The 61,603-nt window shown below is 32.4% G+C and overlaps 5 protein-coding genes and 1 pseudogene across 5 annotated transcripts; 3 read left to right on the top strand and 3 right to left on the bottom strand.

Annotated features, from left to right (window-relative positions):
* The first annotated feature begins 6,391 nt into the window (after positions 1 to 6,391).
* On the top strand, positions 6,392 to 7,414 carry LOC120133856 (annotated as a pseudogene).
* Positions 7,415 to 8,168: 754 nt separating this feature from the next.
* LOC120134570 (vacuolar-sorting receptor 3) lies at positions 8,169 to 11,941 on the bottom strand. Its single transcript, XM_039151010.1, has 12 exons — positions 11,483 to 11,941; positions 10,422 to 11,114; positions 10,204 to 10,292; positions 10,009 to 10,078; positions 9,856 to 9,939; positions 9,543 to 9,619; positions 9,380 to 9,461; positions 8,991 to 9,073; positions 8,844 to 8,910; positions 8,568 to 8,696; positions 8,370 to 8,479; positions 8,169 to 8,270 (listed from the first exon to the last, which is right to left on the bottom strand). The coding sequence occupies exons 1-12, from the start codon at positions 11,787 to 11,789 to the stop codon at positions 8,172 to 8,174; spliced, it is 1,890 nt and encodes a 629-aa protein (XP_039006941.1). The 5' UTR covers positions 11,790 to 11,941; the 3' UTR covers positions 8,169 to 8,171.
* Positions 11,942 to 15,258: 3,317 nt separating this feature from the next.
* Positions 15,259 to 18,936, bottom strand: LOC120134580. The gene is made up of 15 exons (XM_039151019.1): positions 18,511 to 18,936; positions 18,107 to 18,239; positions 17,876 to 17,956; positions 17,656 to 17,738; positions 17,455 to 17,561; positions 17,212 to 17,322; positions 16,923 to 17,029; positions 16,686 to 16,747; positions 16,453 to 16,607; positions 16,297 to 16,374; positions 16,144 to 16,197; positions 15,976 to 16,065; positions 15,781 to 15,873; positions 15,582 to 15,662; positions 15,259 to 15,354 (listed from the first exon to the last, which is right to left on the bottom strand). The coding sequence occupies exons 1-15, from the start codon at positions 18,527 to 18,529 to the stop codon at positions 15,310 to 15,312; spliced, it is 1,299 nt and encodes a 432-aa protein (XP_039006950.1). The 5' UTR covers positions 18,530 to 18,936; the 3' UTR covers positions 15,259 to 15,309.
* Positions 18,937 to 20,389: 1,453 nt separating this feature from the next.
* On the bottom strand, positions 20,390 to 22,060 carry LOC120134579 (pentatricopeptide repeat-containing protein At3g61360). The gene has a single exon (XM_039151018.1). The coding sequence runs from the start codon at positions 22,033 to 22,035 to the stop codon at positions 20,503 to 20,505; it is 1,533 nt and encodes a 510-aa protein (XP_039006949.1). The 5' UTR covers positions 22,036 to 22,060; the 3' UTR covers positions 20,390 to 20,502.
* Positions 22,061 to 48,577: 26,517 nt separating this feature from the next.
* On the top strand, positions 48,578 to 50,413 carry LOC120134068 (mitochondrial outer membrane protein porin 5-like). Its single transcript, XM_039150546.1, has 6 exons — positions 48,578 to 48,759; positions 48,913 to 48,980; positions 49,213 to 49,323; positions 49,569 to 49,658; positions 49,767 to 49,981; positions 50,054 to 50,413. Exons 1-6 carry the CDS (start codon positions 48,594 to 48,596, stop codon positions 50,361 to 50,363), a joined length of 960 nt encoding a protein of 319 aa, XP_039006477.1. The 5' UTR covers positions 48,578 to 48,593; the 3' UTR covers positions 50,364 to 50,413.
* Positions 50,414 to 57,716: 7,303 nt separating this feature from the next.
* Positions 57,717 to 58,413, top strand: LOC120134050 (ADP-ribosylation factor-like protein 8b). The gene is made up of 2 exons (XM_039150530.1): positions 57,717 to 58,043; positions 58,249 to 58,413. Exons 1-2 carry the CDS (start codon positions 57,772 to 57,774, stop codon positions 58,364 to 58,366), a joined length of 390 nt encoding a protein of 129 aa, XP_039006461.1. The 5' UTR covers positions 57,717 to 57,771; the 3' UTR covers positions 58,367 to 58,413.
* The last annotated feature ends 3,190 nt before the right edge of the window (positions 58,414 to 61,603 follow it).

Genomic DNA, 61,603 nt, shown 5'->3' with positions numbered 1-61,603 from the left:
ATAGAATCCAAAGAGTAGAAGATGTACCAAAAGAAGTCTTGACTGAGAATGAAATCCTTGTCATCGGCGGCGTCGAGGTCGGGACCGGAAATGGAAGGATCATCCTGAGATCCGAAATCTAGAAGGTTCTGGGGGAAGAGAGAGGATGAGGTGGCAGAAGATGATTGGTGACTATGAAACTGAACCTTAAAGTGCTTCTCCAATGTCCCTTGCATCCTGTTATGGCTTGGCCGATTCGCTCATATTCTCTTCATCAACCAAACATACCCCGATCTCTCTCTAATTTTTCTCCTCAACTCGCTCATGCTGAATAATATATAAAAATGGGATTTCCCATTTTCCAAAGTATTTTTTACTGTACTTTTTTGGTGGGTGGAGGGAGAAAAAAGATTTGAAATTGCGGGGGCAATTGCAACACGAGTCTATAGCGGCGTTTGTAAACACAAACGCCACTAAAGTATGAGTCTTTAGCGGCGTTTGTATAAAAACGCCACTAAAGTACGAGTCTATAGCGGGGTTTGTATAAAAACGCCACTAAATCATGATTATTTAGCGGTGTTTGTAAAAAAAGGCCACTAAATCACGAGTCTTTAGCGGCATTTGTATAAAAACGCCACAAAATCATGAGTCTATAGCAGCGTTTGTATAAAAATTCCACTAAATCACGAGTCTTTAGCGGTGTTTGTTCTAAAAACGTCTCTACAAATGCCACTATTAACCCATTATGCTGTAGTGACTTCATCTTAAATTTCTCATAGCATTGTTTCCATTATGATCAAGTGCATTACCAAATCTGTTGGTGATTGCGCCTCTACGTAAAGATGCATGGGTTACGGATGATGCCCCAAAAGGTCGATTGAAGCATCAAAGATCGAAACAGAAGGATCCAAGAAAAGTCCTTGTCATAACAATTTGACTAAAAATGAAGAGTTAGATAAATTTTAGCTTAAAAAATAAGGATTGAATTGAAAAATAAAGAAACGTTGAGGGTAATTTGAGCAATACACTTTTTTCTCTTTTGTATGCGTTTTGTAACACCCCAACCCGTATCTGACTCGAATACGAGTCTGAGATGTCACATCAACCTTTCAAATCATTTCTTGTATAAAAATAGAGGAAAAATCTAGATTTAAATTTAAACATGCTAAATAATTTACATATATCAACTCAAAAAGCTTATAAAAATTGTTCAGAGTTTCTCCAATTTAATTCTTTAAATACATGCCAACACTATAATACAACAGGGAAACCTACTGTTAATTCTTCTGATCTGATCTTTGCAGAAGTTACGCCGTCTCCTCTGCCTATCTTGTAACATCCCAAACAACGGGTTAGTGACGAAATTATGAACAATTTAGTGACTAAATTAGATAAATGGAAAAGTTCAAGGACTGAAATGAAATATTTTTTGTAGGATGAATTAGCAAATGAAGGAGGAGTCAAGGGGCAAATGGGTCTTTGAACAAATGGAAATAATTAATTTTTATGGTTATTTTAATACCCGCGTGGGGCATGTGTAGGAAACAAATGTTTCCAGATAACTCTACTTTCATCTTCTTCTTCTCCAAGCGTGAAGCACCATAAACTAAGGTAAGTCGGATTTCGTTTAGGTTAATCTATCAGATTCAAGTGTGGTTTTGGTTAATGAAGCCTTAGGAAAAATGATAGAGATAAAAGGGGCATAGAAACTCAAAGAGTTGTGAGTTATGGATGATTTTAGATATGAAGTGTTTAAGTGAAAATTTGAATAAGAAGGTTTAAATGAATTTAAAAGTTGAATTTGACTTGTTATAGGTGTGAACAAGAAATAATGAGTGTTAGAACTAAGTTTGGATTACATGGAAAACTTAGTAAATTTATTAGTTTCAAGAATTGGAATGAGATAGTTAAGTTATAAGGTGTTAAGAAGATAAATGATAGTTGCAATGGTTGTAGTTGAGTTTGGTGGTATAAAAAGGGCTTTAAATATGAAAATTTGGTGAATAATTGCTGATTTTTTGGTGAAATGAGCCTATTCTGGGCAGGGGTACAGGTATCCTATGAACAGGTACCGATACCCTAAGACTATTTTAGATGAACATCTTCATGAGGTATCGATACCTAAAGGGGTAGTATCGATACCTGGGTATCGATACCCATAAGTAGGTATCAATACCTGTAAACATCGAATTTAATTTGGGTACTGATACCCAGTAGTGTATCGATACCCTTCTAAAGGGAGGTATCGGTATTATACTTAGGGGTACCGATACCACCTAAAGGGAAAATATGAATTGTGTTAATTAATTAGCTAAAGTGATTAGAATTGAATTATAATGTTTAGGCTTCCGATAATCGTATTGGAAATTATATTTATGTAGTACTGAGCCAAAACAAGTTTCGAAACAATTGGCAAATAAGATTAATCGAGGAAAAGACAAAGAGGTATAGGTGAGTGTATATGCATATTATGATTATAATAGTATATCAAACTTTAGACTTGTGATAAGTCTAGTTCAGATACTCCTAATACATGTTTACATTACATGATATGATACATGACATGAATTCATGTTATATGCATTATGTGACAATGATTTGAAAGAATATATATGAAAAGTTTACATGAGCTATGAAATAAAGATAAGAATTTATTTGTCTATGAGATATGAACTACGTGAAATGCAAAAGCCCATGTTATGTAGATGAAAGTTATAGGTATAATTGGCATGACAAGAGTCGAGGGTCTACGCGGTCCTTTGAGACATATATATATTATTTGGAACATTTATGAGGTCCTTTGAGACACATACTTGGTCCTTGGCATATGTATACGATTATTAAGGAATTTTTATGTGGTCCTAATGGAAATTATATATGGCACTTCGGTGCATTTCTACGCGGCACTTCGGTGCATTTATACGAGCTGTAGTGATAACATAGTGCACAACCTCATTGTACTTGTATACCTTAGGTTCTCAGTATTGTATAATGGGCTAGTGAACTTATTAATATGAATTCATGATAGTTAATTTGATAGGTTTATGGGTAAGAAACATGGTTATGTAAATTGCATTGATTAAATAGGTTATTTCATTACATTCCATCTCATTATGGCATTATCATTATATTTTATTGTTATGCCTCACTAAGTCAATGACTTAGCTTGTGGGTGTTTCACACGTAGGATCCGAGAAGGTAGACAAGCAAGGTTAGACAGTTGAGACAACTTTTTTCCTGCAACTATCAGATCAAAAGCAGCTTAAATAGTATGTCATTTTATTATATAAATCAATGTTGACATGTAATCAAATGTTTAAGTTGTGTATGCTCTGAGTATTTTGTGAACTTTGTATAAACATATGTATAATTTCGTATTTTCGTAATATAAGTCTAAATGTTCTATTATTTTGTTAAGAATATTGTTTTAAAAAGTCAATGTGACATCTCAGACTCGTATCCGGGTCGGGTACGGGTTGGGGGTGTTACATATCTTCTATTTGGAACTTCTCGGATCCTACGTGTGAAACACTCACACGCTAAGTCACAGACTTAGTGAGACATATAAATGAATAATGTAAACTTTCACCACCTAACAATGCATGTACATTAAATACGATAATATCATACCAACTTATATGCCAATTCTTTCATACTCATGTACAATCATTTTCATTATTACCAATCTTATCACTAGTACTTATGGTTGTAAACTATTATACATAACATTAGTAATCATCATATTATACATTAATCAAGCAATATAAACGAATCCTGTAATCAATTTTACATAACATGTCACACATATACATATCACATACAGTGTGTTTGTTTTATGTCTTTATTAGCCCGTGTATACTTTTGAGAACTTAAGGTATGTGAGTACATAGAAGTTGTGCACATATGCTGTCACCACAGCTCATATAATTCCCACTAGGGGCACATAGAATTTGTCCCGAAAGATCGCGTAGAAATATCCCTAACAACCACATAGATGTCCCAAAGGACCACAAATAACACATATATCCCGAATAACCACTCCTTAAGGACCACATACATATTCCAATGGATCGAATAGGTGTACCGAAGTACCACATATATATTCCAAAGGATTACATATATGTTCCGAATGACCACATAGAACCCTCGACTCTTGGCATATCAACTATACCCCTAGCTCTCATAACAAATAATATGGGCATTATCTTTTATGTTTATCACATATACATATTCATATCACATATATCATGTAACATTCTCGTAAAGTCTCATATCCTATTATCACATATATGTCTTGTCATATTTACTTGTATTCATATAGACATGTAATCACATATATCACTTTCACATTCCTTTTATCATATATCTTATTTCTTATGATAATATAACTTATTATCACACATAGTTCATGATCACATGATTTATCACTCATGCATGCATTCACATAGTTCACATATAAAGATGTACTCAATGTCTAGACATATGCATTTACTCATATACATCTAGCATTATATCACTACATGTTTATGTTCTGATACTCATATAACCTATATTGGAATTAAACTCATCGCAAGTCTTAATTCCCTAACATAACTTATGTTGAATATCATGTACTCACCTTGGTCTCACTTGACAATACCAATCTCTTGTTCTCTCTCGAATCTTACCCTATTCGAACTTTGCTTTCGATCGATATCTACATGAATATACAATCCAATGAATATCAAAATTCATAATACTATAAAAGATTCATACCAATGCAACTAAATAAAACACTAATTTTAATTTCCCAACTCAAGTAGTATCGGTACTACAAGCACAATACTGATACTTCTGTGCTTGTAGTATCGATACCCTTCCACGGTATCGATACCCAATTTCTATTCTGTAATTTCTTTGAAAAAATGGTACCGATACCTCCCAATTGGTATCAATACCCATGGTATCGATACTCTTACTTCAGTATCGATACCTCATGAAGATTTATCACTCTTCTTCCTTATGGTATCGATATTGTTCATGCATTATCGTTACCCTATGCATAATTTTTGACTTCTTTGGGATCAGTGCGATAAACGACTTATTGAAAGATTTCTCCTTCACCTTCCCCTGAAAAAAATTGTTGAAACCACTTGATAGATTCGTTGTCTATTGTAATACCCAATCTAAATTAATAGGTCAATAAACTAAATATTGATAAATATATTAAATTATTTCTTATTCTTTAATGATGTTTTTAGACCAAAGCAATAGTAAAATAGACATGTAGATCATGCAGGATGGCTGACCGTGAATCAAATAAAAAATAATAAAGGATTAATGAGTTCCCCAAAAGATTTTATTCCTATTGTTCTTTTATATATAATTATGAAATTAAGCTTATATATATATAATTAATTAATTCTATACTAATCCAACATAATATCCTGCCTCTTTTTTTAATTAAAAGTTGAATATTGTTTTTATTAACCGTAATTTAAATTAGAAACTGTGTGGCATACCAGTACTCAAACAACATTCACAACGTATTCCACAGAAATTTGGTCAATGACGTTGACCGGGATGAAGTAGGAGGCACCGTATTTAAAGGCGAATACAAGATTTTATGTTACACGGTGTAAATTTAAAAAGTTATATTAACAATTTAAGAGTGTGAAATTACAGAATTTCAAGAAATACAAAATTAAATTATCAGTAGAAATACAAAGAAAACTATTAAATTATATAAAATTTTAAAATTTCCAAGGATACGATTATACCCTTTAGTATACTTTGATCTATCCTTTATCACACCTTTTAAAATTTCAAATTAGTAAATAGTTTAGATATTTTTTATATTTTATATTAATGATCTAATTTTGTATTCTTAAAATTTTATAATTTTATATATTTAAATTTTCAACATAATCTTAAATAAACATAAAATCATGTCCGTCCTTGTACGTTACAGAAGATACAAACGTTATGCTTCTGATGACTAGAAATTACAGATAGAGATTCCTGAACAGTTTTTATGATTCTAAGACAAAAGTATCCGAAAGACAGATATCAGTGTCTGGTTCTATTCCAGGTATAGTATTTACGAATGCCATACAACACTCATCTTCACGACATGGCCGCCCATGAACTCTTCCCCTGCACGTCTCTCCTCACACAATCTTCTCTCTCCCACTTCAAATCTTAGTTTCACATCTCATTTGGGTTCAGTTAGTTGAATAAAAAATGAATTTCTGGGTGTTTAAGGTAGCTGAAAAACGTTGCATTATTTTAGTGCATCTTAGTTGTACATACATACATACGAATACAAATACGTATATATATATACACACACACGCGCACACGTATTTGTATATGATAGCAAGCACTTAGAACCGAAAACCCATTTCTCCAAAAGGATTTTCCAAGGGAAAAAATGGAGACAATGGGAGCCATTGAAGAAGGGGAGTGGAGTTCTCTTAGTGGAATGTGCACCATTGAGGAGGTTGATTTCATGGATCAATTGCTCAGTAGCTTCCCCATTCATGATGAGTTTTCGACACTAAATACGACAGGCTCCTCGTATTGTCCTCGGACATTGCTAACGACACTAGTCCATACAGTTTTTGGCATAGTCCAACCTTTGTTGTGCCCAGTAATAGCCCCACGTCGATGGACTTTTTTTATTGAAGATGCAACGATCACGAGCTCGTATCTCGTCGAAGCTTCTCTTCCCAGTAAGAATTCGGACCTCAAAAGGGAAACCGAGATGCCTCGACCCAAATCGGAGAATTCAAAGAAAAGACCTCGAAGTTCAGGAGATGTGAGTAGACAGAACTGCATTGTTCTTTTGGTAACAATTATCTATATGCAGCATGTTCTGATCATAATTCGATGCTGCAGGTACAAAAGAACCGGAGAAATTTGAGGCCGAAGAAGAACCAAAGCAATTTCCTGACGACGGATGATGATGAAGACAGTAACGATGGTCTCAAAGGGCAAAGCGGGAGTAATTGCTCAAAGGGAACAGCCATTGATCCCCAAAGCCTTTATGCAAGGGTAACTAACACATATTATTGACTCTTAAGCATGGATTAATGAATAAATTATTAAGCAGTGTCTGTTGTCTAAATTGCAGAAAAGAAGGGAAAGGATTAATAAGAGACATAGGATTCTGCAGAATCTTGTCCCAAATGGAACAAAGGTTGATATTAGCACAATGCTTGAAGAAGCTGTCCAATATATGAAGTTTTTGCAGCTCCAAATCAAGGTAAGAATAAAAAGAAAAGATGTTCATTATAATCTCGACTGGACTGCTTTTTTTCTGATGAATGAGAAATGATTTTTCTGTGGAACCTTGCAGATGTTGAGTTCGGATGATTTATGGATGTATGCACCCATTGCTTACAATGGAATGTGCATTGGACTTGATGATCTGCAGCTCACTAAACGAAGATGATGATACAACAACTGTAGGATCCTTGCTGGTTTGTTTAGGAGAATGCCTGAAATATGAGACTTCCATATTTTAATCCAAAACTTCCCATCATTCTATCTTTTGGTACTTACAATGGCTTTCTAATTCAAAACCTATGGCGAATGAAGAGCAGCATTCTATCTTTATTTTTTATTTAGCCAGTAATATTCAATCTATTGATCGATTATTCCGAATCGAGTTTTGTAGAAACATATTATGGGGACGACCTTCTCAACCCAATTTATTTCATTTACAAATGTAAGAATTCAAATCCCAATTTATTCCATTCGCAAACATCGGGATTGAGATTTGAATTTTTAACCTTAAGGAATCCACTGTCTCATCCCACTATAGTAACTCAAGTCTCATCAGTCGAACAAAACAGCCTTTCAAGTTTCAACTCTCCTAAAGTTAAAAAAACAAAATACAATAAGAAGAATCTCAGTTAAAACTTAAATGGCGTATATGCATTACATAATTGCCACAGATACCGAGGCAAAGATCCTGGGGATTTAGAATTTGTAAATCAAATTTCTTAGACAATTGCCCCAAATAACCCAAGTCATCCCCTATCTCAACATGTTATGGTCTTAAATCACTAAGGAACAAAGACCAACTTCTAATCCCAATCTGTTTATTGTCCCAGATACTTTTACATATCAATAACATCCATGCTTGAAATCCAAATGAATCAAGGGTATCACAACCGCATCGACCACCCACGTATTCAAGTTACTGTTCATGCACGATCTTCACTTACGTGGTTTGGAACTTCGCTTTGACTATCCAGAGGCATGTACTGCGCCATTATAGCTCGGATTTCGGAATCCATGTATGACTGAAAAAAGTAACAAAACGGGTAAACATTACAAGAAGAACACAATATATGCTAGAGGATTCAGTGCACTCCAACGGTCGATATTATTCACCAACTTACCCTTAATCTATATTTGTAAACAAGATACGAACCACCGCCAGCCATCCCCAAGCCGATTAAAATGACCCAAACAGCAGCCCATGCTGATCTTACTTCAGTACCAGTCTTACCTGTGAGAGAGAGGAGTCAAAATCATAACATTAACCGTAAATTATATACTCGAAAGAAAATAGGTTCCGAGCAAATCCTAGAACTCACTTATGCAGGTATCGTGGTCCCTCATATACAAAAGATCTCCGCTGCAAGTGCACTCGTAGCTTCCCCAGGTATTTTTGCAGCTGCATTCAGGGCACTGACAGGCTTTCTTCTCTTTGCATTCATCGATATCTGCAAGATGACGAATGGCAGAAACATTAAATAACTTAATCCCCTCCAGATACACAAAGCTTCTATCTATTTTCCTGAATTTGAATGTATTGGTTTTGAGTTCCTGATAACATCTCGAACCATATATTTAATCATTTGGGAATTCACCTTCGCAACTTTTGACACCATCACCTTTAAATCCAGGAGGACAACGACATTTAACATCTCCATTATCCTGTTCAAAGCATCATTTAAAATTTAAATTGTTTTCAAAAGGATGGTAAAGAAAATAATATTAGGAGCATAGAAACTAACCAAACAAGCGGAGTACGAATGGCCGTCCTGTGATTTATGCCAACAACCTCCATTGTTAATATTGCACCTTCCAGGTCCACTAGCTGAATGGCAAAAAGAAAATAGCATTGTGAGACAGCATTATGCAGATATATGATTTGATTGAAGAAAAAAACATGTAACAAGTCCCTGTTCAATGAAGTTGTCTTCTCTCTATCAAACATGTGACAAACATAAATAAAAGTCTAGTGACGGGTTTCAAACCGAGACATAAATAGAAACAACAAATCCAGGTTGACCCAGAGGCAGGCATCATAGAAAATATCATAATCTTATATTTCAAAAGTAACTTTGAAGTAAAAGCTAAATCAGGGAAAATGAAATTATCAACAATGAATCTCAATCCTCACCTTCACAGTGAGTATAACCATCTCCTTTGAATTGCACAGCATCAACCAAGGGACATTCACAGACTCTACCTCTAAAAGTATCCTGAGCATATCAATATAGAGAAAGAGTTAATCCTGTTGTAAGTACATAGAGAACCTCTATGGAAAAAGTTTTAATTTGTACCTTGCAAGCTGTGAGATTGGCCGCTTTATCTTGCCAACAACCACCATTGTTGTCCAAGCATTCATTCGTCTCCACATCTGAAACAGAGGAACCCAACCGTCATTCTTGTTTCAAATAACCAGATGTAAGTTGAACTGCTAGATCTGTCACATCTGCCCAGAGCAGGCTCTGGAATTCTAAGAGACTACCCTTGCCCTCGGTAATTTTGGTTACTCAATGTTCTCTTGGAAGCCGGAGAATACGTTCTAAGCTAGCTCCTTAGCAGCATCAGACTAAAATATTTCACTTGCAAGAAGATACAAGAAAAACATACCACCGCTCAAACAAACAGCTGGTTCGGTGGTCTCTTCAAAACCAGAACAGATGGCCTTTAGAACAGCACCTTTGGCCAGCTTCCCTGTACACAGATATGTCAGAAAGGAAACCACCGAAATTGCATCTTTGAAATATAGGCATGAAAACAAACCTCTATATTGTCGATTGTTGACAACAAGAGTAGGCAATATGGTAACATCACCCCTGGATCCTTTTCCCACCTATAGAAAATGTTTCTCTTTAGTAAACAGTTCCACAATTAAGAGCTCCAGAAAGGTGAAGGATGACAAGAAATACATAAAACCGAAAGTAGGCAAACATAAATATCAAAGAATAAGAGAATTACTTGGGCATCTTGTTCTTCTTTCAGGACAGGATTATCAGCATCAGCATTAGGGTCTCCCATACAGTTTTCGATCTTTTTACTGTCAAGCCCTGAGCGGATAGTATGAGAATATCATGAATCAATCATAACTGATTTACAGTAATATTTTAATTCTTGAGGGTACTATCAGCAGAACATAGAAGTGAGATATAGGATTTTTTTTTCAATTAACTATTTACCAAGAGATTTTATAACCTCGTCGGCACATTCCTTGTTATATTTTTTCTCCTTCATTGGGCATCTTATTTGAAAATCTGTCGCATAGTCCCACCACAACCAAGCCTTATTGGACTCATTTGCCACTCTGAAAACACATAGCTGCCTTAAGTTTTCAATCACGACGTCTTTCCCCTCATAGCCCGAGCTAAAATCTTGTTCAGGATCAGGTGCACAATATCTCCCATGGTTGATGCATTGAGATTTGCACTGTTTGCTTATGGTGAAAGCCTGAGGGCAGTACCAAGTTATATAATGGGGTGTGAATTGAGTATAGCCGCCTTTCTCGAGTATCTGAGCAGCACCCTTAAAATCCTTCAAAAACTCCATCAGCATATCACATTTAACTCCACACTCATCATTACTATTGGACCATAACTCATACTCCACACGATCATCAGGGTGCGGAACAGACTCGCGCCAGTCGAGATTAACATTGACCATATCCCCACCACTGATTGCTTTCTTTAGAGCTTCACCAAAAGTTTTCTGAATAAGAGCAGACGGAACCGTTATATTTTCGATGTATCTAGCGGATGAACTATCCTCTTCAGGGGTGTCCATGGTTATTAAAGGTTCTTCCATATCATCCGCAACAAGCACAGCGGAAGCACCGGCCTTCTGCAAATTCCAGACCTTTAAAGCAAAGAAGCAATCTGGGAAAATAACAAGAACACAGAGACATTAATCGCGGACTGGCATCAAAATATCGAGATATCATCTCCGAGAACTGTCCACATGAAAGTGAATTTATATCCACACATCTACCAGAGAATGTATTAGTTCAATATACTCCAAGATCTATTCAAGCAGCCTATTACAAAGGAGCAAATATAGGCATGTCATCCCAAATCAAACAAAGGGTAATCCATTATTAATCATAAGATCAATCAAACTTAAACTATACCCTAATTAAGGGGAAGAAAATAAGAGCTAAAAAGTCAACCCCAAATTTCAGAAAACAAGTAGGATAAAAAGGGAAAGGACAGCCTTCCAAGCAACTTGAGACAGCTTTTTGGTGTACCTCCACGATCGACCAAAACAAACGTAGGAAGAGCACCGGGCTTGGATTGAAAAGAAATCCCGAACTCGTCAAAAGCCTTACAAGCTTTTTGGTTGTCTTTAGGGTAAACGACGGTAGCAGCCATGCTTCCCCCATATTGAGGTATCCCAAAGTTCCCAATTGCGCTGTCGTAGGTTCCCTTTATCTTCTCCGGCGAAGTCACCGACAAGCTGTTCTTTTCAACCACAAATCTGGCATCGCAGCCACCGGAAGCAGACAACAACACGAAACTTAGAATAACGACATGCAATAGTCTTCTTAACTCCATATCTTTCCTTTTCTTTTGGGGAGGTTTAGGGGTTTTGGGTATCTCAATTTAAGGGATACAGCCAAGGAGAACTAGAAGATCGGGTAAGAAAAACATGTAAAATAGGAGACTTGGGGCAGCTCTGTTTTCTTCTCTTTTTTTCCCGTGTGGAAAAGGGGTGGAAAAGGGTAAAGAAATGGAAACTGTTGGGGTGTTTCTTGACCAAAAGCTTAGGAAAATCACCATCTTTGATATCAATCAACTCCCGGAAATGACTCCGCTAAAAAGTATTAAACACCAATATATTAAATTAAATTGATATTAATCTCATTATAATGCATAAATTATAGTTTTATTTTTAATTTTTTAATATAATCATTCTAAGATCTTATAAATTTATTTAATTGTTCTTTTATTGTTTGAATCAATATCAAAATTTTAAAAAATTTAAATGTATAATTTTTTTATTAATTTGTTGTAATTATAAGATATTATCAATTCGAAATTCTCTTAATCAATAGTTAATGAATGTGTACACATGCCCTATTGACATAGTTACTCAATCCCCAAAATCTCTAGAGAGAATAACACTTCATTTAACTACTAAGATCGTTTAATGGATTATAAATCGAAATAAATCAATAATTTATAAAATATTATAAGATTTAATGACAAATTTTCATTTTTTTCCTAAAATTTTAAACTTCATTTGGACAAAGATTTGCACATTAATTTAGTTGAAAAGTTTTAGAAAAGAAAAATTGGATTAATCTAAAATTTATTTAAGAGTATATGTGTGAGTTTTTTTTTAATGTTTAATTTGTACATTTCAATATTTTAAAAAAATATTCCATTTATACAATTAGTTTACTTTTTTATATTTTTTTTTGAATATTTTCCTTTATTTAATAGAATTATACTACAAGTAGTTAAAAAATTAAGAATATCTATGTGTTTTGTTTGAAATATCTCTTATGTAATTGAATAAATTTTATAAATTAAATATTATATCTATGGAATTTTAAATTAAGATTAGCTGTTAAATGCCGACAAAAAATAGATGTTAATTATGTAGATCTTCTCCCATCAAGATAATATAACTTGGTGAGTTAGGTTAGCCGCCTGTCTTTAAAAAAATTAAAATAAGTAACAAAAATATTTATTTAATCATCTTGGATTATATGATTTGGCAACTTAAGGAACACGTGATTAGATCTAAAATATATATTTCACTTCTTATTTTAACGTGCTTTTAATTTATATACTTATTTTTTTAAAATTTGTTAAAAGGTTTTTCTGAAGACAATTAATAAATCAAAAGTCATGTGATGTATTTATATTCTTAATTTCAAATATTAAGAATCAAATTTTGGTAATATAGAAAAACAAAGATGTTAAGATTTTTAGTATTTATGTGTTTTTATTGATTAGTAACATGTAAATTTGATTTTTTTAGTAACATGCATAAGAGTTAGTCTTATCCTCGTAGTACATTTTATATTAATAGTGTTGTTTTTGTTTTTTTAATTGCATCAATTTAATTTTAAATTTAGTAAATTATATATATCGTCATTTAATTGTTGAAAATTGTCATTGACGGTTATAATGATGATGTAGTAGTCCAATGTACTGACTTGACGATCATGATATTGACATCAAAGTCAATACATAAATAATAACATGACAAATGAGTTTAATTAATTTTTTAATGGAGGTTATGGTACAATTAATTTTTATAAAAAAATATTGAGGGTTTATTTAATCACTAAGAAAAGAAAAAGAATTTAAGAAATTATTAAAATATTAAAAATATATTAAAACTTTTTTGTTTTGTAAAATTTTCTTTTCTTTAACTTTTTAACACCTATAATCAATTTGCACTATTCCAATAATTTTAAATTAATGTAAAATTTTATAATTTTACACTATAGAATTGGATCCTACCTCTCTCTATAGAGAGAATTAAGTTTCCTTTATCTAATGTATAACTTTTTAGGTTTTAATCTTTTCATGATTGTTAGATAAATTAAACTTAATGATTAATATTAAAAAGTTTAAATTGGCGATAATTTATTTATTTTGTAAAAATCATTTCTTTTATTATCGTTTATGTCAATTATTCATTTTTATTTATCAAACAATTCTGAAAAATATAAAATTAAAAAATTACACTATATATATATATATCTCTCTCATATATATATATATATATATATATATATATATATATATATGAGTTAGTTAAAAAAATCAAATTTTGGTTGTTGAATTTTGATGTCAAATCAAATTGAATTCTAATATGAGTTAGTTAAACTAAATTTTCAAACAAAATAATGTTGACTGGTGGCTTCACTTAATAGCTGAGAAAATGATTACACTGCTAACAGCCAACAACCACAAATTTTATGTATTAATATTTCCATACTGATATAATGTAATTGATTGATTTTGGCAGTATGATTTTTTTAACTAAATTTTGGAATGTTACAGCTTAATTTATTAATATAAAAAATAAAAGAATAAAATATACAGATATTATTTATCATGAAAATTTAAATATGTTTTCATAATTTTACAATTATTTAATGCTTCATCATTGTTGTCATGTTGTGGAAAAATAAGTTTCTATAAGCATCATTTAAATGATGATTAACGATGCCTATCCCATTTAATTATACGTGTACTCTTCTGATAAATAAAATATCGTAATTCAAGTAATAATCAGATCTTAATTTGATGATAAAAATAAAATCTTGATGATAAATATAGGCACGTGAAAATATTGTGATTATTATTTTGGGACATATCTCGATTTGTCCATACAAGTGGGGCAATATGAACCGTCAATTAATACATCTAGGATCTAGCCCACTTGGTACAAGTGGGGACAATTATGGAAATGAAGCCTGTCAATGTGACAATTCATCAACTCTTATCTACGGCTCACTGGATGGGTAACTCCGAGTAACTCTTTTTTTTGGTAAAAAATAAAAACAGAAGCCATTCCTTGGGACAAATGATTAGGATAAACTATGTATTTTATCATTAACTATTAGTATCATATTGGTCATCTAACTATTCTTTTTAAATCATACCTAATGTCATTTTTTTTGTTTTATTTTAGTCATCAGTCGTTAAAAAATTAACAATATATTAATATGTCATATCATCATTGAAAAATATAAAAAAATCAATTTTGATAATTTTTTAATTGACAATGACTAAAATAAAACTAAAACATAGCATTAGGTACGATTTTGAATAAAAAATAGTTAGATGACTAAAACGGAACCACACAAATAATTGGATGACAAAATACGTGGTTTACCCTAGAAACTAATTATTTAAGACTTGGGATGCGTATTTATTAGATATTACTTTCTATTAAACATTAAGAATCAGCTTAGATATGCAATCGAATACAAATTTCTTGTTCTCATTCAAATCATGAATGAATAAATAAAAGATAAAAGGAGAAAAATAACTGTCAATGCCAAAATTTTCATTTAAAAAAGGTTGCCATCTATGAACTACATCAACACTACCTGAATTCATCAGCATAATCAAAGCAATCAATCTCTCTCTCCTGCATATAAAATAAAACCATACTCAAACGCATTTAAAAGACAGAGACTATTGTTTAATGAAAGATCAAGGTTGCATCAATAACCAAATCTAATTACTGACTACGGAACTGATGATCATAGGTTGTCTTGACATTGTAAGATTTTAATTTGTACAACTTTTCTGGTAATCCAGTTCTATTATGTTGCATGCCTTTTATCAAGGGGATGTAAAGCAAAAAGATGTTACCTTCGACAATAACTGTCGCTGCTTTCTCAGTAATTGCGTCCTTGCCTTGCTCAAACAAGAATTGGGAGACATAGTCATTTTCTGCAAGGGAGTTAAAGATTTAAATAAGTACAAAAGTCAACATTTTCGTCAATAACTGTCGATATTGACATGGATTGTGGATACATCAGAGTAATAATCATTAGTCAAAAGAAGTTACCTTTTCTAGCTGCTTTTCTTCTCTGCTTACGAATGGTAGCAGTGAGCAATCCTGGTGCCTAGGAACCGGAGGTTGGAAAAAGCGAATAGAAACCTGTAAAATTAGCAGGAACTAGAATGATGAGTATTAAAGCAAAATCAGTACACATGCACATTGTGGTGCATGAACCATTAAAATGAAAACTCATAAAGTAACCTCTTCTCTTTCTGGTACGTATAGCGTTTTGCCTGAACGGTTCCTTCTTTTCGGGATAAAATCAAAGACGTTATGGAAGTTCTCATTTTCCTGTTTATGGAACAAGTATGTTAAATAATAAAAGTGAGAGGCATAAAAAAGTTGACCTGTTAAGATCATTAACCCTACCATCATATGCTTGGTAAATCCATCTTTCCCTAGAAAATGCTTCATAAACTTTAGCTGCAATCAGAAGCAAGAATAAGTTTAGCTTTTTCTCAATATATGCATGAAATGAACTATTAAACCTATTATCAAAGAAATTTGAAGAAATTAAATTACCTGTATCATCTGAGACCATGTTGATAAAGTGAGTTTCTGCCCACCTATTGTCACATGGGTATTTATACATTTCACATCCTGAATGTTATTAACATTATTGTAACAGCTCACGACACAATGAATTAAATACGTGCATAAAACGAAGAAAATCAGTACCTCGAGAAAATTTAAAGCATCTGAGGCAGAATTGAACCCTGTATTTGGATCTTGACTAGGAATACTTTCATTGCTTGTTTCAATCCTGCTTCTGAGCTGCTTTATAATATTGTCCTGCAGTTCCTTGTTTGAATGTATTCTGCTAGATGTATCACCTTCGTGAGGAGAATCCTTGGTTTCAGCTGAAAATTTCTCTAGACACTTGGTTTCGAATATTAAAGCCAGGGCCTCACAAGCTGCTGTACAGACTAATTTATCATTGTTGTCTAGTAGGTCTGAGAAGTATGAAATTGCCCTGCACCGGAATTACACTTTTAATGCGATAAAAGGAGAATTTTGTTAAGACTGCAAAAAAAGATATGATACACCCATGGGAGAAAGCACTTTCAGGAAAATTTAAAACGAGCAACTCTTTCATTAAACCATCAAACTACATCCAAAAAATGTAAAACTTTTTAATTAAGACTCACCCTTTCCAAGTTTTGTGACTCAGTCTCCATCCATCAATAGTAGAAAGAAGAAAGGTCCAAGCAGATATTGCAGCAGAAAGAATAGCTGGAGAATCTTTCCTTTCAATCTAATGAGACGTAAAAGAAAATAAATCCATTTCAGTCTCCAATTTACAGTTAACTAAGTTTAAGAATTGACTAAGAAAATTACAGAAAATATGAACACAGATATCAGTTGGATTTTGGTTAGCTTCTGCAGCTAAGGTTAGCAGCATAAGGAAACAGTAAGAGTTTTAGTTGATATTCATACACTATGGACAGGTTCAGGATTAATGAAGTCCCAGAGCAACTTCATTGCTTGTTCAGTCTCATCTGAATTGCTTGCGCCAAAAAAGGTAACAACAGCCAAGCAGCCAAGAATCTGCACAGAAGAAGAAACTTATAACAAAAGTCCGTGAAGCATAATCATGAAAGAGGTATCCAGAAAATCAAATAGCAATTAATTATCATATTAACTATGACTTCATATTATTATAGAATACACTAGTATTACCTCCAAGGTCTTAAGCTTAGCTTTAAGTTCTCGGGAAAGTGCAGTCAGCACATCTTCATATGCTTCGTGCACCTTATCAACAGAAGTAGTAATCATTGACAGCAATCCTACAAGAACATGTATCAAAACTGTAAGATAAAGTTCAAAGTTAGATTAAATGTCATTGACAAATAATTGCACTTTCCTGAAGGATGAACCTACCGATAATATGTGCTGCTTGCTTCATCTCCTTGGGAGAACCCTTGTTAATGCAATGCAGGCATTGATATACTAGTGTTACAAAGCTGCAACAAGAAGATAATAATAGTGAGAAATTACCTAGTTTATATGTTTTATAAAAAAGAATTTCAAACCGTATGTTTTAGAGGCCACAATTAGATTCTTCTTGAGAATGAAGTTCTGGCTACTAAATAATGCTTACTTCCGGTCAACAAATTTTTGCTCTATGTTGACAGTTAAAGCCTTGAGAATTGATGAAAGCGCTTCCTCTCTCAGTGATGCCCTGCATTTTCGAAATAAACAAGAGGGAAGATTTTAATTGAGTTGAAAACAATGTAAACAATTGGAAATCTATTGAGCTATTAAAAGGAAATCCAAAACACCAAATTCGTAAATCAAAATTTTAGAATTACAAACAAGAGATATTATATAACTTTTCTCAGACAAGTCCCTAGAGTAATCCTGAAGAGTCTTGGAGTGACGACCATGGAAATTGCCCAAATCCAAATCACCACTAGCATCATCAAGTAGAATGCCTCCTCTTGTTGATCGATGGCTGCCTTTGCCTACATATAATGCTTTCAATCTCAATTAACAATGCATTGGGTTCTTTATCAATAAATAAATAAAATAAAATAAAGCTTGCTTTGGGTTCCAAATTAAGCAAGCAACACGCAGATATTACAGAATTAATTGCAGGATTCATGAAGAAGTTTCTGATTTGATGTGTGCAGAAGAAAACAAAGAAAGCAATGCTAAATGGTATGGTTTTCAATCAAATAATGTCTTATAAAACTGTAAATCTATGAAAACTCAAGAAATATTAACGGAACTTACGATTTCTCCTCCTGTCCATGCTCTTCAGGAAAAACTAAAACTTTTCTACTTGCTGCAAAGATACATACTGCCTTGATGAAGCTCTAAACCAATAGAAAGAGAAACTCATTATTGATACGTAACCTTATTAACAGAGTAAAGTTTCCATCTTTCGCTCCCTTTCATCTCAGCTTTTTTTGCTACGAGACAGTCAAATAGCCTACAGCCTTGCAATTAGATACCCTAAAAATCAAATTGGGAATTTGAGATCCTAAGGGATCGATATTCACTTGCTTCGACCAATTGGGTTCTTTTTCGATGTATTTGAATCGCCATGGTGATCTTTTGGAAGCTGAAATTTGGATAAACCAACTTCGGCTAGTTGTGTTTTCTAAAATAATGCTCAACAAGTGTTCGATAATTTGCTTCTCAGGAAGATTAAACCTAAATTATTTGGGATTTTTCTACTTGAGGGGATATCAAACGGCTGTATTCTTAATATCTTGGTAGCTGGGTTTTAGTTAACCGGCTTTAAATAGACTGCCCCAAAGATGCAAAGATTGGCTTAAAACTTTAATTTAGGGTAAAGTACACCATTATTACTTAGATTCTATTTGAGTATCGATTATTTAATTTTTGTAAATTAAATAATTTAATTTTAATTTAATCTTAATTAAAAAATTAATATAATTATATATTCAAATAATTTAATTGTAATTTAACTTTTTAAATCTCAAATTTAACAATGAATTACAATAATTTATAGAGTGACATCACTAGTTAAAGACAATTTTTTTCCCCTTGAGATTCTGGGTATCTTATACTATTTTAAAAAACGAACTACAATTATATATATATATATATATATATATATGAGATATGATCCTACTACATAATAAAGCTCTTTTAGTTTTATATAGATTTATGACTCTTGAATAAATGAAAATAGGTAATTGAGATTAACAATAAGAAATGAGAATATATTCATTGGAGAAAAAATAAAGAGTTAATCTCAGTCATCTATTTTCACTCATCTTACGATTCTAAATCTGTATAAACTTGTAAGTGGATTTTAATCCTATATATATATATATTAACTTGTAAAGGATTTGAGGATTTTATAAGAATTGAACGCAATCTTAATCAAATCTCATATTTAATTATCTGTTATAATATATATATATATATATATATATATATATATATATTGTAGCTGGAGAAGTAAAAGTTACTAAGTGTGAAGTCAGATTTAGATAAATTGAGGGTAAGGTAACACTTAAATTATTAAAGTAAATCTAATAGTTGATTTATAATTGAATATATTTCATAAATATTTTTTAAAATTTTTTCATATATAATTTAAATTGTAATTAATACGAAATTTAAAATAAAAACCATTTAAGAGTTTTATATTTTAAAAATTCATGTATCAAATGCTAAAATTATATATGTTTTCTCGTTGATATTTATATGAAATAATTTATACATAGAGGTTTCAATTAGATCAGTCCACATGTTGGATTATTTGTTCAATCCAATAAATTCGACAATCTCAAACTACATTTGAACACGATAAATTTGATTTGGACTACCTTATTTCGACTATTTTTATCTAAATATCATTATTTGTGATTTTTTTAAAAATGAATACTTACTGTTAAGATGCGTAAATCGTTTTATTTTTCGAGATCACATTAACAAGCATCAAAGACACGTTATCATTGTTGTCTCTATAAATATCGTTTTGGCTTTTTATTTTGAAATTTTGACTTAATTTTTAATCGCGGTATTATCAGAGACGCGTGAGTTGGCATACAAAAATGAGCTGTTTAATGTGGGTGAGTTCGACTTTTCGAGTTTAAACATGGAAATCTTTTGAATCGAGCCTAGGTCCGATTTGACCTCAACTCTTAGTTGCAGAGGTGTTAAACCCTGGTAACATAAAAGAAAACGAACCCAACTTCGATATATTTTGCAAGAAACATTGTTCCTTCCATAATTCAGCTTGTGGAACTAATAGGTTTCTTTCTTGGCAGATTGAGGCAGAACAGATTGCAGTTTCGATATCATCCTGTCCAGCTCCATCAACTTGTCCGTTTCATAGTATTGCCTTAAATTTCTCTGCATCATTTGATAAACCCTTTCACTCATATGCCTTCCTCTCTCCAACATTTGTTTGCAGCATCGATATGCTTCTCGTAACCGTCGTCGGGAGCACAATCCCGTCACCAGAAGATCCAGTGCGTGGCTATGAGGACACTGCCCTTTCTGCACTAAATAATCCCACAAATGTAAACCCTGTTGCAGATGCTGGTTTTCACAAAAGAACTTCATTAGCATCACCACTGTCCGGGTCTTGGGAACGAAATTTCTCTCTGTCATTTTATCGTAAAGCTCGCAAACACCCTCGATGCCACTTGACTTCATTGTTCCTAAAAACATAGTATGATAGGTAATGCCGTCACACTCGATCTGCTTTCGGTCCATCTCTTCCATCAATTCGATTGCGGAATTTATATCTCTGGACCTAATAAGGGAACTGATCATGGCATTATAAGCTCCAGTATCATGATGTAAGTTTCTCTTAGGAATTTCATCGAACAGCTGCCTCGCCTTCGGAATATTTCTAGCAACACCAGCCCCATGAATCAGAGTAGTGATTGTCTCGAGTGTAGGCAGGCAATGGAGGCGTTCCATTTCTTCAAGAAGCCGCAGACCATCCCCCAAACATCCCTTCTTACAGTAAGCATCGATTCGAATGTTGTACGTCATACCGTTCGGATTAAAACCTCTTCGAACCATCTCGTGGTAAAATAGTTCCATTGCAGTAACATCACCCGATTCCTTGAATCCCAAGAGCAAAATATTCATGGTCTTAGTATTAGTCGGAAACCGATAATGCATCTTCCTGAAAACCGATCTGGCCTCTTTCATCTCCCTTTCGGAGCAAAATGCTCGAAGCATAACATTGAACTCATCGGCACCAAAATCCTTTCCGGGAAAAACCTCAGTCTCCATCCTCTTGAATGCTTCGAGGGTATCTTCATATGATTGGAATTTAGCAATTTTGCTTAACATAATGCTCATCGATTTTAGGGTAAGCAGGGAAGGATGGGAACGCTTCATATCCATCATCAATTCCCAAGCTTTATCGAAATAGCGCATCCGTGTGAGGATATGGAGCGTTTTCTCGAAAGCATCCACGCTGGGAGCGAGCTGGGAATGGTGGATTGAATAATTGAAGAACTCCAAGGCTTTTAATCCATTTGAATGTGCCGAAAAGAGTCGACCGAGAACGTTTTCAACGAAAGGTGGAGAAAGGGAAACCGGTGGGATTTGCCGGAGAAGGGTCGGTTCGAGTGGTTCCTCAGGGAAGGGATGGTCGTTGATTATTCTAGTGATTCTGTCGATTTCAGAGGTTAGAGGAAATGGGGTTGATGATTTGTGAACAACGGAGATAAATAAAGAGAGATTTGCTTTTGAAAGTTGAATAATTAAACTGGATTTCTTCTTCTTCAGTAAAGAAGTCATTTTCCCCTCTCTCATGAATCAATTATGGTGGAAAACGAAATTGCTCTCTCTTTTCATCCCTTCACTGATCAGTGGTTAATGCTCAGTGATAAACTGATATTCCATTAAAGAAAGGAAAAAATCGTGAAAGTGGAAAACAATAGAGTAAAATTCTTATTTAGTCATCCAACTATTTTCATGATTTCGTTTTGATCACTTAGCTATTTTTTTCTTTCAAAAGTAGACCTTAACTTTCATTTTTATTCAGTAATGGTATATTAAATAGTTATTCTATATCTATTGAATTGACAGTCCATTAGTATTATTCTAACAAGAATGTTGCGGACTTGCAGGGTCATCGAGAAACAGGAAAGAAGAGATGAAATTAAAATATATATAAACAAAAATGGAATCAAAAGAATCTAAAACAGTAGGTTGTTGGTTCCATTACAAAGGAATTTAACATTTCATGGGGGGGAAAGTAGCTGCAGCCAAACTTGCTAAGGTTCTAGCATGGCAGGTGGGAGGATCCAACAAAGTGGTGGCCAAATACTGTATAAAGAAAACTCAAAGATTGACTTAAAACTTTCATCTTTCAAGTTATATATTCCCATATCATGTCCACCGTATAACAAATCATATTCCATTCGCTCCCAGTTATAATTGGTGAAATAAATCGAGTTCGTATCGCAGTTGGGAAAAGTGTGAGTTGAGATCGAAACGGATTGATTTGCCCTCAAGAACTGAGGTCGATCGCCTAAAGATTTTATCTCCGTCCATTGTTGTCCATCGGAATCCAGCTTGTAAACTTGGAACAAAATTGTAGAGTAATCAATTGAACAATCCCATTCATGTAGCAGACAGTGTCCTATCCTCCCTATCCACATAATCCCCAATGAACCTCCCTACCAGCAGAAGATCTCCACATGATTCGACAAGTAAAACCTGCTTCTGCAGAGACCTCTCAAGGAATCTTCTTTTGCAAGTAACTTGTTGGGAATGGGAAGATCGATATCGGACTTTTTCGTGATACTGCTGCCGCTGCCTTATTCCAAGTCCCATACTTCAATACTGTTCTTGTCATCCAATGCATAGAGATTGTTTCCATGGCAGAGTATGTCTTGGTAAGGTGCATGGCTAACATTGAGAACGGTCCAGGAATCGTCTCTGGCACTTCCTTAATATGCAATCTCTTCATCGCAATTGCACAACAGAACAAGACCATAGTTCCCTCGTTCGAATTTGGTTTTCATGTCAGGATTGTTTTTTGAATAAAACGTGCTCACACTTCTTGTTTCACACACCACTTAAACAGAATCCTGCAATTCTTCTTATAATCCTCGAAATAATCGAGTTCATAGGCGCCATCCATGTTTCTTTCCATCTTTTTCAAACCTAGAAGACAAACAACCGGAGGGAGTTGTATTTTAACTTGCCTGAAAGGGTTGAACAGAAAAAGGATTGCCTTGTGTTCCAAGAAAACAAACCATCCATGTGATGAACCGATGAAGCAACTTTCCCTAAACTCCTTTGGCGTCGTTTTCAAGCTATATACCCGATTCTCACCGAGATTCAAAAAATCGTTGTAGCTGTTATTTCTGGCATCGGCAACATCTCCTTATTCAACTTCTTCTTTAGAAGGAAGCATAAGCCATGGCATCTTGGAAACCTACTCTTCTCCTACCAAGTTCCATGAATAACTGACAGCTTTGGCTTGAACCACATCTGTGAAACTCAAATTGTTGACGATAGAACGCAATAAATCGGTCGGAACTCAATCGAAGACGCTTGATGCTAATGGTGATGAATCAAGTCTTTTTCTTCTTCTTCTTTTCATCGGGTTTCTCTTAGCTTGTAATACTTTCGTCGGGTTTCTCTTAGTTTGTAATACTTTCACCATGAGATAGAACAACAATGAAAAGAGAATGTGATGAGGATCAGGTTATCTAGAAATTAAAATTTGCACTAATATCAACGGAAGAGTTGATTTAATTTTTTAGTGTTATTAGTTTTAATTTTAAATGATATTTTGATAGTTGCTTTTTATATTATTAATTAGTTATTTTATTTATATGATTTTTAATAAAGTTGAGAATCATATATTTTGATAGTTGATTTTTATATTATTAATTAATTATTTCGATAGTCAATAACAATCTTTTAAAAAATATAATAACTTGAAACTATTTAAATACATTCAATCATGTTACTTGCTGTTAACGGTTAACGGAAGTGCTGACGTGATAATTAATAAAATTAGTATTATTAGATATTTAGTCCTTAATATCTATACATTCTATCAATTTAGTCATAATTTAATTTAATCCAATAAATATAATCATCTAATCATATGATGACACATGTTATCATTTGATTAATTTTAAAAAAAAAAATCATAATTTTTTAATATAATATTTTTCATCCAATAACATGTCACCTTCTGATTAAAGGAAAAATAACTTACAAAAGGGTGATAGGGGACCGTGTCCAAGGGATTGGAGGATTGAGCAAATGCCAAGTGCCACTAAGCCAAGCCTTCAATTGTAATATATTTTACAAAATTCTGTATACAATATATTGCAGCTACTAAAAAATATACTTATTTAGGGATTTAAACCTAAGAAAACTATAAGATTATGACTTATTCAAGGACTTTAATCTCAAATTAATACAAGATTAAAATTAAAAAAAATGTATTTTTAAACTAAATTTAATATTTTTTATTTTCCATTATTATAATTTAATGATTTTAACTTTTACATTTGAGTTGAAAAATATTTTCAAGTGCACTTTTTATCCAACAGTTATAAGTTTATAAATTATAAAATAAACACATCATAGGATAACAAATAAATGTTAAAAATATAATTTTTACTCTAAAAATGATTTTCAATTTTTTTTACTTTTACTTTTGAGTTAAAGAAATACATATAAAACATATTTTTTTCTTTTAAATATTATCGTTTAATATTATTTATAATTTTAAAAATATTTTTAAAAAGTAACGATGAATAGGTTAATTTAAATGATTAAAACTTAAAGATAATTGTTTATACATTCTATTTGGATTTTTTTTCATTTAATGAGATTGATAATCGAACATTAAAATTTTATGATAAATTGATATGCATTTCATATAAAGAAGAAATATTAAATTTAATTTAAAACATAAAAATATTAAATTTATTTTTATTTTAAATATTATTTTAACTACACAGATAACATGTATTTAATTATTAACTAATAATTACAGTTTTTGGTGAGCCAAGTGTTTTCGTATTTCGTATTAGGCCAAGGTTCAAGTCCTTTTATTGTTAATTTTATTTTCATTTTTTCTTATTTTTCTTAAAGTATAAGTTAAATAAGATATGTTGTAAAACTCTAACTAAATATTGGTGTTGGCCTAGTGGTGGAAGCATGAATAGGACCCAAGTTGGAGTCATCCAATGATATTGTGACACGTGTTTTATGACGATCTTTTTCTCGAAAGCGTATTCGGAATAAATTGAGAAATTGGAATTAAGATTCGGAATTTTAGAAAAAAATTGAAATGTTTGGAGTCGCCATCAACCTTTGGGATTAGGTAGGTTGAAAACTCGGTATACACTCTTTTAAATAAAAATTTAAAAAGATGTGATTTGGCTTGCAATTTAGAGATTATGGGTTCGGGAGTCAATTATCCTTGGGGAATTATTATCAACCCACAACGTCAAAAAATTGGTACTTTCAATTACGAATTTGTCCCTATATTGAAAATTAAAATTTTTGAATATTTATTTAATTGATGATTCTTTTATTCCAAAAAATAATAATATTTTAAATCTAATTAAAGAATTTTAGATAGACGCACAAAATTTATCTATTTCTAATTAAAGAAGAAATTAACCCTTAATCATAGTTAAGACGATTATTTCTTATGTTTTAATCGAAATAATGAAATATTGTCATTCTTAAAAAAATTATAGAATTAAAAGAAAATTAAGTGTGACAAGTTAGTCAAATTAGTATTTAAAAGAATAATTATGTTCCTTAATTTAAAGAACGAAGGCCAAGGCTTTGACGTTAATCAAATAACATGTCATTAGCAATTTAAATGTAGTAATTAACCTCTACCGTGTTGTTTTAATTAATGAGCCTATTTAATTTTTAGAATGGCCACCGGTAAAATATTTATTTATTTGAAAATATTGAAAAAAATGTATAGTTATTTTAAAACCATTCTTTTCAATATTTAAAAATAAATAGATATTCTATTTTAGTCAAATTATGAATTTATTCATTTGTTTCTAATTAATTTTAAAGAAACTAATCCTAAAAGGATAATTCTAAACTTAATTAATTTCTAATTAAAGAACTTAAACTAAGGCTCTAACTAATGATTAAATATTATATAATATTAAAAATGTCATGTGTCACCACCGGATAAAATGGGTGATGACAACGTGTTGTCACATGATTGGAAGATTAAATGTATTGGAATTAATTTAAAATTGTGACCAATTTGATAGAATGTATAAATATTGAGGACTAAAAGTATAATTATACTAATTTATTAACTGTCACTTCAGCACTTTCGTTAATTGTAACGGCAAGTAGCTTGATTGAATGTATTTAAATAGTTGGGTGACTTGATTGATAAAAAAATAAAATTGATGGTCAAAGTGAAAAGGGGAAATAGTTGGGTGGTCAATGGTATAATTTACCATTTTAAAAATTATAGGATGAGGTTTAATTAAGAACATTAAAAAAATTAATGTTTAATATGAATTTCTAAAAATTTTAAGAGGGTAAATTAAATTTTTTGAAAATTTTAATAATCTAAATTATAATTTTAGTATTTTTGCTTAAAAAATAGGGAGGAAAAAGTTAGTCTAAGTACACTATTTTCTCTCTTTTTCACTCTTTTTATAGAATTTATTGGTCATTGAATTGTTGACGTATGTTGACATCTTAGCCCTTTAACATTACAAATATTTATATTCTTCTAATAGATAATTTTAGACATAATATTAAATAATAAAAATATCTAAATTATTTTATAGATATATCTAGACATCTACTCTTTCTATATTAATCTAGAATATTCTCAAGATATATCTCCTAAATGATAATCATATATTTATCTATAAGTTGTATTGGATTTTAACAACAATGTCAAATCAACCTTATTTTCAATTATTTAATCTTGTAATCCCTAAATTTAATATGATCATGCAAAATGCATTAAATACCTTATAAACTATCATATAATACACTTAAAACAAAGTATAACATGTCTCTAATCTAAGTATATAGTGAGCACATACACACATATATCCATTGTGTCTCACAATAGATCCTCGTTAAAATGTATTTGTCCCTTTGTTTTGAAATTTTATTCTCAGCCTTGTTTCATTCATATCAATAATTTTGGGTATGCAACATTACCTATAGATCTAGAAATTTAGGTGGTAATTTTACAACTACGTTAATAGCAAAGTCAGAGAACGATACACTTGTTTTTGACTTTTTTCTTGTGGAATTCATCATTCTCTCTTAGTGTTTTTTTCTAGATCCTCTCTAAGCTTTCGAATTTCCTCATTTGATGCCTTTTAGGCAAGCTTAGCATGTAACGTGTCACTCACACCTCTTTCAACTGCCATTTGAGCCTCGTAATTAACTTTTTCATCTTTCACTCAACCTATGGAAATATGATTATTCATTAATTCATGATTATAGTTTCATGAATAAATTATACAATTACCAAATATTACGTTTTGATTATAATTTAGTTATCCGCTATTAAAGAATTAATGTGATGACATCACGATTAATTTTTTAATCAGAGGTGACCAAAATTGAATTAAAACGTAACGTTATGCATAATTTAAGAAAAAATAATTGTATTACCAAAACATAAACTAAGTAATCAATGAATAACCAAATAGATAATTTACGTAAAAATAAATCATTGATAAAATAGAATCAAAACCTTTACTTTTCCTGCAACGAACCTCTGCTATAAATACATCTGTCTCCCAGCATTTCTTCTTGCAATTTTGCATTTAATTAATTGTATTTAGAAACCCCATTTTTTCGTAGTTCAGTTGCGTAAGAGATCGGGATAAGAAAAAGTGTTGGCTGTCACACGCCCCAAATTCTAATTTAAAATATATTTGATTTATTTAATTTAATTAATGCACCAGAATGAATATTTTTGAAAATTTTAGGTTAGTTTCGATAATCTAGAAAGTTCAAGGACCCAATCTTGCGTTTTTCCATTTTTTGGTCAGTGGAGAAAATAAAAATATGTAGTTGAAGGGTTTTGAAACCCTATCTCCAAGTAAAATCAACCATCACTTTACCAACGAGACTAAACCACTATTAGTGTAAAGTAATAATAAAAATATGTTTTATTTGTTTATAACCCAGAACCAATCCTCCTTTTTCCATATTTAAAGCCCAAAAATCCCGAAATTAATCCCTCCCTAAACCCTAGCTTCAACTCCCTGCTCCCCGCCTCCACCAAATCCATTGTCGTTCGACCGTCGTTGAGCAGACCATCACCTTCATCCAACTCACCATCGACCAACAACTAAAAGTAGAGCCTCCTCACATCGAACATTAGCGTCGTTCGTCGTAAACGTTCATCGCAAAGCTTCACCGAAACCTACCCTGTCACCTTAGTTTTTCACGTTTTCAATCGATTTGGTGGTCGTCTTACCTCATTGCCCTCACCGATGCTCTCCATAAGTGAGTCTGATCAAAACCCGATAAGGATCGTTGCCTCTCCGTCGCTGCTCCGTTCGGTCGCCGTGGGTACATGAGACTCTCCCGACCGTTCAATAGCTCAACCCATCTCCTTTCAATCCCTTCATCCCCGTGAGCCAGTGATTACTTGTTCGAGCACTGTTGCAGAGCGTGAGAGGCAGGTGCTTAGTAGACTTGCCGACTTATCCCTTTTTGCTAGGTGTGTTTCCTATATGCTATATGCTATATGTGTAACACCCTCAACCCGTATCCGACCCGAATACGAGTATGAGGTGTCACATTGACTTTCCAAACTTTGACTCTTGACAAAATTCAAAGAAAATTTAAAACTTTCATTAAAATAAAAACTGTTTATTTACATAAATTGACCAAAATAACCAAAATCGATCAGAGCATATTCAACTCAATTAATTAGTACATGCCAACTATATTCAGATTAACCAAACACATTTAAATCATCTATTTTTTAATCTGAAACTTTGTAAGGAAAATGCTGACCTGTCTTGTTCCTCTTAGCTTATCACTTTGCTTTCCAGAACCTACGTGTGAAACACTCACACGCTAAGTCTATGACTTAGTGAGGCATTAAACTTATAAGAGAAACTCTAACTTCTTAACCATGCTTGAACATATCATACTATGCTATCACCCAAAACAATATAACATTACGTATAATCAAATATACACAGAAACATACACTCATCATTTACTTCATTAATCTTATTTCACTATCCATATTATTATCATTTATATGTGTTGATCATATCCTCTTGAACCTAACCTTTTTAACCAACATATGCTTCGTGTAACCAAACAATACACATATCATCATATGACTCGTGCAATACACATATCAACATATATCACAAAAGCATATTCTTCACATGTAATATATTTATTGTTATATCTTTGTCTAGCCCATGTACATTTATGAGAACTGTAGATATATGAGTCTATGAAGGTTGTGCATTATGTTGTCACCACAGCTCGTATGGGGTCCCACTAGGGGCTATGAGATTTGTCCTGAAGGACCTATGTACTGTATTTGTCCCGAAGAACCACTCCTTAAGAACCATATACATATTCAAGTGGATCAAATCTGTCCCAAAAGACCCTGTAAATATTCCAAAGGATACATATATATCCCGAATGACCACGTAGACCCTCAACTCTTGGCATGCCAACTATACCTCTAGCTCTCTTTACACATAACATGGGCATTAACAATATATCATGTCACATATTCATATAATCACATAGTTCACTTTCAACTGTCTCTTATCTCTTATGACCATATAATCACATCACTTTGTATCATATTTCACATATTCATATCACATAGTTCATATCACTTGCATGGTTTCTCATAAACATATATATCATATCTTATTCTTATTCTTATATAATCCTGCATATCATCTATGTTCATTCACTTAATCTCTTATATTCATATATCATATATGTATTTTATTCATTATATAAACATATATTCATACAAGTCATATCATACCTACAACAACATATAATTCATAGCAAACACATGTTCATGTTCATGAATTTATGCATAACACTATAGGAAATAGACTTGTTGCAAGTCTTATTTTCATTTTATATCATATACGATCTAATATGCACTCACCTGAGCCTCACTGAGTTCCAATCCACTTTTATGATTTCCTTTCTTTCGATCGAATCTTGACTTGCCAGAACTTGTTCGTGTTCGATATCTACATAATCATACATTGATACATATTAGTATTCAATTAATATACTTTAATCTATCATTTCTTAGACCAAAAGAAATGTCTATTTCAATTTCCCCTTAAAGTGCATCGATGCATTCTTTAACATGTGCATCGATGCACTACCCATGCATCGATACACAAATTACCTTCGATGTTTTCATTTTAAGGGGATGCATCGATGCACTCTTTATGCATCGATGCACCAATTGCATTCGATGTTTCTATTTTTAAGGGGTGCATCGATGCACTTCCAGTGCATTGATACACACTGAACAATTTTTGGAAATTTACCCTTAATGCATCTGTAACATCCTCAATATCGGGTTGGTGATTAAATTGTAAAATTTTAGAATTTTGGGATAAAAGTGGGATAATTGAATAGTTCAATGATTTATGTATAGATATTTCCTATTGTTAGTAATTATTAAAGGAATTAAAGGGCAAAATGGTCATTTGACAAGAAAGATATTTTTCCCCTTAATAAATATGAATCACGTGGGGGTGGGGGAAAGAGTTATCTGGAAACTCTTTATTCTTTCTTCTTCTTCCTCTCCTCCCGTGAAGGCTCAAGGCAAAGGTGAGTTTTCTGGTTAATCAATTAATTGTTGATTTTATGAGTTAGTTTTGATCATTAGATGATAACTAAGCTTAAGGAAAGCTTAAGTTATCTTAAAATCAAAAGATAAACGAGTTAGAGGAGATTGAAGAATTTGAGTTTTTAAGTGAAATTTTGAATAAGAAGGTTTATATGAATTTAGAGGATGAATTTGACTTGTCATCTATGAGAATAAGAAGCTAGATGTGTTAGAATTAAGTTTGGGTAACATGAAATATTGGTATGATTATTGATTTCTATATGGAGAATAGAATTTTGAGGTTTAAGATGAAATTAATGGGTATAAATTAGTTTAAGTATGTATATTTGAGTTAAGAATATTAAAGGAAGTGAAATAGGAAGTGTGGAGCTGAAAATGAAGTGATTTTCGAGCTCAAAAGATGATTTCTGGGCTAGGGGAATCAGTACCCATTCAATGGGAATCGGTACCCATTCAAGGGGGAATCGGTACCCATTCAAGGGGGAATCGATACCCCCTCAATCGAACAAGAAATTCCAGGATGTCTTTGGGGAACCGATTCCCCCACAGTAGGGAATCGATTCCCCCTAAAAGAAAAAGTGATTATTTGTTTAATGAGTTCGGTTAAGTTTCTAGTATCAAATTACAAGGTGTAGGTATCTAATAATTGCCTTGAAATGTATAATTATATAGACTCAGAGCCTAAACGAGTTCCGGAATCATTGTCAAGTAAGATCGATCAAAGGGAAAGATAAGAGATTGGAATTGACTAGTGAGGCCAGGTGAGTGCATATTCAATAGTATATTGTTGAGTTAATCGAATGACGAAATTGGCCAAGAGGGGGGTGAATTGGCAATAAAAATTTTGTGGAAGCTTTTGCAGAAAATTGAAAGCAATTGCACAGCGATTTACAGTGGTTCGACTTTCTCAAACAAAGTCTACGTCCACTACCTTAGCTATCCACACTAAGGATTTTCCAACAAATTCACTAATTTGTTCTTTCTTTTGAGGCCAAAGAGATAACCTTACAATTCCCTCAAGAGTATACCTCAACTCTTGAGAACACTCTTTTCTCAAAGAGAAGATTACAAATTTGCAAACTTACAAGAAAACCTCACAAGGTAAGATGTTTGCACAATTCTAGAACAAAGAAAAGAACACTCAAAGATGAATACAATTGAGCACAAAAAGTGTTCTTGAAAGCAAAATGAATATTGAATGAAAATGGGCTTGAAATGCTCAAACTTGAGGTTTGATGCTTTCTCTTTGATTCTCTCTTGATTCTAGTTGCTTGATGTTTCTTGTTGTTGATCAATGGCTTCTAAGCTTGCTTAAATACACCTTGAATCACTTCTGAACGTTGGGGATAATTAGAGAAGATATTATAGCCGTTTTAGTGTGAAAACATTTAATAAAACAGCTTGGACAGTGGGGGGAATCGGTTCCCTATCATGGGGAATCGGTTCCCTAAGTGTAAAATTCAAATATTTCGACCGTTGAACAGGGGGGAATCGGTACCCCCTTGGGGGGAATCGGTTCCCTCCGAGCATTCTGGAAATCTCGGAGCCAAACCATTCAGGGGGGAATCGGTTCCTCCTATGGGGGGGAATCGGTTCCCTCTGAGTATTCTGGAATTTTTTTGCTTTGAATTGGTTCGAAATACTTTGTAAAATATTTTGAAATTGTTTTATGATTAAAACTTAATTTTACACTTAAGTAAGGATCAAAAATGATTTTTGAAATATTTGGAGTAATGTTTTGATATTCGAAATAGTTATATCGAATATACTTAGAAAATCATTTGGAAAATCTTAAAATCCATTTAACTTAATTTGTTATATCGAAATATTAAAATGTTTCAACAATCTCCCCCTTTTTGATATAACAAAACATTTTAGTAATTTTAAGATTTTTGAAATCAAGTTTTGAATTTAGAAAATTAAAATTAGAAATTACTAATTACTCCCCCTTACTTTAACACTTATTCTTCTCCCCCTTTTTGTTAAATCAAAAAGACATTGTAAAACAAGGTTTTGTAAATCATTTAGCCAATTGATTTATTAATTATAAGCTTAAGCTGCTAAGATCATAATCAAAAGAGAGGTTAGCCATTAGTTTCATAAATCAATATTCATAAATAATGTGATATGGCAAAATTGGTCATATTGCTAATGATAATGTAAATGATGCAAAAATGAATAAAACACACCAAACATATAAGTTCACACCATTCATATATCCAAAATCCAACAATCCACAAAATCAAACATATCAAAATGTTGAAACAATATTCATTTTGTTCAAAGTTTTAAAGCTAAACATAAAATCAAGCATCCGGATCGGTAGGAGGAAAACGGGCTCGCATGGCGGCCATCTCGTGTGTGAGTTCATTTATACGAGCGTTGGTTGATTCATTGTTTGCACGCATCTCCCGAAGAATCTCTAATTGTTGAGCTCCCATTGTGGATAAATGAGACTCTATAGAGGAAAAACGCGAGTCCATGGTAGCGTATCGGTAATCGAATGTCTCCATAAAGGATTGAAAATATGGAGGCATTTGATGCGTTTGTTGTGCTTGCTCCTCGGGCTGCTCTTCGGGCTGATCAGGTTCTTCTTCAACTTCATCAATATCCCTCATTAATTGTTCAAACTCGGGATCTTCGTCAGCTTCGGGTGGAGCTTGTGAAGAACTAGCTCCCGGAGTAGAAGAACGAACCCATTCACCGGTTTCTTTGTCCTTTACCCATCCCGCTCTCGTTAAGGAAAGAAGATTTATTTGTTTCTTAAGAGGAAAAACGGCATCTAGACTTACTCTAAGCCCAGCTTTGGAAAACAGATTACTCAAAAAGCAACCGTAAACTAGAGATGAACAGTGTTTCTTGTTAGGAACAAGATTTACGGTTTCAACAATTTCAGCAAAAATAATCTGAGGTAGGTTAATTTTAATACGGTTTTCGAAACAATGTAACCACCAAAGATCCAATGCTCTAAGAGTAGAATAACGACCTCCGGATGGTCGAAACCACCAAGAAATCATTAGATGAAGAAAACGCTCATGTAGGTCTAAGACACTCGCACTATCTCTTCTTTTGTAACGAGAACCTAAAATTTGTTTTTCATTCGAGATACCATCATTATCTAATCCAAATGTATTGGCTATATATGCCGGGTCAATATATAAGAATTGTCCTAGGAGGTAGGAACGAATTCCTATAGTTTCTGTTTCAGCTTGGTTTTTAACACATACAGCATTAGAGTAGAATATACGAACAAGTTGATGGTAAACGATGGGTTCAAGATCAAATAGTTTATCAAATTTCCATTCTTGTAAAATGGGAAGATATTTAAAATCGATAGCTAACATAGCTTGACGAGAAGGAATACGTTCTTCCCGGATTTTGTAAGAATCGAAATATTGATAATACCAATATCGGTGATTTCTAGACCCAGGATGATTGAAACACGAATTTTGGATAGTCAAGTTAGGATCAGTGGGATTGGGATTAGAAATTGGAATAGAAGGAGGATTTTGAGGTGGATTTGGTTGACGACTAGAACGACTAGATGAAGACCTAGGACGTTTAGGATTTGACATGGTGAAGGAAATCGGAATAGATATAATAACCTGCAATTTTAAAACAAGTGTATGCAATTCAATTAATCCCAAAACTCAAATGAGTCCTCAATATTTCAAGATTCTCTAAAACAATCCTAATGGGCAAAGTTTTTGAAAAACTTTTGAAAAATATGGTTTTGAGAAACAATATATGTATAGTTTTTCATAATAACAATATAATTTGATCAAAACACAATAATTTGAAAAATAACATTTTTTTTTATTTCGAAAATTTTAAAAAAAATTTGAAAAATTCTTGTGTTTTTGATGAAATTAGTTGTAACATCTAGTTTCTAATCACTAAATAATCAATGCCCGATCACTATTTCAACCTAGAACTAATTGAAACTAATTCTATGTTCAAAAATAATGAAATAAAGAGTTTAGAAAAATTTACCTTGAAATATGAAGATTGAGGGGATTTAGTTGATGTTTGCACGATTTTAATGATTCCAACAGGTTTGGAAGATGATTTATGAAGCAAATTCCGATTAATATCGTTGATTTGAGGTAAAAATGGAGATTTGAGGGGTTTAGAGGGTGAGAACGGCGGAGAGAGAGAGGAAGAGGGTTTTTGGAGAGTTTGGGGTTATTCTGCCCGATTTTAGCAGAACCCCAGGGGGGTATCGATTCCCCTGTGGGGGGAATCGGTTCCCCTTCAAAGGGGGAATCGGTTCCCTCAGGGGGGAATCGATTCCCTCTGCACCAAAATGCTAAAATCCGAATTTTTAAGCACAAAATGCTAAATTAATCTTTTCTAGTGGTATTGGCAACTCATATATCAAACATTAATTATGTTCAAATAATTAAATTAATCTTTAATTGTTTTTTGAACATAAAATTAATTTTCATTAAGAATCACAAACTCCCCCTAACTAATAGCAAGAATGCAATCAAAAAATATAAGCATTTTTCAAGAATTATTAAAAGTGCTAAAATTATTTTAAACACTAAGTGAAGATAGATTGGTCAAACCTAATTCTCTCCTAAGTGTCCAAAATCTTTCCTTGTCTAAGGGTTTTGTAAAGATATCCGCTAATTGGTGCAAAGTATCAACAAATTCTAGAACTACATCTTCCTTAGTGACATGGTCTCTAATGAAGTGATGTCTTATTTCAATGTGCTTAGTTCTAGAGTGTTGGATGGGATTTTTAGTGAGACAAATAGCACTAGTATTGTCACACTTGATAGGAATAGTACCTACTTCAATTCCATAATCAAAAGTTGTTGTTTCATCCATAAAACTTGTGCACAACAACTACCAGCTGAAATGTATTCAGCTTCAGTGGTAGATAATGCTACACAATTTTGTTTCTTTGAAAACCAAGAAATCAGCATATTTCCAAGGAATTGGCAAGTACCGGAGGTGCTTTTCCTATCTAATTTGCATCCTCCATAATCCGCATCAGAAAAAGCATGCAAGCTAAAACTAGAGTCTCTAGGATACCAAAGTCCTAAACTAGGAGTGTCCTTAAGGTATCTAAAGATTCTCTTAACAGCTAGTAAATGTGATTCCTTAGGACATGATTGAAATCTAGCACATAAGCAAACACTAAACATAATGTCCGGTCTACTTGCAGTTAGATAAAGCAAAGAGCCAATCATTGACCTATATAATTTAACATCTACACATTTACCTCCTTCATCTAAGTCAAGCTTTGTTGAAGAGCTCATTGGAGTGTTATGAGGTTTCCCATTTTCCAGTCCAAACTTTTTGAGCATATCTTTGACGTACTTAGCTTGATTAATGAAGATGCCATCTTTTCTTTGCTTGATTTGGAGTCCCAAGAAAATGAGAGCTCCCCCATCATGCTCATCTCAAATTCACTTTGCATTAGCTTAGAAAATTCTTGACAAAGAACATCATTAGTAGAACCAAATATTATATCATCAACATAAATTTGAACTACTAATAAATCTTTACCTTTTCTCTTTAAAAACAATGTAGTGTCAACCTTTCCTTTTAAAAAATCTTTTTCAATTAAAAAATTTGACAATCTTTCATACCAAGCTCTAGGAGCTTGTTTTAAACCATAAAGAGCTTTTGTCAATTTTAAAACATGATCCGGAAAATTTGAATCTTCAAAACCTGGAGGTTGTTCCACGTACACTTCTTCTTTTATAAAACCATTTAAAAATGCACTTTTAACATCCATTTGATATAATTTAAATTCATTGAAACATGCAAATGCTAATAACATTCTAATTGCTTCCATCCTAGCTACGGGAGCGTATGTTTCATCATAGTCTATGCCTTCTTCTTGAGTATAGCCTTGAGCAACAAGTCTAGCCTTGTTCCTCACTATATTACCACTTTCATCAAGTTTATTTCTAAAAACCCATCTAGTACCTACAGTAGATTTATCACTAGGCCTTTCAACTAATGTCCATACTTTACTTCTCTCAAATTGATTTAATTCTTCTTGCATAGCCATAATCCAATGTTCATCTTTTAATGCTTCTTTGATGTTCTTAGGCTCTATGCATGAAATAAATGCAACATAATTACAGATATTTCTAAGAGAAGATCGAGTAGTTACCCCTTTTGATAGATCACCTATAATTTCACCATCCTTGACATAGTTGTACTCTCTTGGAAAAGATACTTCCCTTTCTTCAATGGTTGGATTCTCGAGGGGATCATGAGTTTCCTCATCTTTTGTTTCTTCCTTTGATGATGATTCTCCAACGTAATGTCTAACGTCATTTGCTTGTACAATACCTACATCATCATTAACAGAAGAATCCTTCCTCGGAAGGGGATTATCATCGAAAACAACATGTATAGACTCTTCTACAACTAAAGTTCTTTTATTAAATACACGATAAGCTTTAGAATTTAAGGAATAACCCAGAAAAATTCCTTCATCACTTTTAGCATCAAATTTACCAAGATTTTCTTTACCGTTGTTTAAAACAAAACATTTACATCCAAAAGGATGAAAATAGCTAATGTTAGGCTTTTTATTTTTGAGAATTTCATATGGAGTTTTCTTTAAAATTGGCCTAATCATTACTCGATTTACAACATAACAAGCGGTATTTGTGGCTTCCGCCCAAAAATATTTTGGCAAATTATTTTCACAAAGCATGGTTCTAGCCATTTCTTCTAAAGTTCGATTTTTCCTCTCAACAACTCCATTTTGTTGAGGGGTTCTAGGTGCTGAAAAATTGTGGCTAATACCGTTAGAATTACAAAACTCAATAAATCCAAGATTTTCAAATTCAGTTCCATGATCACTTCTAACACTAGTGATAGAGTAACCTTTTTCATTTTGGATTATTTTTGAAAATGTGATGAAATTTTCTAATGCTTCATCTTTAGTACTTAAGAATAGAACCCAAGTGTATCTAGAATAGTCATCTACCAAGACAAATGCATATTGTTTTCCTCCCAAGCTAGTAGTTCTAGTTGGCCCAAAAAGATCTAAATGGATCAATTGTAATACTCTACTAGTTGATACATCATTAATAGATTTAAAAGAAACTCGTTTTTGTTTTCCTTTAGCACAAGCATCACAGATTTTATCATTATCAAATTTAAGCTTAGGCAACCCTCGAACTAAATCACCTTGAATTAGCCGTTGCAAAACACTCATACTAGCATGACCTAGTCTCCTATGCCATAACCAACTATCATGCTCATCCTTAGCAACTAGGCATAAATTAGTCATATCAATAGAATCTAAATGCACCATGTAAATGTTTCCTATTCTATGACCAACAAGCATAATCCGATTAGATGCAATGTCAATGACTTTACAACCATTAATTTCAAATAAGACATTGAATCCTTTATCGCATAATTGACTAATACTCAATAGATTATGCTTTAATCCATTCACATATAAAACATTTTTAATTTGTATGGAAGAGGTATTACCTATTGTACCAATACCTTCAATGTGACCTTTTGAATTGTCTCCAAAAGTCACTTCTCCTCCATTTTTGGCGTTAAGCTCAATGAACCGGCTTTTGTCTCCGGTCATATGTCTTGAGCATCCACTATCAAGGTACCATGAGTTTGAATTTGTTTCCCGTGCCTTGTAGCAATGCTCCTTTCCCTACAAACATAGATTAATTTTTGATTTTTGGTACCCAAATTCTTTTGGGTCCATATTCATTAGTTTCCAAAATCCTAGTTCCCTTAGGTATCCATTTTTGTAGGATATCTTTATCTTTAGTAGTAATGAGTCCTTTAGGAACCCATATACTTCTAAATATTTTACCATTTAAGGTTCGTTGAGGATTTCTATGATTGTAGTTTCTAAAATCTTTTCTAACAAAGTTGGATTTTGAATTTTCTCCTTTTTCAAAACGTTTTGTTCCAACTTTTTCAAAAGAGATTTTAAGATCATCAATTTTCTTTTGATGATCATCATTGACCTTTGAAAGTAAATTTTGCAAATCTAAATTTTTCTTTTCAAACTCTTCTAGTTTGATTTGCAAATCTTTAATTTTACTTTCAAGATCATTGTTGGTTTTGGATATGAGTTTATTTTCATTTTTCAATTTTGAAACATCATTTTTATATTTTAAAAATAATTTCTCATAATCCGAAGCCAACCCATTATATTCCTCTAATAGCTCATCATAAGATAAATCATCAAAATCAGATGAGTTAGAGGTTACCTTAGAATCTTCCCCGAATGCCATCAAGCACAAGTTTGCTACTTCTTGTTCCTCTTCATCGGAACCTTCTTCATCGCTCCATGTAGCCACATGAGCCTTGTGCTTATTCTTTGATTGACCCTTTTTCTTCAATTGTGGGCAATCATATTTGACATGCCCCGGCTTTTTGCATTCATAGCAAATGATTGGGTCCTTCTCTTTGGTTCATTTTTGAGGCCTTCGTTTCGTTTGAATTTTCTTCCTTGGTAAGGTCTCATCATTTTTCTGAACCGTTTGGCAAACAATGCCATTTCCTCGTCATCATCATCATTAGAATCACTCTCATCTTTTGTGGATTTGAGAGCAACTCCAATGTTTTTCTTCTTCTCCTTCTCCTTTGGTGTCTCTTCAACTTTATCAAGGTCCACCTCATCTTCAAGCATCATCTCATGAGTGAGGAGTGAACCGATAAGTTCTTCAAGAGTTAAGGACGATAGGTCCTTAGACTCGATGATTGCCGTCTTCTTTGATTGCCATGATTTTGGGAGGGAGTAGACTAACTTCCTCACAAGCTTTTCATTTGAGATGATCTCTCCATATGATTTGAGACCATTGACAATCGTTGAAAATCTATCCGTCATAGCTTTGATGTCTTCATTTGGTTTCATCCTGAAATTTTCATAGCTATGCGTTAGAATACTAATTTTTGATTTCTTTACCTCATCTGTACCTTCATGTGTGACTTGAAGTTTGTCCCATATTTCTTTGGCGGTTGTACACGATGAAACTCTTCCGTATTCATCTGGTCCAAGAGCACAAAAAATAATATGGATGGCTTTGGAGTTGAGCTGGAACATTCTTGTCTCTCCTTCACTCCACAACCTTGGATGAGTGAGAGGTTTGATGTATCCTTCTTCTACAGCATTCCATGCTCCCATGTCACTTGCTTGAATGAAGTACATCATTCTATTCTTCCAATAGGCATAGTTAGCTCCATTGAAGAAAGGAGGCTTGTTGACGGGCATCGAATCAAGACCGGAGTCGAAGTTTGAAGTGGAGGCCATTGATGACTTTGTAATCGATGTAACTCTTCCCGGATCGACTCAAGAGGCGATTAAACCTTCAAATGAGTTAGGCTCTGATGCCAATTGTTGAGTTAATCGAATGACGAAATTGGCCAAAAGGGGGGTGAATTGGCAATAAAAATTTTGTGGAAGCTTTTGCAGAAAATTGAAAGCAATTGCACAGCGATTTACAGTGGTTCGACTTTCTCAAACAAAGTCTACGTCCACTACCTTAGCTATCCACACTAAGGATTTTCCAACAAATTCACTAATTTGTTCTTTCTTTTGAGGCCAAAGAGATAACCTTACAATTCCCTCAAGAGTATACCTCAACTCTTGAGAACACTCTTTTCTCAAAGAGAAGATTACAAATTTGCAAACTTACAAGAAAACCTCACAAGGTAAGATGTTTGCACAATTCTAGAACAAAGAAAAGAACACTCAAAGATGAATACAATTGAGCACAAAAAGTGTTCTTGAAAGCAAAATGAATATTGAATGAAAATGGGCTTGAAATGCTCAAACTTGAGGTTTGATGCTTTCTCTTTGATTCTCTCTTGATTCTAGTTGCTTGATGTTTCTTGTTGTTGATCAATGGCTTCTAAGCTTGCTTAAATACACCTTGAATCACTTCTGAACGTTGGGGATAATTAGAGAAGATATTATAGCCGTTTTAGTGTGAAAACATTTAATAAAACAGCTTGGACAGTGGGGGGAATCGGTTCCCTATCATGGGGAATCGGTTCCCTAAGTGTAAAATTCAAATATTTCGACCGTTGAACAGGGGGGAATCGGTACCCCCTTGGGGGGAATCGGTTCCCTCCGAGCATTCTGGAAATCTCGGAGCCAAACCATTCAGGGGGGAATCGGTTCCTCCTATGGGGGGGAATCGGTTCCCTCTGAGTATTCTGGAATTTTTTTGCTTTGAATTGGTTCGAAATACTTTGTAAAATATTTTGAAATTGTTTTATGATTAAAACTTAATTTTACACTTAAGTAAGGATCAAAAATGATTTTTGAAATATTTGGAGTAATGTTTTGATATTCGAAATAGTTATATCGAATATACTTAGAAAATCATTTGGAAAATCTTAAAATCCATTTAACTTAATTTGTTATATCGAAATATTAAAATGTTTCAACATATATGATGGGTGATGGGAAGAAGAATTACGATTAGTCTATTTCCTGAAGTGTTACATATGAATTCATGATTAAAGGCATGAGTTGAATATGAGTGTATGTATGCTTGATTATATGAATTGATATGTTTTGTATGTGCTATGTGGTTTATGTACAAACACTATTAAGTGTTAATGAGAGAATATCAAATAAGTTATGAAATTATATGAATATAGAAGATAAGTCAAGAGATGTAGGGAAATGAAAATAGAGGTTATTGAAGAATCATAGGAGAATAAATATAAGTAATATGATAATGAAATATAAGACTATGTGAATACATGGTTATGAGAATTAGTAAAATAGAGTTATTTGATTTAATGAGAATTGAGGAAACTAAATAAGATTGAATTATAAAATGGAATGTGAATAATATATCAATTAGGGAACTTGAATATAAAGCGATGATATGTATATATATAAGATAAATTATATGCTAAAGATCTATGGAGTTATATGAAAAGGTTATAAGAAATATATGAAATTGAATTAATTAAATGGATTAAAGTAGTATATAAATAAAATACTATTAAGTGTAATATATATGTTTATAAATACGACATAAGTTATATAATCTAAGGGAATAAAAATAAATAAAGCATAAAGTAGACGAAATGAGATAAGTTATTATATATCTATATGATATATGTTATCAGGTAATATGAAAGGATTCAGAAAACTTATATAAGATATGTAAAAGTGATCTAGGTGTTTATATGTGAATTATGCGGTAATAAGTTATATGAAATAAGTGTAGTGATTACCAGAGCATAAGAGATAAGTCAGAGAATGTGAATGATATGACCAGAAACTATGAGCCTGTGTGATGAAATAAATATATGAAAACATGACTATGAGATATGTGGTAAGAAGTTATGATTAAATGATCAAGAGATATAAGCTAAGGGATATCTGTGAATTACATGAAAATATGCTATGTGTAAGTGAATTACGTGATTATATGAATATGAAATCATATGAGAATTGACATGAACTACGTGATTAAGCTAAGGGATATCTGTGAATTTCATGAAAATGTGCTATGTGTAAGTGAATTACGTGATTATATGAATATGAAATCATATGAGAATTGATATGAACTATGTGATTACATGAATGTGTGAATGAAGCTACGAGCTTATATGAATATGTGATATGTTTACATGAATATGTGCAAGGATATAAAAGATAGTGACCATGTTATGTGTCTTGAGAGCTTAGGGGTATAGTTGGCATGCCAAGAGTCGAGGGTCTACGCGGTCATTCGGGACATATATGTATCCTATGGAACATCTATGAGGTCCTTTGAGACACATATTTGGTCCTTAGCATATGTATATGATTCTTAAGGAATTTTTTACGTGGTCATTTGGGACGTATATGTATTCTTTGGAGCATGTATGAGGTCTTTTGAGACACTTACTTGATCATTGGTATATGTATATGGTTCTTAAGGAATTTATATGTGGTCCTTATGGACAATCTTATATGGCACTACGTTGCAAATTCTACGCGGCACTTTGGTGCAATTATACGAGCTGTGGTGACAGCATTAGTGCACAACCTCTATAGACTCACATATGTTCATAGGCTAATCATGAGATAATAACAAATATATGTTTGTGATACGATATGATGTTGTGTGTGTGTATATTGTTTGATTAAGGGGTTTAAGTATAAAAGTATGTAATTAAAAGATAAACTGTTAATGATGCTTTATGTGTATGTAGGTATATTTTGTTAAGTAATATGATATGATTTTGTATGCTATGATGAAATAAGGTGATTGAGTATAGCATGATATAATGAAACATGCATGCATTTTTAAATGTTATTAAGTGCATTATAAGTTTTATTTGCCTCACTAAGTCATCGACTTAGCGTGTGAGTGTTTCACACGTAGGTTCTGGAAAGCTAGAAGAAAAGCTAAGAGAGCAAGACAGGTCATCATCTCCCTTACAAATTTCAGATCAGAAAATAGATGATTTAAATGATTTTGGTTATTTTGAATATAATTGGCATGCACTAAAGGATTGAGTTAATATGCTCTGATTAATTTTAGTTATTGTGGTCAAGTTATGTAAATAAACTGCTTTTACTTTAATTAAAGTTTTAAATTTTCTTTGAATTTTGTCAAGAGTCAAAGTTTGAAAAGTCAATGTGACACCTCGGACTCGTATCCGGGTCGGGTACGGGTTGGGGGTGTTACAGCATCGGTGCACATTGAATGTGCATCGATGCACATAGCCCAGAATTCCAATTTATGCCCGAAAATCCACTCTTTTCAGCTTAATTACTTTATATATCATCCCCTTTCTTATTCTTAACTTACATACTCATATTCAAACTCATTTCTATTCATTAATCACCTCTTTAACATCAAAATCCTATTCTCCATATGTAATTCAAGAATTACACCCAAATTTTAACATGTTACAAATCCAATTCTAACACTTCATACATGTTAATTAGATTGATGACAAGTCAAATTTATCTTTAAATTCAACTTATCAACTCTATTTCAAGATTTCATTCAAAAACTCCTTCTCTTTAATCTTTTGTAACTTCTTCATCTTTTGACTTTAAGATAACTTAAGCTTTCCTTAAGCTTAGTTATCACCTAATGATCAAAACTCAATCATAAAATCTACAAATAATCAACTAAATAGAAACTCACCTTTGCTCAGCATGTTGGAGAAGAAGAAAGCAAGAAGAAGAAGAGTTTTCCAGATACTCTTCCCCCCGACATGTTTATCTCTTCTTAAAGAGAAAAAAAATAACTTTTATGACAAATGATCATTTTTCCCTTTAATTCCTTTAATAATTACTAACAACTTTCTGGAAATATTTTCAAATAAATCATTGAACTATTCAACTATTTTACTTTGACCAACAAATTCTGAAATATTTCAATTTGGTCACTAAACCGATATTGAGGGTGTTACAATATGATTATTTTATTTGTTTTGAAATGTGATTTACCGAAGTTACTAATTTACTGAATCTTTTAACAACTCGATGTTATGATTTACTGATTTAATGGTTGACTATTTATGAACTATGGTTGTTTTATATATGTTATCTGGTTATTTGTTTTCACTGAAAAATATGATTATGTCGATTTATGGATCATGAAAATTATTGCTTACTATGTGAACTGTTTTATTGAGATATTATTTGGGTATGATTCTAGAGTATGGAGGTTCAGCTCTGATCAAACTGGTAATTCCTTACAGACCTAAGGTGACCCTTGGATAGGCTCTCAGGCCCCAATAACTTTTTTTAGTAGACTCTCAGGCCCCAAGATGCTAACTTAGGTAAGTCCTTATGGATCCTGTTATGGGGAACTGCATTTTGATGTACGGGAGGAGTGTAATTATGAGTTTTAAAATTTAATTTCACTAAGACTTTTCTAAATCTTTACCGAACTACTTCTTTATTATGTTGCCCATTAAGTTTTACTTGCACTATTGGAACACATTGGGCTCTCTAGCTTACTTTCCAAACTTTTTCCTCTTTCATATACTTTTGGATAGGCACCCCGGACCTAACACTTGGAGGATCGACACATTTCGTACAGTATATTTTGTTGTAATGTTTTTATCTTTCGAACTGCCTTCATTTTCGGTGATATGTGTCTATATTTTGAAATACTTATTTTACGACTTATACAACTTTTTCTACTGATGTTTGATTTAATACAATACTGATTATGACATATTTTATTTTACTCAGTCACTTATAGTTTTATATTTACTCATTTGGATTTTATCGTTATTAACTATGCTTTTAATGATGTTATTTATAATATGGATTTAAGTTATCGAAGAACATTTTGAATTTTTTTACTATAATTCATTAGAACTTGTCGTAAGGCATAGGCAAAGTCTAGGGGTTACATTAGCCATGGAAGGTTTAAGTCCTTATTTGATCCATGCCATGTGAAAGCAAAAACCCACCCTCCGTTACGGATCGATGTCCGTTGGGTCTTGCTGCGGTTTCCACTTGTTAATGGGACAATCACCGAAGGAATCAGTCAAGGGGTCGTCGCATAGGCGGACAAGGTCGGAGTTTCAACCACCGCCGACGGTGGAGTTTTTCGAGCAAAGGTCGGGTCTTGGTTTGCATCGTCCAAAAGACGACAACAATGGCTCTTCTTCTTTAAACTACCCTTCAATGGCTGGTGGCTCGAAAGTTAATTCATGTCGGCAAAACTCGAAGCTGAATAACATTTAGGTTTCGGATGTTGGACGACGACGATGATCGACTTTGTAAAAGTAAAAGAAACACAGAACCGTTTGGTTTTAAAGATTTGTCTGTTTATTTTGTTTTGATTATCAGCAAATGATGATTATTTTTTGTAGTTTAATTGTAAATGTAAACGCTTTTTACAATTTCGTGATTCGTGATTAATGAGTGTGTTTTTTTGTGATTGACTAATTTTCATTTCTTATCTGAAAATTCCTTCTGAAATATGAAACAATAAACATCAATGTGAAACCAAGACTAGCTTTGGCATAAAGGCGTCTGCAAATTCAAGCCAAAAATTTAAAATTCTTCTTAAATAAGAATAAAATATTGAATGTAACTATTTTAATTAAAGATAAATATTTAATCGAATATTTTTTTTAAATCGATAAATAAATGGAAATGTTAGGAGGATAAAAAAGAGAAGCCTACCAAAGTGAGGTCCATTCCACCAAACTCAATGAAAATGTGTGGATGATAAGATAAATGAAAGGCTTAAATATACAAAAGGTGTCCAACCGTCACTGTCCTTTTCAGTCACGATCATCGCTGCCGATGTAGTTCTTATCATCATCTTAGTTATAAGTTTCGTAGTTGTCGTCGATAGGCCATCAAAATCGCTTGGGATTGCGATTTTCATCCTAGGGTTCGCAGGTATAAAACGTTGATTCATTGTCGATCAACCATTGATCAGTCACAATTTGGGGAGGTGAGATCGGGTGGAGCTTCATTGATGGAAAAGGGCGATGGTCGGTGTGGGTTTAGGGGTTGAAATGAAGATTTTTAAAGTTTTGAGGTTATTTTGAAATTTATGTATTTTCTTTTTTAATATATATATAATATTATTTTTTAAATTTTATATAAAATTTTTAAAATTATCAAATTGTGACACGTGTCTATAGGTTTTCAATAAAAAAATGGGTTAATTATATTAATGATTTTTTTCGGTTTGTCTTATTAACATGACAATTAGAGTGGTAGATAAGTTTAATAATTTTTTTAGAAAATTTAAGAATTCATTTGATCTTAAAAATTAAAATTAAGTAGTTATTGAAATTTTAAAATATTAAAATAATACATTTAAAAAATAATACATTTTTACCCACTATTAGGGGAGTATTAGCACGACGTGAACAACACGAATGTCGACGTCAGTAGATATTTTACCCAATATGAATTATATATTTTTATTTAATTTTGGCATACCTTTTTAAATATTATGAATTAAAAGAATATTTTATGATATATTTAAATTTAAATATTAATATTATAATGTATATTCGATTAAATATGATATAAATTATTTACTTTCGAATTTATTCGAATTCTCATTAATGATCTTAATTTCAAAATATATTATTTCCAATTATTCTCCTATGTAACATCTTATAAATATCATGTAAACCTTTTAAATTAAATAAAATTCAAAAACTCTTTTCTTCTCATCTAATTTTCGGTGGTATGATCAAGCAAGGGTACAGTTCGTAATTCCTGTAGTTGTTTTATTGTATGTTGACCATCTCATTTTGTATTCTGAAAAACAGACATACCTCGACTTGTTTTCAATTTGTTAATCTACTAAAAATCGGATTTTATTTTGAAACTATTCTCTTCAATTATTAATAAAATAATTTTTTATATCAAATTGTTATACTGTAACAATAAATTCTCAAGATCAAAGTATGCGATACTTATGATTATTTTATTTCTCAAGAATTAAGCAATTTTCGAATTTTTCTTTTCTTTTTGTTTTCCCCCCTATAAAATTAGACGGCTAAACTCACGATATAATGCCCTCAAAATAAATAATTCACGAAATAACGTTATCCCAACATTATTTGCTGAAATAGGGCGAAATCAACAGTGTGGCCGTAGGTCGCCATGCCTTCCGGGCGACCTACGACGTGGCTTGCTCTGCATGGGACATGCACAACCCAACCATAGGTCGCCATGCACTCCCAGCGACCTCCTAGGTCGCCATGCACGCCCGGCGACCAAGGAGGTCGCCATGCACTCGGGGCGACCAAGGATTCATGCATGGGGAGATCGTGCCATGCACTCGGGGCTCGGTTCATGCATGGGGCACTCGAGGCGACCAAGGAACGGTTCATGCATGGGACACTCGGGGCCATGGAGTCCCGGCAAGGTCGCGAGCAGGCGAGCATGCAGCAGGGCATGGATGGGCGTGCATGGGCGTGCTCCTTTGGCGAGATGGGCGTGCATGGGCATGGAGGTCGTTGGCTGGTAGGTCGCAGGGCATGCATGGCGACCTACCAGGTCGCTGGGCGTGCATGGCGACCTACCCCCGGTACTGTAGAGGACACCACTTGAGCAATTAATCTGACGATCCCACTATTTCGTGAAAAAAAAAATTTCAACGCACTATCAACGAGATTTTGCCAAATTAGACACCTAATGCAAAAGTACGATATAACATAAAAGCTTATTTTACAATAAAACATTTATTATTTTAAAAAAATAAAAATCATGTTCCATTAACATTTTTAATCAATAAAAATAAACAAAATTAGCATACATTTTCGATCAACAAAACTATTAATTCTATCATAATTAAAATTAAGTGTGAATTAAAAATCGAGTCATTATGTTGATTGAATCTTTTATAAAAGACACGGGTTCGAGTATTTAAAGACTTTGAATATATGAATAATTCAGTTATTCTAAAAGCAGTTAGAAAGGTAAACGTTTCAGGTCAAAGTAGACTTAACAGCATCAATGAGCATGGAATTTCTTAATAAATTCCAAGCATGATCCTTCTTTGTTGACCTTCAGTTCCGCAAGATGACAGAACCGGAAAAGTCCAGAATTCGGAGATCTACGGCGGCTGGCCAAGACTCTGCAATCGTGGCCAATAGCCACCGGAGGAAAAAGAAGAGGAGTAAGAGACACAAAAAGCAAGAACCAGCTGGACCAAGACTTTTCTCTGATTTTGGGAAGTTCGCCAATGGTTCGTTCTCTCTGATTTTCTAGCTATTGTTTCTTGTTTCTAAAAATAGTTTCTTGGGGTTCTTGCCAATGGCCAAGATCAAAGGGCAATCACTATTTAACTTTTTGAATCTTACTGTAAATTAGCCGATTGCATTCTTGTTTCCTCTTCTAGATTTGCTGACAAAGGGCTACTGCCGTGATCAGTCACTGAGCATCTCCACCCACAGTTGTACTGGAGTGGTATGTCCTGAAACTTTACGATCTGATTTTCATAATCCATTCGTGTTTATTGGTACTATCTTTAATACTAAATCGTTGTTATATATTGAAAAAGATTCTAATTATTGATAATTATAGTATTCAGAGACTACTTAGTGATTAAGTTAATAGTACTTCTTATGAATTCTGTATTAATCTCGTGCCGATGATGTTTATTATGTTTACGCTCACAAATCTGAATAACCGTTTCCAGATCGTAACTTCAAGGGCAGTGAGACATGGAAGACGATCGACTGCAAACATTGGAGCAAGATATAAGCATAAGAATTTTGATATCCAAATAAATTTTGATACAAAATCAAGTGTACGTGCTTGTTTATCTTAATGTATATGCTTCTGAGCTTCAGATTTTGAGAACTGATTTAAAAAATTCTAATGACATATTTCAACAACACTCACGTTTGGGGCTGAGTTTTTGCCATCAATAAACATCAATGCTTCATTAAGATTTGCCAATTACGATTTGAGTAGCGTACGTGCTTGTTTATCTTAATGTATATGCTTCTGAGCTTCAGATTTTGAGAACTGATATCAAAATTATAATGACAGATTTCAACAACACTCACCTTTGGGGCCGAGTTTTTGCCATCAACAAACATCAATGCTTCATTAAGATTTCCCAAGTACAATTTGAGTAGCGTAAGGCTCACGTAATCCGGATTACTGACTCTATGAGTTATCGAACGTTTCGAGTCATTAAATATGATTGTGACCAAAAATGTATTGTTGGTTTCGTTTTTGTTTCAGATCAACCTCAATTTCCATCGATCCTTTAGAAATGCAGCTTTATCCATGTCTGTTGGCCTAAACCATTCCCCTGTCTTGACACTTTCAACCACTGTTGGTACTTCAAGCCTTGCAATCGGCATGGAGTCGATGTATGCAACCGCTTCTCGTAGTTTCATGCGGTTCAATGCAGGCCTTTCAGTCACTAGCCAGAGTCATGACGCTTCGATAACTCTGTATGTTTATACTTCGATAACTCGGTTTAATGCAGGCATTTCAGTGCTTGAATCTTCATGTATAAATTTCAGGGCAGAAAAGGGTGACCTTCTAAGACTAGCATACGTGCGCCATTTCGGCGGACGGAGGAAGGTTTCTGCTGTTGCAGAGGTCACAAGGGGGTTGTCCAACAACAAGAATTCCCTTGCGGTTGGAGTTTCATGCATTGTGGATAAACTAACAACAGCGAAAGCAACACTAAACAACCGGGGGATGCTTCAGGCCCTCTTGATCCATAGAATCGAACCAAACTCGAGCTTGAAAATGTCCGGCGAATTCGATATGAAAGCTTTAGATAAGATCCCCAGAATAGGATTGGCTCTTGCTCTTATCCTACGATAGCTCTTTCAAAAGCGGCAACGAGTTTAAAGTTGTATGCATTTTCATTCTTTTGGGATGGTAAAAATGTTACCAATCAAAGCTTCCATAGATCAATTTACTCCGATTGAAAAAATCATAATATTTATTGGGACAAACTTGATCCAAATACAACCCTTTTCATGAATGAGCGTACTGCCATTGAATACAGTAAAGATCAAGCTCCTGCAACAAACTACAAGAAGATGGTCCGAAAGCTTCCGACTTTCATGGAGATTACTAGTAAACAAAAGAAACCAGCAAGGAACTGTCTTCACATAGATGTTAGAAATGTCATTACAAAATCTAAAGCCTGGCAAGAAAGTTGCAGAAAACAAATGGGTCCCTCATTTCATCAAATTACAAGGAAATAAAAGAAAAGTTGGAAGCCATTGTTGAAGCCTTTTTTTCTCATTCAACTCCTCATAGCTATAAAACAGGAGACGGCGGCCACAAGCAGCGTGAGAGCTAGAGAGCTGACGTCGTCGAAAATGGCGGCGAATCGCAGTTCTTGCAAATCCCATAGAGTGGAAACCATGAAACGTACACCATCAACAACCGTAAACAAGATACCCATTATTCCCCTTCCCAAAATTATATATCAAATGTCAAATGCACTTCAACTGGAAAACATTGTGTTTATAACTCTAATATTTTCGCCTGGAGCTGAATCGAACAATCATCGTAAAGCTTTAACTACGTTGATATCGATGGAAAACAGTGAAACAGTGGAGTGAAAATTCAGTGTTGAAAACGAAGCCATGGGTTTTTTTATTCCATGCTGCTTCCACGATGTTTCCTTTATTTATTCCTTTTTAGGGGTACACCGTACGATGGTTCCCACACTTATTTTCACCAATAATCTCCATTCATAGTGCGAAACAGAATTTTCACAAATAAATTACGTAAATATATAAAGTATCAAATCTAAATATATTTGTTAATTTTCTTTAATTATTTTTTCTTTAAAAAAATTAAAGGGTAAACTATATGTTTAGTACCTAAATTGTTATTTTTGTTCTATTTTGGTATCTAAACTTTATTTTAAAAAACAATATTTGTTTAGTTTAAATTTCAATTTAGTACTCTATCATTAAAAAATTAATAGAATTATTGATATAATATTTTTTTATTTTTCAATAATGATGTGATATTATTTTATGATGATACGTCAACATTGTAATTGAGTTATTTAACAATAAGGCATCAAAATAAAATTTAAACTAAATATTAAGTATAATTTTAAAAAATAAAATTTAAATACCAAAATTAAATAAAAATAATAATTTAAATATTAAAAATGTAGTTTTACTCGTAATAAAACTGTGTTAGAACATCTTAAAAGGAAAAACAAATATGCGTGGGTTTTAAGAAATGTATGTCAGATTGCCACTTTGGTTTTCAGGGGCTAAATTGTAGTTTAGACCTTCGATTATGATTCAATTCAAATTTAATCTCTATATTTCAATTGGACATAATTAAATCATTGATTTTTATAATAATGTTTAATTAGTCAAGGAGTTAACAACATTAATTATTTTGGTTTAAATATTAACATAGTTTTTTAAAAGTTCCCCCTTCCAATACAAAAAAGAGATCCACCTCATATGTTAACTAAAGCGTCTTAAATTTGGTTTCAGAAAGGGATAAAACAATATTTAGTCCCTAAGAGTAGTGGTTTTTTTTCTTTCCAATTTGACTCATATTTTTTATCTATATTAGTTTTTGCATTTATATATTTTTAAAATATTTTATAATACACTATTCTAAAATTTTGTTGTATCATTAAAATAATTAAAAAAATCACATATATGTCTTAAATAGTATGATGTGATTATAATGTAATATTTATTCATTGTTTTAATTTATTAACAATATACATCCTGCAAATAGAGTTTTTTGAACTTAATTTCTTAAAAAAATACTTTTTATCACTAAAATTATTGAATGAATTAATAAAATAAAAAAGTTTATGTTAAAAGAAAAAGTTTAAAGACAATTTAAAGATTAAATGCTACTTTATTCCTTTAAAAAAAATTAGTTTTAACAAATATCGTAATCACATGGCTTGGTTGCTTGATTTAATTTGATTATGCAATTTGTACTATAAAGATGTGTTTAGCTTTTAATTAAATTAAATTCACTCAATCTCCCAGCTGCCCATACCACTTTTGACAGTTGTTTTTAAGACGTCTTATTTAATTTCTTTACTTTATGAAGGTTATCGTTCCCTTCAATACAAACTCCAAATATTAAAATGACCAAATTATTTAAAGATAAAGTATACAAATGTTGCTTCGACTGTAAGTTATTACTTTGTTGAATATTTCGATTATTAAAATTTATAAAATGATTATATAATTATAAAATGTTATTTTGTTGAGTCTCTCGACTATTAAAAGTAAAAAAAAATGATGTTCGTATGAGTTGGATGTTAACTTGTTGACTAGGATATGATAAAACCATATTTTAATTATGTCTATTGGTACCGTCATTGCTTTCAAGCACTGGCTCGACGACATAATGTTCAAGCACTGACTCGATAACATAATATAATCAGAGAGTCGATCCACAAAATACAACTCAACCGATTTTGAGATCATATTTTATCATATCTTAGTCAACATGTTTACGTCTATCTCAAAAGATTGCCAAAATTTTAATAGAAAATGACGAGTTTGAAATATATAAATAGTTCAATGATCATTTTATAATTTTTAATAGTCGGAAGACTTAACAAAAATAATATCATAAAATTAGAGGGTTATTTTATAACTTTTAATAATTAGAAATTCAGTAAAATAACGACTTATAATTAGAAGATCATTTGTGTACTTTATTCATTATTTAAAATTTAAAAAATCAGTTTGCTACATTTTTCTCAGATATCAAGATATAAACTTTCAAGCATCCGATATTTAATTTTTTGATGGTCGAAGTTGGTCGGTCAATAATATTTTTCGATTTGATGGAAGAATTTGAAACCTTATGCATAAAGTTGAGTTCTCAATCACAATCCCAAACTTTTTTATTTTACAATTCAGTCCTTCTTACCTCAATTTGATACACCTAAATTCTAATTTACTATATTTTTCCTACAACCATGATATTAATACATAGACTAACATCCATATATCTATAATCAATTCTTGGATGATCGATCAATATTTGTTTTTGGGTATAAACAACGGTTTCTAATTTATTAATCAATAATATTTTTTTTATTAATCAATAATATTTTTAATTGATGAAAAATTTTGGAACATCATATTTTTAGTCATTAGAATTCATAACTAAATTGATCGACTTAATTGACTTGATATATATGTGATTTTTATTTGTTTTATCTATATTAATAAATAAATTCAATTATTATAAAAAGAAGTCAATTAAATTTAAGGGTAAACTATATTCGCAACCATTTAATTATGGAGAATTCTAATTTAACTGTCGATCTTTAAATTTTATCAATTAGATCATTTAACTATTTAAATGATCTCAATCAAGTCACATGTTGTTATCATTTTACAGAGGAGTTGACGCGACGATTAATAAAATTTGTATTATTACACATTTGGTTCTCATTACTTACACATTTGATAGGGGATGGAAGTGAAGGGATGAACATTGCTTGTAGTTAAAGGAATCACACCTGGGGTTCTAGACTCAATCAAAGAAAAAGATTGACGTGAGAAGAGGTTTTGATGCCAATTTAGGGCTTTTGAATGTATTTATTAGAAAATCAGACAAGATGATGAATATTTGAAATATGATAAATAATAGTTAACAAATATATATAAAGGATGGTTGTTTTGCTTTAAAATTGTTTGATTGGGGTTTGTCCCATGCTTTCTCGTCCAGTGATATTGCGTTCTATAATGTGTATATGTACTGCAACACCCCATTGTTTACTCTTTTTCCTCCGAAGTAGGATTATGGAGGTTTTTTAACAAGATCTTTGGGGTGTTTACTTTGTTATTCGTATAATACAAAGTACTTTCTTACAAAAAAAATATATAAATATAAAGGATGAATAAAAGATAAATAAAGATATGAAGAAATTGTATTGGAATGATGACTATGGTGATGGTGGGTGATTTGATGATGATGATGATAATGGGGATGGTGAAGATGGATGGATAATTGTCATATGAACCTTCCTAATCGTAATTGACTAGGTAAACTCGATAATTAGTTCTAACCACTCCTCTTAATCGCAATGAATAGGCAAACTAGAGTGTGAAGATCTCCCTCACGAAGAGCTTGAAAGAACTTAATGATGAAGAATGCTTTGAAGGCACAAGATAATCAACACTTGCAAAAATGAACTCTTGTTGTATTATATTCAAGAAAATATGTGGTTAAAATGGTGGGAGGAGCCTAATTTATATAAGGTGAGGAGTCATTGTTGTAACATGACTAATGAATAAAAATAATGTTTTGATTCTATCCTAATTTCAAATAAAATAATAATAAACTAAGAATAATGTTTTAACTCGATATTAATTCCTAATAAAATAATAAATCTAATTATAAAAGATAATGCATCATATTCTATTAAATTATATTACAAATAATCAATAAAAATATAAAAAATTTGCAATATTCACAAAATCTTGTATTAATCCCATGTAGGAATTTTTGCATGGGTTGTCTTCGCTAAAATTGACGTATCTTTAGTTACTGACGTCGGATTGATATGATTCAAGTACCGTTATAAATCTAAAAGACATTCGGTCGTATCTCCAGAATACATATAGACCAAATAACACCTGGATCCCATTCAAAAAGTTGTTGCAAGTCTGTTGTTGTTCTGGTCTTCTTTTTCAAGGCTTGGACTTGTTGATCAATTGGAAGAGTTGGTCTATCTTCCTTTGATACGAGCCTTGTGATGCATGTATCAATATTATATTAGTTTGATCTTAATTTTAATTCAATTCAATAAATTTAAGTTGGTTATAATTTTAATTCAAAATTATAATATCACCATATGGTTAATGGATTAAATTATGATCAAAATTATAAAATATGTAAATAATGAGGACCAAAAATATAATTGTACCAATTTTTAATTTCCACGTCAACATTTCCGTTAAATGTTAACGACAAGTGACTTGATTGACATTATTTGAATAATTAATTAGTTTGATTGATACAATTAAAAGATCGATGATCATATTAAAACCTCTCATAATATTTTTGGAGTAAATATACAAATGGTCTCCTAACTATATAATATTGCTTTGTTGAGTCTCCTAACTATTAAAAGTTATAAAATAGACTATAAGGGGTTGCTTTGTTGAGTCTCTTGACTATTAAAAGTTACAAAATGATCACCCGCTTTTTCATTATGTTTATAACTAGTCTTTTTTCGTTAAAAAAATTAATGATAGTTTGAGTTGGACGGTAATATGCTTATTGAAATATGATAAAATATGATCTCATAACATCAAACGATTATTATATCTCAACCAACATATTAATGTCAAGCTCAGACGATTGCTGATTTTTTAATAAGAAGGACGAGTTTGGAACATAATGAATAGTCGGGTGATTATTTTGTAACTTTTAATAGTTATGAGAATCAACAAAGCAATTCCCTTTAATCGGGGGACCGTATTTTCACTTTTAATAATTAGAGGATTCAATAAAGCAATATCCTATAGTTGGAATACTATTTGTGTACTTTACACTTCTTCTTTTTTTATAAGAAGTCATCTCATAACTAAGTAATATAATTTAACATGAATTTTAAAAACTGACTCAACCCAACTGATAAAAGAAGTGGATGCTGACCCGTATATATCGCAAAATTTGTAAAAGGAGCTTAAGGATCGGCTTAAGTTCTCCACTCCTCATTTTGTGGCGCGTGAATTAACCATCGAGGGGTTTGAATTGAATTCTATCACTGGAAAGAAGCGAATAAAAGGAATTCTAATTTTATTATTCTTTTAAACATATATTTTTTTCGACTAGAAATTTCAAACCCTAATTCCTTGAATTACGAAGAAAAAGATATGGGATTATTAGAAGCCATCCTCAATTGGCTTCGAAGGTGAGTTTTCCTTTTTGCTTGTTTGTTTGGTTAGAAATTTTTTAAAAAAATGCATTAAAGCTGAAACTTTAATATTTGTGTTTATTTTAATGTTGTAATCTAATAAGTGAGATTCTTTTTATTAATGTTTTCACTTAATTGGTTCCTCCAGCTTTCCTGGAAAGTCTTTATTTTATTTTCCTTGTTTATTGCAATTTCCTTGTGATTTGAGATTAGATTCAAAGTGATATTTGATTTGCATAAATTAAAACATGAATTGCTCAAATAGGTATTTTTTTTTGCATGCATTCTAGGTATACTTTGGGAATGTTACATCTAGGGACGAGCAAAATTTCACGATAAAGGGGCTGAATTTTTAAAATTTTACGAGGGAGAGAACAGATCATCGATAAAAATTTTAAAGAAAATATCTAAAACATATGATATTTTGAAATTTTTAAGTAAAACGATTGTTCTCGTTTGGTCTCCTCGGTCCATCTCTAGATATAAAAGCTCTTAATGCATGTTTATGATTAACCCCTTTTCAACATATTAGTCCATTAATTTGGATTAAGTTTCCTGCACTTTCATTCTTATTTTCTTTATCTTCCTTGTAGCCTCTTTTTCAAGAAAGAAATGGAGTTATCTTTAATAGGCCTTCAAAATGCTGGAAAATCATCCCTTGTCAATGCCATTGCAGTAAGAGAATATTTTTGTTTTGTTTGTTTTTCATCTCTGTTTTAGCTTGGTTCTAACAGGTAGACTTATTTTTGTAGACTGATGGATACAATGAAGATATGATACCAACGGTAAGTCATAGGGAGATACCAATATTGGGTTTTGAGTCATTTGCATGTACTTATAGATGTACATTTTAATCGAATTCGAAGAGTACTGATTGAATTGAATTATATTTTTTTAAAATTTATGTTTGAATTAGGTCGATTTTTCTTGAAGGGTTATGGGTGAGTCTGGTTGAGTTTGAGATAATCATAATAATATATGTCTCTATATTATTTTAGGAATAATTGTAATAAAACTCCGTTCTATATTATTTTTTCAATTAGGGCCTTATTTTACCTAATAAAAATGTCATATATATATATATATATATATATTTGAATTGGATCGGGTATGTTTTTATCTAAAAAATCGGATTAGATTTTGAGTCGAATGTGACCCTTCTAAACCCGAGTCAATTTTGATGATGGTGGAGGAATTTAATTTTCATGTCGAATTAGAGTAGACAAAAAATCCGACACAACCGGATTCATGATAATCCCTACATACAAGTCCTTTCTGACAATGGGTTTTGTTCCTTGAAATTTTCATCTTTTCTGCTTACAGGTAGGGTTTAATATGAGGAAAGTAACAAAAGGAAGTGTGACAATGAAGTTATGGGATATTGGTGGCCAACCAAGGTTTCGGAGTATATGGGAGAGATATTGTCGTGCTGCTTCAGCTATTGTGTATGTTGTGGACGCTGCCGATAACGACAATCTATCCGTCTCGAGAATAGAACTCCATGACCTGCTGACTAAGCCATCGTTGAAAGGCATTCCCGTGTTGGTGCTCGGGAACAAGATCGACAAACCGGAAGCCTTGTCTAAAGAGGATTTGACAGAGCAAATGTAAGTCTAGCTCAGAAACCCTTTGTTTGTTTTTAAATCTTAAAAGCAACTGTATTCATGGATGGACTCATGGGATCAGTGGATGATTGTCTCCTAAAAATTATAAATACTTATATAATTTCTTAAAATATTATAAGTTAGTCTTTTAATATTAAATTTTACGTCCGTTCCTAACGTGTCCGTATTCGTGTTATTAACTATACAGGGAGCTGAAATCCATTACTAACAGAAAAGTTTGTTGCTACATGATTTCATGCAAGAACTCTACCAACATTGATACAGTTATTGAGTGGCTTGTGAAGAATTCAAAATCAAGGATTTGAAATCTCGAAGTTGCTGTTACATTGTTTCTTCTAGTTTTTTATTATAATCGATTATATTAGATTCTTTTTTTCTTTGTCCATGGTGGTTAAATATATCTTTGGCATTGAATCTATTGTCTCTTACAGGGTTTTGTTTATGTTTGGCATCATTATCTTCATTTTTAAACTTTTTTTTTTCATAATTAATTTTTTTATATCACAAGGGTTTAAGGCACCGATTTATTTAATATTTGTCAACCTTAAGTGTGGAATTGAGAAAAAAATTAAATTTCAGTATTAATATAATAATATTTTTTAAATTTAGATATAAATTTAATGTAAAATAAATAATTATCATTTTAATAATAATAATAATAATTCATACTTGTTAATAAAGACAAACGTATAAGTTATATTAAAAATTTAAGAGATTTAAAATCATATATTTTGGGGAGATATAAAATTAGATCATTAAAAAATATAAATAAAATAATTAAATTATATAAAAATTTAAAATAGTAATATAAACACAACTCAATATTCCTTCTATCCATCTCTACTTGTCATCTGTGTGAAATATACATTAATTTGCACTTCAAAAAATTAATGAAAATAGGGTAAGATACTTATTAGGGTGATGCACCAAGTCCCCTATTAAATACCTCCTATTATTTTAAAAAATGATTAGATTTAATTTAATTTAGTACGTTAAGAGGAAAATAAAAAAATTTACATAAATATTAAAATCTTCTACCATTCACTTAATAGATATTTGTCAATTTCAAGCATTTTTTAAAGTGAGCTTTAATATTAATTTAAGAAAAAAATATTAAATTCGGATATTAATTTATAGAATAAATCTAATTTTTTAACAATTAATTTGTGAGAGAGGATGGCGGCGGAATTAGTTACTTTAATGTTTGTTAATATAATAATAATATATATTAAATTATTTTGAACCCAAAAGACTAAACAAAAACCTGATTGATTTGTGTTAGCGACCCCATTTTGGGAATTGAGTAGTGGCCTAGTCTTCCTTCTTTCCACTTGACTCCCTTTCCTTGTCGGCGAAAACCCTTTGAAATTAATCGCTTATAAGTTGCGGATATGGAGCTTGACGACTTCTCGTGTTATTTGTTGTATTAAATAATTTCTGGTGATTTTTGTTCAAGGTAAGTGGATATTTTTCGACTGATGATTTCTTAATTTATAAATATATATATTTTAGTGTTTCACGAGAATTCTTTGATTTTTTTCCAACACTCCGAGCCTAGCCTACGGTTAAGCTAACTCTTGGATTTTGTATATTATGATAGAAAAATGATTAAAGGAATCCCACCCACCCGCCGACATGAATTTATGTATCAGTATACCCTTAATTTAAAGTTGACTTGAAACTAAATTATGATGATCAATTATTTCCAATTGCAATTTCTGGAAATGGAAAAAAGAAAGGGTTTGGTGCATTTAGGGAATTGAACTTGGTACCTCTCATACTCGAAGAGAGAATCGTACAACTGGATTACATGTTCAAATATTGATGTTTAATACACTGTAAATTTGGATTGGATTCTATCCGCTAACTTGTTTGCAAGTTGAATGCTTGTGGAATGGTACTAGTAGCTGAAATGCCCAATGTTTGATGTCTAACATGATTTCTTGTCAGTCATTAGCTCTTTTCTTCAAGAATGTGATAAATATTGATGTTTAATACACTGTAAATTTGGATTGGATTCTCTTCGCTAACTTGTTTGCAAGTTGATTGCTAGTGGAATTATACCACTAGCTGAAATACCCAATGTTTGATGTTTAACATGATTTCTTTTCAGTCATTACCTCTTTTCTTCAATATATGATAAATTTGGATGTTTATATGGCTATAAGCTTTGTTGCTGGCGAGTTGAATGTTGCATGGAATGGTGTAAGGAAGATCCTGTTGGACAATTAGGCAATTAGTGACTGCTCAATCATTGTCGTGCCCCTCTAACCTTCTCTTTTGGGGACTCTGCATTGCAAACTGAATGGCAAAGTCTTTTTGCATAAAGATGGAGGACTGAGCCCCACCTTCGGAACAAGCTAAAAGGAGTTGATATTGTGGCCATACGACTGCTAGCCCCAGCTAGTATAGCTTGGAAGTTCGTTTATTTGTTGCGAATATCGGATTTTTCAATGACTATAAGATTAGAGGCACACAAATTTACTTTTGGAAAGTATCACAATTTATTTATTTTTACTTACTGCGAAGGAATCTTGTTAGAAAACAAACCCATCTCGAGTTAAGCTTTTATATTATTCTACTTTCAGAGTTGACTCAATACACGTTCTCTAATCATATAACCCAGACCTCTCGTACCCTATATGAGAATCATATCACTGGACCAAGTTCTGCATATTGATTTTTATCATATTTAATTTTTTACTAACAATTTTGTGAAACTTCGTATTAACTTTCGATGCGCTACATTTTCTTTGACAGGTTATGAGAGATCTAATGTTTCCTGATGCTAGAAAAATTACGCACCATTCCATTATATAATGACAATTATTCCAGGTACGAGGTCAGCTTGCAAAAATTATCCATAAAACTTAATTTATTTATTTTTGCATTTAGATTTTATGATTTATTAGAAAACGGATCATTCCAAAATCTATAAAGTTTTGTACTTTTCTTTTAGAGTTGACTTCAGTGCAAATTCCTCCAATAAAATATTTTAGGATGTAATATAGTATAGTGAACCAAATAGGAGGGGAGGAATCGGGGCATTCTGAGAATTGAATTCGGGACCTTTCACGCCCAAAGTAAGAATCATACCACGAGACCAAATTCCAATGTTTTGATACCCATTAAATCAGGTTCATAGATATCAGATCTTTTCTCCTAGAACTCCTATATGTCACGACTCACAGATTTTTTAAATTTCTTTTAGCCCGGAAGAGTCTTCCTGACAAATCAGTAGTGTTTTTAGTTATTATTCATTGAAATTAGTATTTTTTTTATTTATACTTCAAATTAATTTAAAAAATAAAATTGCAGCTAGTAGAAATCTAATCTATATTTAATGCCATAATAAACTTTTCAAGATGGTTATATACTCTTTAGATCTTAATTCTGCTGGGGAAGTTGTTTGGTTATCACATACGGCTGTTGGTCTGAATCCCATATTCACGGGAAGTTCTTTTGTGCGGCGGTTAAAAAATAGTGTGACCGTTTAACAAGTGACCGGTTAAAATTTACACTGGTTATGTTATATCATTTAA

This window comes from Hibiscus syriacus, unplaced genomic scaffold (assembly GCF_006381635.1).
Source record: "Hibiscus syriacus cultivar Baekdansim isolate YM2019G1 unplaced genomic scaffold, ASM638163v2 tig00110597_pilon, whole genome shotgun sequence".
NCBI lineage: Eukaryota > Viridiplantae > Streptophyta > Magnoliopsida > Malvales > Malvaceae > Hibiscus > Hibiscus syriacus.
Note: the sequence above shows the minus strand (reverse complement) of the source record. Positions and strands in the feature narration are given on the sequence as shown.

What these genes read in the sequence shown, in the direction of transcription:
- LOC120134050 (XM_039150530.1), top strand. Translation starts at nt 57,772, where the DNA reads ATGAGGAAAGTAACAAAAGGAAGTGTGACAATGAAGTTATGGGATATT. An exon ending in GAGGATTTGACAGAGCAAAT is followed by an intron (nt 58,044 to 58,248) that starts GTAAGTCTAGCT and finishes TTAACTATACAG; the next exon opens with GGAGCTGAAATCCATTACTA.
- LOC120134570 (XM_039151010.1), bottom strand. Translation starts at nt 11,789, where the DNA reads ATGGAGTTAAGAAGACTATTGCATGTCGTTATTCTAAGTTTCGTGTTG. An exon ending in AAGAAGAACAAGATGCCCAA is followed by an intron (nt 10,079 to 10,203) that starts GTAATTCTCTTA and finishes CATTTTCTATAG; the next exon opens with GTGGGAAAAGGATCCAGGGG. An exon ending in TGGTTATACTCACTGTGAAG is followed by an intron (nt 9,074 to 9,379) that starts GTGAGGATTGAG and finishes TTTGCCATTCAG; the next exon opens with CTAGTGGACCTGGAAGGTGC.
- LOC120134068 (XM_039150546.1), top strand. Translation starts at nt 48,594, where the DNA reads ATGACAGAACCGGAAAAGTCCAGAATTCGGAGATCTACGGCGGCTGGC. An exon ending in CCCACAGTTGTACTGGAGTG is followed by an intron (nt 48,981 to 49,212) that starts GTATGTCCTGAA and finishes AACCGTTTCCAG; the next exon opens with ATCGTAACTTCAAGGGCAGT. An exon ending in CCAAGTACAATTTGAGTAGC is followed by an intron (nt 49,659 to 49,766) that starts GTAAGGCTCACG and finishes TTTTTGTTTCAG; the next exon opens with ATCAACCTCAATTTCCATCG.
- LOC120134579 (XM_039151018.1), bottom strand. Translation starts at nt 22,035, where the DNA reads ATGAGAGAGGGGAAAATGACTTCTTTACTGAAGAAGAAGAAATCCAGT.
- LOC120134580 (XM_039151019.1), bottom strand. An exon ending in AGGGACTTGTCTGAGAAAAG is followed by an intron (nt 17,957 to 18,106) that starts TTATATAATATC and finishes TCGAAAATGCAG; the next exon opens with GGCATCACTGAGAGAGGAAG. An exon ending in ATCCTGAACCTGTCCATAGT is followed by an intron (nt 17,030 to 17,211) that starts GTATGAATATCA and finishes ACGTCTCATTAG; the next exon opens with ATTGAAAGGAAAGATTCTCC.